The sequence below is a fragment of the Zophobas morio genome, unplaced genomic scaffold, assembly GCF_036711695.1.
Source record: "Zophobas morio isolate AGI-343-1 ecotype UQ-CSIRO unplaced genomic scaffold, CSIRO_AGI_Zmor_V1 ptg000031l, whole genome shotgun sequence".
In the NCBI taxonomy this organism is placed as follows: domain Eukaryota; kingdom Metazoa; phylum Arthropoda; class Insecta; order Coleoptera; family Tenebrionidae; genus Zophobas; species Zophobas morio.
Window position 1 is genome coordinate 7979651 of NW_026972136.1, and position 72089 is coordinate 8051739.

Here is a 72089-nt window from a genome sequence, read left to right on the forward strand (position 1 = left end):
TTCGAAAATAACCTAAACAAATTTTTTTGTTGAGTTCGAAGTTCAGAACTTATTTCTGAATTATTTCTTTGAAAACTCTTAATTTTTGTCACAATTGCTCAAATATAGCAATTTTTAGGATTTCCAAAAATTGACTTCCTAAAATTTTGAGTTAAATCAATTTATGTTCCAGAGTTTTTTTTTTTTTAGTTTTTCGACCATTTTCAAAACTTAACTGAAGATTTGTTTTTGTAAATTATGATCGTCAGAAATTATTTTCGCTCTCATCTCTTCCAGAACTGTTACTATTTCAATTAATATAAATGAAAAAAAAAAAATAAAAAAATAAAATCAGTAAATTTTTAGGGCTAAAAAAAAGATTTTCATTTTGTAACTTCGAAATTGCGTTTGCCTTACACGTAAATTATGATGAAAATGCTGTAAAGTTCTTCTGCAATTGATTGGAGAATGACTTTTTTATATTTTGTCGACATTTTGTAGCTGCTAGAATAAAAGAGTGGGTGTCCCGTTTCCGTCTGTCTGTTTTTTATCATTTATATACCTATGTTGTAGCACTGGACTGGTCCTTATTTTTTAAAGTGTTTTTTGTTATGCTTTTCAAGGTCCAAATACAGTTCATATCGTTATTTAGCCAAATTTCACTAGTTCAAAACCAGAACTATAGGATCAATAAAATAAGTCAAATTTTTTTAAGTGTAAAGTCTTCCCGTACTCGTACAAAACTAATTTTTAGGGTGTTTTTTTTAGATTTTTTTATTGTTATTAAATCTAATCGCACAGTTGTTTTGAATAATCTACACAAAAGTTGTTAAAACGAACCGAAATATTAACCTACCTTGTCATAAATCTTGTAGGGAGCAAAGTTATTAATATAAATTACAGTGAATATTATGTATATCCATTTATATAATAATTATACAATTTTTTTATGTACATAACGACACAATGTGGTTTAAAATCACTGTTTATGACTAGTGCGTCTATTCCAGTTTTGAGGACGTTGAAACTTCACTAAAATAAAAAGTTATAAAAAGCACATTTACACAAAAACTACGCTCTATAATTAACATTTCAAATTATAAGTAAATTGCTAGCCTTACCTAGACTTTCAAATTAAAATTTTATCACTATAAAGTTAAGTTTTTCCTGTTACTCCCTTTTCGATGGAACGATTTAAATAACAGATTAATTGAATAGAACGTCCTAAACTAATTCCACTGTTGAGGACGGTAATTAGCCGAAACGAAAATTTACTGTTCTGAACTTATTAATAAAATATTTCATTTTTACCAATATATTTGGAAGAATGACAACGAGCTTGTTAGTAATCAATTACCAAACTGAATTTAAAGCCACTCCTTACACATCAAATGGAATCCTTCAAGTGGAAGGTTGCCATTAAACCCAACATTTGTGTGTTAAAAGTCGCAGGATTATGGCCAAAAAAGAACGAAACTTATAAATGTGATTTATACACAGTGTACTCTTTTATAATATTAAATCTGTTCCTACACATCCCCAACATTTTTCAAATGGCAAACGTTTACTTCGTCTACAAGGACCTGGAAGCCGTAGCTGCGATAATTTTTGTCATAATAACTGAAATACTAGCATCCGTGAAAACGTGTTATTTTGTCTCCAATATGGCACAACTGAAAAACATCATGGCGAGTCTAGAAGACAAAATATTGTGGCCGAAAAACTCTCAACAACGGAAGTTAATCGAACCAGGTGTGAATTTTTGGAAATTCACCTACAGAGGGTTTTATTTTCCTGTTATATTTAATTTGCTTATGTGGGCTGTTTATCCAATTATGGACGGTTCGGCGCATGAAAGTAAATTACCGTTCTCGGCTTGGTATCCCTTCAGTACGAAAAATTCACCAAGCTACGAAATCACCTACTTCTACCAAATAATAGGTATTTCGGTCCTTGCAATAACTAATTTGAACATGGACACTTTTGTGGCGGCATTGATGATGTATGTTGGTAGTCAGTGTGAAATTCTGTGCGATAGTTTGAAAAATTGTGGAAGAAGTGGTACTAAAAATTATAACACTAATTTGATCGAATGTGTGAATCATCATAGAAAAATCATTAGGTAATAACAACAAGTAAATATATAATTTTAGGTTTTAACATTGCAGTTTTCAGTTTCGCTGAAAATTGTAACAAGTTTTTTGACAAGATAGTTCTGGGACAATTTTTTACCAGTGCTATGGTCTTAGGGTTTTCTATGTTTCAATTAACTTTGGTAAGTTCACATCCACAATAAAAATTTGGAAATTAATGAAATAATTGTAGGTTGCTCCTTTAAGCAGCGAAAGTTTCTCTCTTTTATTTTATTCGAGTGCAATGACGATGGAAATTTTCTTATACTGTTGGTTTGGGAATGAAGTTGAAATTAAGGTAAGCGTTGATATAAGAATCCTAGAATTAGTGGATAGTCTGACAACTTGCGTGAATTTTTTCAATGTTGCGTCCATAGTAAAAGTAAAACCAATACTACAGTAAATTTTTGTAAGAAAACAATATTACAACTATAACTAATGCGAAGAATGCTATTATGAAATTGTCCTGTCGAGACCTAGCCGAATGCACCGAATGTCTTTGTAAATAAAGTTATATACAGACTTGCTATTTAAGAATAAAATACTTTTCTAGAATTTACCTGTATTAATTTGGAGTAATTAATAACAACTAAATTTTGTTATCAAATCTTAAATTTTTTCAACCTTTTAGTTTTTTCGTATTATGTCTTAATAAGGTCCTTCATTCTGCAATTTTCGGTTTTAAAAACAACGTTAATTAATTTTTAATAGTGTCATGAGCAAGACGAACAAAGAATCCTCATTCGAAAACTTATATTTTGACAAACCAAAAAATTTGCTTCGGAAAAGTGTCCTTTTGTGGTTAAACAGCAAATAATTTTAGAGAATTTGAAATAATTTCTTTTGAAATCGTTGAATCTTCAAGATTGATGAACGCAAAAAAAAGAAAAAACTTTTTTGAAGTACAGTAACATTGCATGAAATACTATATCACAGAGTTGTGTTATTTTATAAAATTTAAATATGTAGTATTTACTATGCAAAATTTTGGCGTGACGTCATCAAATTATTGGTGGCGATGACCAGACAAATTTCGGTTTTACCATTTTTCACGATATTCGTAAAATAATTTGACAATATACTACCGTAGATTATTTGTCTAATAAAAATCGGCGCAGACGACAGAAAAGCGGAAATGGAGAACCTACTTTTTCATACTCTAGGGGTAATGGAACGTCGAGAAGATATTAAAATAGCCATTCGTGTGATGGACCCTGTTCCAATAATTACTTAATATAACACAATTAAAATTTCAAAGACATTAGTTTGGTAATTTCAGCGAATATGTGTTGAATCAGAAAATTACGTAAGAAAAAAAAATGTTTGACTATTTTTTCGTACTATAGACTTTTCAACAATAAAATACTTAAAATACTAAATGGCCAATTTGAGGTTAGAATTGTGTCCAGCGTCACCAGTGTAGCCATATCTACCGGTTTACGCTACAAATTTACAGTAAACTCAAGTTTTGAATACTAAAATTTTCATTTTTGTATAGTTTTTTTTTCTTTCGAACTACTTTTGCTTTTGAGGGAATAAGAATATCCATTCCCTAATTTTTCTCAAGATAAATAGTTTATATTGTGCAGTATGATCATACCTCAAACATTTGGACTTTTGCAGTTGCGCTTCGCCCTCCGATCTCACAATAAATAAAAAATTCATCACAATTGAGATCGGGGCGGGTGGGTGGGGCGTAATTTTTGACTTTTCTTTTTCTTAATATGTGTAGGTTTTTTTAACAACACGATACTCAAAACATGTTTCACATGATAATTCATTGGGTGGAGCTTACCCTTTGACTTTCTTTTCTTATTTATATATATATATATATATTTATAAATGATACTTTGTGGAGCCCACTATATTCACAGGTCGTTCATGAGCCCGGCATTTACAGGACAGATAGAAGAATATATAAAAGAAAATTATGTTTTAGATACCATTATGTACAATAGGTGCTAAAGAGGGGTAAAGTTTTATACTACTTAACTTTTATCATATATTTATCTCTCGTTGTAAAGCCCCTTATAAGAACGCAACGTTGTGTAGCCCATTTTTATACCAAATGATATTTTGCGGACGTTGTACATCCCGGCATTGTTGCCGACTGTTACAGTTTTTGTGGTAACTTTACAAGTGTGTGCTCTTGGATTTCATACGATGCAATCGACAGTCTGCGTAGTCGGCAGTATACAGAATTTACTCAAACAAAATGAATCAAAATTGTGCAAGAGGAAAACACTTGTTAGATTTAGCGCTTTCTAATAAAGGTAAGATTCTTGAAATAAGTGATGGTGCTGTAGTTAAAGGTGTATCATTTAAACGTTAGGATACTTTCAAGATGAAGATAATGAAGTAACTTCGTCAACAAAATATGACTTAAGGCCTACAAAGCAGGTTAGTAAACACATTTTCTGCATAACTTTTAATTCGCTTAATTTGTTTTCTTGGAATCTAAATGGTAGGTTATGTATTGCAAAATATTAATATTAAAATATTACGAAGTAAAAAACGCACGTAACATCCATTTTCAGTATTTCCGGTTATCAGAGTTTTGCCACATTCTTTTTTAGTAAATGCATATAAAACAATAAATATTTATAACATAAAAATGTAGAATTTAAATTTAAAATCTTTCAAGTCTAGACAATGCCACCGTGGTTGGCGAAATGCGTCGACGGTAATAAGCATTATATTGAGATTTAATTTTGCAGCAAGTGATCGAAGAAGATTCATAGTTTTAATAGCAAAATTTGATAAAGGTAATAACACATATAAATTTCACTTTGAATTTAATAACTTTACAGATTAATATGGAAAGTACTCACTTACTTATTATGTTAAAAAAAAATTTCAATAAATTAAAAGTAATAAAAAAATCAAAACTAAATGTTGTATATAAGTTTGGTGGTTTATACATCAAATAATAAAAACAAATATTGGAAACAAAAGGATAAGAAATATGGATGAATTTTTTATAGGTTTCGTATACCTCAAAATATGCCAATAATGAAGGAAGTCACGAAGACTTTTCACCAGACTCAACTGATATTATTGAGTCGTCGGATATAGAAAACCAAGAAGATTTTTCACCTGGCTCAGATGATATAATTAAATCGTCAGACTTAGAATCATCAGATACTTCAGAGGTAAAATAGTCAATTAACCATACTAACATCGATAATAGTTTCCCTTCCAAATCAAAAATAAATTAACAAAAATTCAGAAAGTTCAGCTCAATTTTGGAAAACGTAAGTTCAAAAATTTCAGAAAAACTACTTGTAAAGAACGATCATCAAAAATTGCATTGAAATTGTTGAATTCTGTATAGTTTTGTTAGTTTTTTACTATACACTCTTAATTATTTTAAACGCAAAGACAGATTTCTTTATTTTGAAAATAACTTTATAAAGGTAAGCTGTTGTGGTGTTTTTTTTTTAATAGAGCTGGTACACTTTCATTTGTACCTAACCGTCAGTAATTCTTGTAAACAACTAAAAACTGCAACCCTCGTACAGTCTTTAATTTTTCATTTTAGGAAAATTTACAGAAACTTTTCATTTTTTATATTTAAAAAGTGAAAAATTTAGCATAATAAAGCAAACAGTTAATAAAACCACCACACCAACCAGTGTTAATAACAAAACTCGTTTATTCAAAGAAACATTTTTCTCAATGTATTGCATTCAAAAATTTCTAAAAAAAATTCACTTCAACATTTCACCAGTACTTACGTATGTTTACAAATCGATATTCAAAATTGTATCTTTAAAATGAGTTTTCGCGTTTAAAAAAGAAAACTAATTCTTTCCTCTATTCCTAATTCCTAATATTTCGGTCACACTATTTTTGCAGTTTGTTAATTTTTAATGCACGATTTTCAAAATGGTAGTGAACCATTTTTAATTATTTCTGTTAATACATAGAAAAGTTGAAAAACTAATTGTGAATTATTATTTTAAGTCTTGCTCTGAAAGTACTATGAACAATGAATCCGATGAAAAGTGTCCCTCAAAAAATGATCGGTGTGAATCAAGCATGTCTACTGAAATTCCTACAGTAAGTGGGGTATGTGTAGGTACAGGCGCGACCGTTGAAAAGTGCTACACTTTGACCTGTCTATATTGTTGTCTTTGTTACCTTCTCTCAATTTGAATTTTCTAAAAAAGGTCACTTCAAATCTTACTGAAATAATGCGGTTCAGTGTTAAGAGATATATAAAATTTTACATCAAGAAAAATTAATCGTTTATTGTAGCAGTCATACGCATACGCCAAAATTGAGTGCGGTAATTTTCAACAGCAGCGACTGTACGCAGATATATATGTCAGCATTTAGGTAAAATCTGTGGGATTTTTTTTAATGTTAGCCAAATTTTTAGATATCAGTTGAACTAGAACAACCCGAAAATGACCACTATACATATGTTGAGCCGAATGACGTAGGATTACATGTTCAAACAGAAAAGGTTTGTTTATTGAGTAAATATAAAATTAAAAAAAAAAAAACTACACTACTTAGATTATTATGAAACATTAGAAAGACTTTACATTATTGGTCTAGTAGCGATTTATTCCTAAAATCCTTAATTCATTTTGCCTTTCAAAATCACTTTTCGACTAATTTTTGAGTCCTATAATTCTTATAATGTTTACATGGACATTTTTAACTTATCCTATACAGAAAATCTTATTTATTTGTTATTAAACGTTTTAAAATGAGATAAAGTTTAGTTATAATGCTGAGTTGAAAGAAAGCCAAGTTCAGTATAATTAATAACATTTAACAAATCACTAAATAAACGCAGCTGATAAAATGTCAAAACGTATTGCTGTTCCTAGTTAAATCTTACTATATTTTGAGTAATACATATATTTATATTGTACCTATACTTTAAGTCTACGTTAACAGTAGACTACAAACAATGGTTAACATATGCGTGCTCTTCAAACTTAAAAACTGACATTAAAAGAAAGTCAATACAAATTTTTGTTTTTTTTTTTTAGATTTCTACGTCAAATTTCGATGAAAAGCAACAAGCAAAAGAAACATGCAGCAGCAAAAACATTGATCCCATTATAGCGAAATTTGGTCACATAGTGAAAGTAAACGTTGTTTTCATTTATAGACAGTGGAAAACTTTTATTTTGTAGGAACGGGAAGTTGTAGAATGTGCTGAAAGCAGTAGGCCATGGACAAAGAAGAATACATGCCCATACTGTTTTAAAGAAGTAACACATTTTCCTAGACACTTGATAAGAAACCACAAGGAACAAGGCGCAGTTAAAGAATTTGCAGCCATGTCAGTTAAAGATCCAAAAAAAAAAAGTTATAATAAATGCGATACGCAGGCAAGGAAATTTCTGTTTAAGTTCACAAATGAACGTCATTCGTCCCATAAGAAGACCAACTAGAACTTCCACAGAACATCCAGTGGAAAACAAAAATACGTACGTGACATGCAAGGATTGTTTCGGATTTTTTAAAAGGGAATTTCTAAGAAGGCACAGAAAACGGTGTAAATTACGCTCTGATGTAAGTGACTCAACTGAACGTGAAAAACATCTCAGTGAAGCACAATTATTTGTTGTATGCACAGGACCTCGCAATGAATTCTATGATTCATTGCGTTTAAAAACTGAAGTTTTTAAGATCATGAGAGCAGACAGTGTGTCGAAGGTTGCTATGGGCGATGTTCTAATTTGCAGCTTCGCTGAAAGTCTATTGAGGAAACATAAACGCACTCAAATCCGAAATGCCATTTCAAACAAAATGCGTGAACTGGGCAGACTTCTAATAACGCTGACAAATATGAATGGAGCTGTACGGCTAATTGATATGTTAAAACCAGAATTTTTTGATAATATAGTATCAGCTACCAGAGTAATTAGCGGCTACAATCCGGAAACTAGGACTTTCAAGGCTAGTAGTTTAGCTCTACATATGGGCACTACTCTTAAACAGGTGTGTGATATAGCGACAAAAATGATTATTAAAAGAAGTCGCTTTCTTCAAATTGATAATCCAGAAATTATGCTAAAAAATATAAAATGGCTTAAGAAATTAATACAAGATCACTGGAATTCTGAAGTTTCTAGTTTAGCGCTGAAAAATTTAAATGAAAATAATTGGCAAAAGCCAAAAATGCTACCGTTAACAAGTGATATTATGCAGTTTAAACAGTTCGTACTGCAAGAAGCAACAAAAGCCTGCAATGATATTAAAAGCGATGTACAATTTAAGAAAGCATATCGGAGATTAGCGGAAACGGTTTTAGCATTAACATTATTACTGAACAGGAAACGTATTGGGGAAATTCAGTATTTAAAGGTGCAAACTTACACTAGAGAAATTCCAACTTTACAACAAGAAGAATTTTCGCAAACCCTATCAGAGACTGAAAAAATTCTTACTAAAAACTTTAAAAGAGTCATAACGGCAGGGAAAGGAAGCAAGCCCGTTCCTATTTTATTTCCTAAAACTATACAAAATTTTATTGACGTAATGTTGAACGCTCGGCCTAGGTGTGTGGCAAAAAGTAATGAATATTTATTTGCAAATCCTGCTACTGATAATAAGTGGTTAAGTGGTTACCATGTTTTAAAAAAGTTGGCTACTCAATCGGGCGTAAAAAATCAAGACTTATTTAGTTCAACAAGATTAAGAAAACAAATAGCCACAGTACTGCAGGTAATGAATGTCACAGAATCAGAAATGGAGCAGTTTGCATCTTTCATGGGACATACAAAAAAAACTCATGAATCGTACTATAGGTAATGTTAGCAGGTGCACAAAAATCAAAATATTAAATTTACAATATTCTTATCGTAGACTACCTCAAGATGTTTATCAGACTGCGAAAGTATCAAAACTCCTGTTGGCCATAGATAAAGGAAAAAGTGCCGAATATAAAGGCAAGAAACTAGAGGAAATAGATTTCTCGGACGAGATTGCTTCTGATTCCGAAACAGAACAAGAATTAGTACTTTCTCATAGGATTAGTCAACCGTCCACTAGTAGGACTGACTACACCTCTGAAGGTGAAAATGTAAACATAACCAGTACTACATCCAACATTCTTAAAGATTATAGCGATAGTGATTCAGAATATACTGAATCAGTTCAAGGTAACAAAACAATATTACATTACTCTAAAAAAAGTATGTGCATTATAATATTCATATTATTGTATCATTTCTACCATTAATACTTGATAGTTTAAAATTTGTTAGGACTGGCATTGACTTATGATAAAATTTTCTAAAATTTATAAAAAAATTAATGTCTCTTAATAATAGTATAACATTTTCACGATCAGGAGCACTTGCTGTAAAATTTCTCCATTTTGTTCCATAATCTACATGTTTTTATTTGTTATTTTACAGAAACTACCCCAAAGAAGAACAAGAAGCTTAAAATTGAACGTGTAAGGTGGACAGATGAACAAAAAGACAAAATTTTGAATTTCTTCAAAAACCATATTAAAAACAAAAAAGCGCCCAAGAAACATGAAGTTATGGATTTGATAAACAAACATAAAGAATTATTCCAGAACAAAAACTGGGTTAAAGTAAAAGCATTCGTTTACAATTCTTACAAAACCAAATAAAATAAATCGCACTATTTCTTTATAATAATTCTATTAATCTTTAAGTATAGTTTTTTTGTGGGATTTTTGTATTGCATTATTTATTTTATTCCAGATGAAAGAAGTACTGTTCTTTTATGTTTCGTTTTTAATAAAGAAATTGAATCTTTTAAGTTTGTTTTCCTTTATTTGCAACAAAATTGATATCTTCTTCTTTGGCCATTTTAAATATATGTATTTAAAAACGGCATTAAACAAACTGTTTGTTGAAGTAGAATTGGCATTTCTTCCATGTATATTTTCAGAACGCTAACTGATTCATTTCAAATTCAAAGTAAGTTTTTGTTATAGCAACAAATTATAGGTTTTAGAGTTTGCCAGAGAAAAATGCAATATTATCAACAAGTGATGTAATGTAACTATGGATACTACTAATACATCTAATACGACAATACGAATTTTTAGGCTAAATCAGTTGTCAATTTGGATTCATCTTATTCTTACTTTTATGTAAAAGCTGCTACTATAAGATAAAACTTCGTATATCATACGTGAGTGAAATGCCATTATAAGCTCGTGAGAGCAGTATCACTCGCTTAAAATATAGCATTTCTTTCCCTTACCTATAACATAAAATACTATTAAATGTAAAGGAACTTTGGGATTCATTACGAAACTGGCCGTAATAGCTATAAAATAAAACCTCTCTAGTTCCGGACTGAATTTTACAAAAAATCTTCTGAGCAACTCGTCAGGAAAGATTATATCAATATTGTAAAAACAATATACCTAATTGTAATCGGTCTGTTTCTTTCACTGTATAATATGTTTAAACACTTAATTCAGGGAGAATAGAACCAGCTTCTTCTTTGGTTATCGTCATTGAATTTTTGTCATGCGTGATATAAGTACAAAATATTTTTTAAAACGGACAAATATTTTACATAATCAATAATAACATCTTCAAAATGTTAACAATCTAATTTTTCGCTACTCCATAAATCACGTAAATTTTTGCATACATTGTGTTGGGGTTGGAGGGTTATTGATAAATTATTGATAATCAGAGCCAGTCTTCTACAAAAAACAGTTTATTTAACAAAAACGGAATTCGGTGTTGCTTCTACAGAGTTTCGTACAAGCACATGTACAAGTTAATCTAATAAAGGGACAGGGACAGACAGACTGATCTCCTTAAACTAGGAAAGAGAGTAGTAGTAGTAGTAAAGTTGCATTTTTTCTCAGTCTTGCACATCAAGCAGTGGTAAGACGTTGAGAGCATTCCATACGACTCGCCAAAAATGTTTGATTCATGTAGAATTGCTATAATGAATCTAAACAATGAGCGACACATTTTTGCAAATGTTTTAGGTAACAACTATAGTGCCCATTCTTGGTTAGACAAAAAAGCCAAAACATAGAATCGGTTTAACATTACTAAATTTGGTTAATTTATTTTTTTTTATATTTTTTTTAACTATAAAAAGTATCACTATGTTTTCATTAACGAATTATTAACCGTCTTAAAATGTTTTCCAATTTAACGCACGTTTTCAAAATTTATTTTGTGTCGTGGATTGATAAAACATTTTCTTAGCAATATTTGTCAAAATTCACTACTTTTAATGACAACCTTTTTAACTTACAATATGGTTTTCTGCTAAAAAAGACAACATGGGTGAATTTGGTAAGGAGTAACAATTTGTGCCGTATTTGCAAAATTAAATATAAATATAATTTAGACATAATGTCAAATCCAATTAACACTATTCATTCAATAATTTTTGTAAAAATGCGATTATACGGAAAAAATTGTGCCTCACTCCTCGTAAAATGTTTTTATCACTCACTGGCCCGAATTCAGCAACCATTGTTAAATTTAGCAACCAGTGGTTAAATCTGTAAACAGGGTTGTCTAACTTTGACCTATTCAGCTGCCTTGTTTAGCGCTAAACAGGGCATTTTAGCGGCGGACGAACTGTCAATTTAGCAACGCTATTTAAACGCGGGTAGGGGCATGTTTACAGCCGTTGTTAGTGAAAATGGCGGGGTTCGCACGAGACATCGAAGACGTTGTTAATATTCGCGAAGGATTCGGTGTGAATGTTGAACATGTTCGACATGTGAGACCGCGCAAAGATCCGTTTGAGGAGTATAGTGATCGCGAATTTCGCAACCGTTATCGGTTGACGAAAGACGCTGTACACTTCGTGATTGATTTGGTGCGAGGAGATCTGGAACATCTTTCTGATCAAGCCTTGAACATTTCTCCAGCTCTCCAGGTACTGGTGACTTTGAGGTATTTTGCTAAAGGATGCTATCAAACAGAGCTAGGTAAGTTTAATTCAATATGTAACTAAAGTGTAAAAAGTGAAATTAACGTTATGTTTGTGAAAAAGTATTTTGTATTGCCCTTGATTTTGTGTCGCAGGTGATCTGCATGGGATTAGCCAACCGTCAGTGTCACGAATTGTACACCGGGTGTCACGAGCTATTGCAGGAGTGTTACCACGTTTTGTTCATTGGCCTCAGGATATAGAGAGGGTGAAACAGGATTTTTACGATGTGGCCCACTTTCCAAACATCGTTGGGTGTGTTGACTGCACACACATCAAGATTAAAAATCCGGATGGTTCTCGCCCTTTACTGTACTGTAACCGCAAGGGATTTTATTCGGTCAATGTACAAGTTGTGTGTGATGCTACCAGTCGCATTACACATATTGTCGCTCGATGGAGAGGCAGTGTTCATGACTCCAGAATCTGGAATAACTGCACCCTGAAGGATGACTTTGAGCACGGCAGAAAGACAGGCATTTTATTAGGTGACAGTGGATATGCATGCACACCATACATGCTCACGCCTCTTCTGAACACCCACAATGCAGCAGAAAGAAGAAGCATACAATAGAGCACACAAAGCCACACGTGTGACAGTGGAGTGCTGTTTTGGAAGATGGAAATCCATGTTTCGAGCTCTCCAGAACAACATGCAAGTGTCACTGGATACCGCAAAAGCCTGCATATCAGCCATAGCAGTGCTATACAACATCAAGCTCAGTTATGATGACAACTTTGAATATGATGGTAAGAATTTATTTAGTAAAAATAATATATTAATAAAAACACAAATGCAGATAATGAGGATATCGAAGATGAGGAGCCTGTAGAAGAGGAGGCGGTAGTAGCAGAACAAATGGCTGGAAATTTGTTCCGACAACAATTTATTCGCCAACATTTCCAACGTTAGATGTGATCTGCAGGTTTGTAAAATAGCAGTCTTATAGAAACACTTTATATATGCAAACAATTAATTAATTTAACAATACAATACTTTAACAAATAAGTTATAATTGTTCCTTTTGTTTGTTCAGCATATCTATTTTTAATTGTTTGGCTTTAAGTTTTAAATTTAAAAGGTCCAGTTCTTTAAAATAAATGGCTCTTTCCATTTCAATTTTTTGCTCTATATGTCGCTCATGCAACTTGAGCATGCTCTCCTCAAATTCACTCATCGGCTTTTTACGTTTGTTTCGTTTAGGGATGGCAGGAGCGACTGGTCTCACTGGTGTTGCAGACGGCGACAAGGAAGGTGTTTCTGCATGCAACGGTTCGGGAACACTAGAAACGTATTTTATGTTGTATTTTAAATTTTCAATATATAATTAATTACATACGTTTCTGTTATTTCAATTTCTCCCGTTATGGGATCTATTAGCCCCGTATATTCTTTGGGGGCATTGGCCATCTGAGCTCTGACAACTTCAGTGGCGGTCTTTCCCTCTGAATCATATGCAGATACATCTGCAGTAAAATCTACTGCAGATATATCTGCAATGATCCAGTCCAAATCTGTTGGATCTTCAGCAGAGGAAGGACCGCCACCGGTTTGATGTTGTGACCTTCGGTAGGCTGCAATTGTTGTTTTGGCATGCTGCTTTAACCGAAAGTACAGCATTTTCAATTTTGCTGGCTCTCTATACTGCCCCCGCGCCCTGAATTTTTCGGCCAATGCCTTCCACAGTTGTTGTTTCTTTATATTAATTCGCGGATCGCTTGCTTTCGATTCCAAAATTTCGGAATTGTCTGCCACAAATTGGACGAGGAACATCTTATCCTCCTCGGAAAAATTGCCCCCTCTGACGCGCTTATCCTTTTTTGCGGACATCTACGTCAAAAGCAATAAATACGAACGGGATAATAAACTGCCATATATGCTTACTTTTGTAATTATTGCTGTATTAAGTATAGAAAACAACAGAAAAATTAAATTGTCGTTTTTGCGGCAATTTCAAACTGTCAAATTTGACAAGATACGCGACGTTGCCAAGTTGTTTATACGGCGCTGGCATTGCTAGCTAACAACGATCCTAAAATGAGTGCTGAATAGGACCGTTGCTAAAACCGTATCTAAGCGTTAGCAGCGCTGTTAACTAAACACGGCTTAAACATGAAAATAAACATGGTTGCTGAATACGGGCCAATATGTTTTCATTAACGAATTATTAACCGTCTTAAAATGTTTTCCAATTTAACGCACGTTTTCAAAATTTATTTTGTGTCGTGGATTGATAAAACATTTTCTTAGCAATATTTGTCAAAATTCACTACTTTTAATGACAACCTTTTTAACTTACAATATGGTTTTCTGCTAAAAAAGACAACATGGGTGAATTTGGTAAGGAGTAACAATTTGTGCCGTATTTGCAAAATTAAATATAAATATAATTTAGACATAATGTCAAATCCAATTAACACTATTCATTCAATAATTTTTGTAAAAATGCGATTATACGGAAAAAATTGTGCCTCACTCCTCGTAAAATGTTTTTATCACTCACGAACGCTGTTATTCTCACCAAGAGTTTATTTTTGGGCCCCAAAATATCATTTGGGGACTAATTAGGTACACACACAACAACTATTGACCCATTTGGGCGATACATCAATTTATATTGAAAAAAATTACCTACCTATGTTATTTTTTATATTACCAATGTAAAATAGAAATCTATATAATTTATACTTCTATAGGATCAATTAAATTATAATTATTTAATAAGACACTATTTGTAGTATCGAAACATCGACAGTATTGAAAACCATCCGCTCGAGGCGTTCAAAAGCATTGTTGCCACATCTCGGGCTTAACGAAGTTACTTTCCTGTAATGGGCTTTACAGCAACTGCATACCTTAGATACGTATATAATTATATACACAAAGCGCCCCCTTACGGAGATCATGTTGAACTATTCCGTATGTTTCGGAACTGTATTCATGCTGTTATGAAGCCCACCGTAAAATTTAGCAATAAGCTTTTTGCGCATGTCCAAACCGTTCCCACCTTAAATACATGGGGATACGTTGTTGAGCCCGCGGGTGGGCTCAAGAACGTATTTTAAGGCTGAACAACGTACCGTTAATATCTAGAACGGGCTTCGTAATGACCATCTATACATCTATATATATATATATTAGGGTGATTCAAAAAAAAAAAATAATTTTTTTTTTCGTGTCAAAGAGGTTCAAAAGTTTCTTTTCAACGTAAAAAAATACCAGTTAAAAGTTGAGCTCTTAATATTAATATTAAGACCGTCCGCATCGCGTTTTTCTATTTCCCATAAGAATAACATGGGAAAATTTTTGTTTGCACCTTCTGATTTTTATTGCTAGCCCGTCGTGTGTCGTGAAAAAAATCCAATCACATATTTTTATAGAGAATTGAACGCTCTACAAAAAGTGTCTCCTATGATTTTGCGAGAAACCTGATAGTTGAAGAGTTATTTTAGGCTAAAGTTAAATTTATCCAAATTTTGACGTTTTTGATGCATTACAATAAATTTGATGGTCTTATTGGAATAAATCACCACAAAAATTTATACACATTTTAAATTTAGTTTTTTAAACAGTAATTGTTTATAATTTTATGCTATAATAAGGCCAGTAAAACTCTTTCCGAACATTTTCAGCATCAGTGGGTTAAAAAATCATAGTCAGGTTTCTCGCAAAATCATAGGAGACACTTTTTGTAGAGCGTTCAATTCTCTATAAAAATATGTGATTGAATTTTTTTCACGACACACGACGGGCTAGCAATAAAAATCAGAAGGTGCAAACAAAAATTTTCCCATGTTATTCTTATGGGAAATAGAAAAACGCGATGCGGACGGTCTTAATATTAATATTAAGAGCTCAACTTTTAACTGGTATTTTTTTACGTTGAAAAGAAACTTTTGAACCTCTTTGACACGAAAAAAAAAATATTTTTTTTTTTTGAATCACCCTAATATATATATATAGTTTCTTTCCACAATGAAATATTGAAAATATCAAATGGTGAATAACAGGCTAGAATTATGTTTTAAGTGTCCTGTGATTGAAAGAAAACTATAGGTCTATATTAAGAAAAAGAAACCAATTATGTATTAAGACCACCCACCCACCCCTTTCTCAATTGTGACGAATTTTTTACTCGTTGTCAGATAGTGGGGAGCAGTTTAATTGTAAAATCCATATTTCTCTACAAAAAATTACCATTTTGAACATGTTTTTCTTATTGTGAAAAGATGACTAATTAAGAAAAAAAAAAAAGAAACAAAATATAGACACATTCCACCCGCTCTACCAGAATTGTGATGATTACGAATTATCTTAAGTACTTATTTATTGTTTAGTATATCTAAGATATTTAAATGGTAATAGTAGAGACGTTTTAAAGATGAAGAAACAGATAAAATATTGACCAGAACTACAGATGTTATAAACATTTCTACTTGCTTTATTTCCATCTCTTTTTTCATGTTTTTTAATTTTTTATACTGAGCTTTCAAAAAAAAAACATTGAAATCACCGAATGCAAAATTGGCAAATTTCACTTTACGAAAACGTATAAATTCTAATTACAATAAATACGGTATGCTGGAAATGATTCGTTTTATTTACTTTATTTTACCAGAAAATGTTTTCCGTGAAATGGAAAATTTCTTTTAAACTTTTGACATTATTTTAAATTTCTCTGTTCATATCCCATTATAAATGATTTATTATATTTAGATCGGTTTCATTACATTATATTTTCTACACATAAATATGTTTTGTTCTACGAAAAGCGTCCGCAGATTAGCAATGAGAGGTTTTACTGCATAATTTTATTGTACTTACCTTGAACCAGTTTTTCTGTTTCACATAAACTGTTCCATAGTCTTTAATGTTGCTAGGATCTCTTTATCCTTATTTTTTTAGAATAAATTTATTTTCAAGCTGACGATGACGAAAACGTACACACAGAAGAATTTTTTCTCATTAATTGTTAAGACGTGTCATATTTTGAACAAAATGTAACCCGTGTACACTGAGTAAACACCAATATCTGGACATAACTCTGAAATACACTTGCTTAATAATGATTCGATAAACATGTATTCTTGCAGTTACATTGTTTATAATAAATTTTTTATTACCTAAAAACTTTAATTAAAATTGGTTTCTGGGCCTCAGTTCCTTAGACCCGCCCAAATGATTTTTTTAAATCCCACAAAAAATATTTTCCCCATTGATGCCATCATTAATATACAAGAAACTGCTTATTATCTCCAATTTTAATTGGTAAACTGCTGCTTGTCGTGGAATAAACTGCATTATTCGAAAAAGAAAATTCTTCCTTCAAGTATTAATAAAATATTACACTTTATATTATATTTGTTGCAACGCTAGCGACTCATTCAGTCAATGATCTGACAAAAGCGAGTGAACCTAAATTAAATTTGTGTAGTTCGGTATTTAACAACAAAATGGAAAAGTTTGATTGGAAATTAACAATAAAAGCGAACATTGCTTCTTTAAAAGTGTTAGGATTATGGCCAGAGGGTAACGAAGGTACAAGAAAACCGTACACCTTGTACGCTTTCATCTCTGAATCTGTTTGTCAATGGCCACAACTTCTTCCAAACAATGAATATTTTTTTCGTCTATACCGACCTCCAAGCTCTGACGGCCTTAGTATTTATAACAATCACCGACCTTATGGCACTGGTGAAAGTGTACTATTTTGTTCGTAACATGAAGCAACTCAAGAATTTGATGGTGACTTTAGATGAAAAATTATTTCAACCGAAACACCTCGATCAGAAATTTGTCTTCATCTCTGGGTTAAAGTTCTGGAAGTTCACCTACGTGTTTTATCATTTTCCCGTTGTCCCCACCGTGTCTGCCTGGGCTGTTTATCCCGTACTTGATGGCTCAGCGAAAGACTACAGACTGCCATTTTCGGCATGGTATCCTTACAACACGAAAATCTCTCCTTTTTACCAGATTACTTATATCTACCAAATTGTGTCTATTTGGTTTATGGCCTTTGCAGCCTTAAACATGGATACTTTAATGGCTGCACTCATGATGTTCGTTGGTGCCCAGTGTGACATTTTGGCAGATAACGTTAAAAATTTGGGTCACACAGAGTATAACACCAATTTATTAGAATGTGTGAAGCATCACAAAAAAATTCTAAGGTATTGTAATTTAGTTGGTATTTAGTGTTATAAGGAAACTTTTATTTCTAGTTTTGCTGCAGATTGTAACAAATTTTTCGATAAAATTGCTTTGGGTCAGTTTTTCACTAGTGCGCTTACTTTGGCTTTGACTATGTTTCAGTTAACTGTGGTAAGTGTTGTAAACGGGTTGTAAGATTTGGCAAATGACGTGAAATACCTGTAGGTTGCACCTTTGAGTAGTGAGTTCTATTCTCTGTTGTTCTACACGGGTGCGATGACCACTGAAATATTCCTGTACTGCTGGTTTGGAAATGAGGCAGAAATTAAGGTAAGCTGTATAAATTTGACAAAATTTAGTGTAGTCGGGAAACATCGCATTCTATGTAGTAATCGTCATTTAAAGAAGTTATGACACGTTTAGTCAAATGACATTTTTCTAATCTTATCGACTAATATACTATTTTAAAATACACTCATTTACAAAAATACGAAATATTTTGGAATTTTGGTAAATTTTTGAAATCAATCTGCACATTTGTGTACAAGATCTGAATTTATAGAACGAAATCATCGCTGAATTAGTTTTTCTATTATACGCCAACTTTTGTAAACATTATTTATTATTTTCAAGTGATATTATGAGTACGTATATTTATTATAAATATATTTTTTTCACTAGCAGCCTGGACGCATGCAAATGTCGACTCATTTAGTGGTAGCAAATTCAACTTTTGCTACCACCGGTTCAAAAAGAAAAACTGAGGTTATGTACGAAATGTTTGATGTGATTATTTCTTAAAAAATGAACAAATGTGTGCTACAAACATTACTTGAGTATACGCATGGTAGTTGGTAGATGGTACAAGATAGAATGATTAACTCAGCGACAAATATAAACGGTTTTCTTTGTGTTGAAGATTTAGATTAAGTTTGATTAGAAATCAAAACAAAATCATGTTGTGTCAACAAATTGAACGTTTATTTTTCAGTTTATTGTCTTATGGTTTCTACTAGTGAAAAAAATTGTATATTAACCACGGTTGCAAAGCCACTTCTAGACCTCGCACTTAGAGCCCTCGACGCTGCGCGTCTCGGGTTCTAATTTGCGCTCGGTCTGGAATGCTCCGCTCTGCAACCTTGGCTAATAATATACTATTTAAAACACGTATTATAATATTAATGGTATAAATTACATATGTTTCACCAAACATCTGTGTGACAATCAGTTTTAGTATTTGTGAAATTATTATTAAATTTTGTCGGTCGGTTTTGTGACTTTACAATATGAAAAATATACGTGTAAAGTTTGATATGCTGTGATAATTACTAAATTAGTGCTTTTCTTAAATTTCAGCGAAACCAGAACAGCTATTTTTGAGATAATCCAAAAACTATATTGGTTTTTGCATTATTTTTTTTAATGTTCCCAAAATGTAGGCAACACACACAATTCATGTCTTATTTTCTAATAACGCTATATCTAATAATTTTTTGAAATGACAAAAGTTTCGGAAAATTAGGCAAGTCGTGTTTTATTCAATCGATAAAATAAACTGCTTCGTATGTATATTGATTTTTAATAATTTTTTGTATAAAAACAAATTCTTAAAATGTTACTAAACAAGAAATAAAGGGGTACCTATGTCACATTACAAATTTCAAGAGAGATTTACTTAAAAGACTATGAAATGACGTTACCAAGTGTCCTAATTATCAATTCCCTCTGTTTATGGTAACCTTAAATTCTATGCAAAGTTTCACTGTAATCGGTTTGCGAAATATTTTCAAAATTAAAATGTAAAATTTTGTTGTACACTTTTTATTTTGTTTGAATCTGTAAACGTCTAAGACGAAAGTCTAAAGTTATGACTTGCATGACACACTGTATAGTGAAAATCAAGTGAGAACTGCACGCTTAAGTTACTCCACAATAGTAAATTTAATTAAATTATTATTATTTTTTTGCTGATGTGTACGACGTAACATTAATCATAACGGTATAGTTAGTATAGAATTTCAGGAAAAGGGGAACAACTATTCCTAAATCATAAATCTGTAGAAATTTGTACATTAGTTTTTGATTAACACTATGCAAAAAATAATTGTCATTAAGTCAGTATTGAAGAACAAATAAGCAAGCACCAAAACAACTATAAAAAACACGATCAAAGACATCTGTGGATTTTTGAAAAATTGTCTTTGATCATTAGAAAGACAATTCTAGAAAAACTCATTGCTGTAATTGATTATGTTTTTATCGCTCTCCCGGTCTAAAAAGGTAGTTGTTTGTAGTTAATGACAACTTAGTGGAAAAAAATAAACTAAAACTTGTCCTATCATCCCTGTCAAAATATGATAATGTCGTCCGAAAATTTCTAAAATTAATAAATTCTGTTTAAAATATCCAAAATCTTATGCTTTATATTTGTGATTTATTAGTCCGCCCCTATTTTGAACCTATTACATGTATATTAAAAAAAAATCACAATTTTACAGCCAATTTTATAACTCAATTTAGAAATAATATAATTGATTGCTCTAAAATCTTGTAGATGATTTAAAGTTTTTGTGTATCTTATTAGAATTTATCTATTCAGCACTTCTAAGAATTTGCTAAGTAAATCTTGCTTGAGATATATATTGTAATATACCGGATGTCTGGAAAATGGCGAATTAACTCTTCAGTACGTTATGTACAGGGGTTTCGGGAGTCCCAAAAATATAATAAAAATATTCTTTATGATGTAGATTACGAAAAAAAGGTAATTTTATCAAAGTAAAATTGGCAACACTGCACACACTTAATGCATGAATATTTATTACTTACTTACTTTCTGATTTGTTAGCAACGATGGTGATTGAAACCCACTTTTTATTTTTTTAGGACAATAACCATAACAACCAGTAGTCATTAACCGTTGTGCATTATTATTATTAATAAAGAAATTGTTATTTTTCAGTAATAAATAAACAAAAAAAAATTTTTAATAACACATTTATAAATTATAAACACAAACAAGAACATCAAAAGAAAAATCCATTAAAGCATATAAATAAACATTAGAGATGTTCAAAATTATTTACATATTTTATTAGTAATTTAGTAAAATTAATTTGATTAAATAAAAAACGATTTACTGAATTTGCGCGAAATTCTGAGTGCTGTTATTATAGTCGTGGAAATAAGTGATAATAAAAGTGGCAGATATAACTTTCAAAGACCTTCTCTCAAAATGTATTGGTATTTTCTACCTGACCCGTTTTTCGATACCGCTTTCCTCTTCATCAAATTAATACTTTTATGATAATTCTATAGCAGCCTTAAAAGTTAGGTCTACCAGTTTAAATTTTCGCGACTGTAAGTAATAGTATAATCGGGGAAGTAATTACTGCATTTACCAAATTTAATCCATTTGCTTCCAGTGAAAGGTTAATAATGTAACTACAGAGTTTATTAAAATAATGTTCAAAATCTACAACATAATAACCACTTCACCTATAAATTTGCTCGCTTATTCAGTCCAATAAACTGATGATGTCACGCGTCACTACTAAGAACATCCCACTCAAAATATGTAGCTTTAGATACTCCATTAAGCGAATTTTCAAATAAATTGTTAATATTCATTTTTAAAATTTGACTCAGAGATAAAATAAGGAACTTCTTAAAATTGAATCGGGACTGTAAAAAAAAACAATGAATTTTATTTACTTCTTCTAAAAAATTGATGACATTACCTGAAAGAAATGTAAAGCCTCTTTGAAGTACAGTGTGTCTTCTGCTGTGTCCATTAACTTTACAGTTTATTTTTTAAAATCACTTAACGCTTTCAAAACAGTTGCAAAAATTACACATCTTACCTGATGAAAATGTTTTTCTCTAGCTTTATTAAATCGACGGAAACTTATATTTCCAAAGTTGGAACTCCAACACAGCTGGAGGTAAAACTTTTCTTATTTACTGCTTAGTGGTGTCATATCTTGAACAAGTTGCACAAAACTTGTACCCAGCGCTTCTTAATACTTTGTCCACACACCACCACGTACACGTACCTCTGAAATAAACTTACGAATAATGACTCGATAGAAGATGAATTCCAGCAATTGCGTTATTTCTAATTAAAATTTTTAATACTTGAAGACTCTAATTAAAATTGCGTCCTGGGTCTTATTTCGTGAGAACCGCCCAGATGATTTTTTTTAAATTCAACAAATGATATTTTCCCCATTGACGCCATCATGAATTTACAAGAAACTACTTATTATCTCCGATTTAATTGGTAAACTGCTGCTTTTAGTGAAATACACTGCACATCAATAATGAAAGCAAGGAAATTATACGAAATAGAAAATTCTTACCTCAAGTATTAATAAAATATTGTACTTTATATTATATTTGCTGGAATGCCAGCGACTCATTCAGTTAATGACCCTCCGAAACCAAGTGAATCTAAATAAAATTGTATACTTAGTTCAGTATTAACAACAAAATGGATAAATTCGACTGGAAGTTGGTAATAAAAGCCAATATTGTTTCTTTAAAAGTGTTAGGATTATGGCCAGAGGGCAACGAAGATTACAAGAAAAATCTGTACACGTTGTACGCTTTTATCTCGCTGAATCTCTTCATCAACGGCCACAACTTTTTCCAAGCAATGAACATTTTCTTCGTTTACACCGATCTCGAAGCTCTGACGGCCATAATATTTATAACAATAACCGACGTTTTGGCTTCCATCAAAGTGTATTATTTTGTTCGCAATATGAAGCAGCTCAAGAACTTGATGGTGACTTTGGAGGAAAAATTATTTCAACCGAAACACTTCGATCAGAAATTTGTTTTCATGTCTGGGTTAAACTTCTGGAAGTTCACTTACGTCGTTTATCATTTTCCTGTTGTTCCCACTCTGTCCAGTTGGACTGTTTATCCTGTGGTTGATGGTTCGGCGAAAGATTACAGACTGCCGTTTTCGGCTTGGTATCCTTACAACACGAAAATTTCGCCTTTTTACCAGATAACGTATATCTATCAAGTTCTGTGTATTTGGTTTTTGGCGCTAGCTACTTTAAACATGGATACTCTGATAGCTGCACTGATGATGTTTGTTGGTGCCCAGTGTGACATTTTGGCAGATAATGTGAAAAATTTGGTCCACGCAGACTATGGCACCAATTTGTTAGAATGCATGCATCATCACAGAGAGATTTTAAGGTTGTTATTTGTCTGAAAATTATTGTTATAAATCAATTTTTATTTCTAGTTTTGCCGAAGATTGCAACAAATTTTTCGATAAAGTTGTTTTGGGCCAATTTTTTACGAGTGCACTTACTTTGGCTTTGACTATGTTTCAGTTAACTTTGGTAAGTTTGACAAGCCCGTAGTGTGATTTGGAGAAATAATATGAAAATACCTGTAGATTGCACCTTCAAGTAGTGAGTTCTATTCTTTGTTATTCTACACGACTTCGATGACAACGGAAATATTCCTATATTGCTGGTTTGGAAATGAGGTGGAAATTAAGGTAGGAGACATGTTTTTAATGAAATTGTAATATTTATTTTTGGTATTGGATTTATAGATTTAAAAAAACTCAACATTTCGTTAAAATCATTTCACGATAAAAATTTTACCAGTGTATTGTAATATATGTATTTTATTGGTTCAAAAAATCTCGGTTGTTAGTTTTTGTACCTTTGTATTATTATCTAATCGATTGCAGAAAATCAGTTACATAGGAAAAATTGAAAATATATAAAGTTTAGCCCTTAAGCAATTTTTTGATGAGGTTACCTATTTCCGTTATAAACAAGCATCGCGTTATATAACAAAAGTGTTGAGTAAGCTATTTATATTTTTGCTAATATTTGAATACTGTATCGATTATTTCTTCTTAGAAGAAAATATTATTTTTAAAATATTTTTGTAGCTATAAATTTGTTATTTATTTTTTGACATAACGACAAACAAATTTGTTTCAAAGTTATCTAAAACTCTTGCCAAGTAAGAGAAATATATATAATACTGAATTTAATAATCTCTGTCGTTATTCTGAGGAAAACAAACCGATATTTTTGTCAAAAATTGTATGATACTGTGCGCTAGTTTTTCCTAGTTTCTATATTAAGCAACATTTTATATATTTTTCTACATTCTGACGTACCTTTTGTTAGGCTTAATAACCATAGTTTAATTCCTAAATTCTGATGGGACGTTGCCAACTTGTTCCAATTTTCTAGATTTTTTTTGCAATAGGTAAATAGGTTCACAAAAAACCCAAAACAATAGGGTTATTTTTTAAATCTGACACATGCTTGTTTATACCAAACCGATTACATTGAGTTATCATCAAACATAGCCAATAACCATCCGATTAAACCAGCTTTCAAGATTCATCCGTTTGGGAGCCACAGTATTACAGACAGACACAGGCATCAAAGTTATAACACTCTTATTTTTCGTCGGCAGTTAAAAACGTATATTAATTAAACTCTAAAATTGTGTATCATTTCTAAAAAGTGAAAAATCTGGAATATTTGTTAAGTTCATGGTCGTTGGATGGTGGAAGCATTTGTGAACGCCCTGTATATTTTACAATGACGCTACATCTGAGAATTTTTTGAGCATAACATATTTTCTATGGAAGTTCAAAATGCTACATTCTACTGTCCAAGTTAAATTCGTTTTTGAAAACCTTAAAAAAATAAACCGACTTTTTGGAGGATTTTTCGTTTCTCTGTTAATTGTTCTTTAATTTTCGGAGCATAGTCTTCATAGACCGCAAATTGTGACTTGAAGAAATTTTTGAATATACAAATTTTGAAAAAGATCGTTAACATTTTTTTTCAAAATAAGTAGGTAAATTTTGTAGAGCTCAATAAAAATTATATTATATAATACGGGTTTGTCTATGTGTCTATGGGAATTAAAAAAAAATGTTTGTCTGATTATATTTTATTCCACAAGTCGGATAGGAAGTATCTAGTTATTAGTGGAAATTTTGACATTACCGAATTTTGGTTGAATAAATATCACTTTGATGATTTTTTTTTATTTTTGTTATAAAATAATATATTTCTGTGTCTGCCATTAATAAATCGGTTTTTATTTTTTTCCTTAGACATCCAGGTTTTTCTAAAAAAAAAAATCAAATTTGAATAACCTTTTACAATTTCACACAGAACTTGTAAAACCGAAAGTCCTGCAATTTTGCAAACGTTTTAACAAATAAATCGCTGATATTTTTTTTTTCCCTTTAAAAACATAATACGCTTCTCAAAATTTGCTGTATAAGTCCTGAAATATGTAAAATATTATGAGCCTACACTTGTGGTTTATCAAAAAATTCATATATTTTAAAAATGCTTATACAGGGTGATTCAAACAAATTAAGGAATGAATTAATTTATTTAACTGAATAAATTAAAAACAGCTTACCTCAATTTCCAGAAAATTGGGAATAGAGTACTGTTGCCATTAGTATTCCACGATATCCTGTCTAAGTTGAAAATACTTTCTAAAAAGTTGATGACGTCATCACAAAATTTTATTATAAGAAAATTAGTTTAGCAATCTACACATATCTTTATTTTAATTTATATCATAAAAAATAATCGAAAAATCAAATTTTATAATTTTTTTCAAACAACTGTTATTTGTTGTATATAGAAAATTAAAGATGTATGTCGAAATAACTTTAAACCAATTTATTTATAAATATATTTACATTTGTTAAAGACGCAGTTAGCAGCGATTATAACAATAAAAACATCGACAAGTTTGGTTTTTACAACATTTCGAAAACACTAACAACGTAATAACGATTTTTTTGACAACAATTTATGTTACGACCTTTGTGTATAACACTATAGAATTATTATTTGACTTACGTTATGTTGGGAGGAAGAGTAAAACTGTACTTACGGTTGGATATGTTACAGTAGTGTCTAACAGTAGTCAACTTTGCCAATACTACATTCAGTTCTAAATAAATATTTAAAGTCATGTAATTCTATTTATTACAAAAGATTAAAATAACACTTTACCAAATCTCAACTACTGTAAAAATTTATTATGTAACGACACAAGTTTACATCGGAAACGAAAATGACTTTATTCATGCATCTTTGTACGTAACTCTAAAAGCGTCACTGAAAGCTCTAACTTACTGAACGAAAGTGAACTTGTCCACATTTCGTGAGAATTAGTCAGATGTTTAGCAAGATTTTTTATTGTCTTCGTGATAACTAATTACGTGAGAATAGTAAAAGACATTAATAATGAAGCGCAGACTGCAATTATCTAAAATTACAAATTCCTTCCTGTGTATTCAGGCATTAATAAAAAATTACTCCTTGCTTTTAAATACCAATCTTAAGCTCAAAACCGCCCAGTGTAATTTAGTAATAACGAAAAAACGCGGTAATTATTATTCACCGTTGGAAGTTTTTGCCCGAGGAATTAATAAAATAATAAGCCCTAAGGTATTTAACCCATCGCGCACAAGCCATCCAGTTCAAAATCTTACTATCAGTGAATCGAAACAGTGCGGCTCTTCGTTTAAGAGAAAAATGCAGAGGTTTAACTGGAAATTGACGATAAAACCGAACATCGTTGCTTTAAGATTGTTAGGATTGTGGCCTGAAGGGAACGAAGGCTACAAAAAAGATCTGTATGCTGTATATGCGTTCACATTTCTAAATTTATTCATCAACTGCCACAATTTTTTCCAAGCAGTGAATATCTTCTTCGTGTACACCGATCTTGAAGCTTTGACCGCCATAATATTTGTAACTATCACCGACCTTCTAGCATCCATAAAAGTGTACTATTTTGTTCGCAACATTAAACAACTTAAGGCCCTTATGGCAGCTTTAGACACACAAGTATTTCAACCGAGAAGGTTAGATGAGGAGCACACATTCTATTATGGACCGAAGTTTTGGAGGTTTATCTATGTTGTGTATCATTTTCCTGTCATCCCGACTTTAACCGCCTGGACTATTTATCCTGTGATGGATGGTTCGGTCAAAGATTACCGGTTACCGTTTTCTGCATGGTATCCCTATAACAGTAGAATTTCGCCGTACTACGAAATTACTTATGGTTATCAAGTGCTGTGTATCTGGTTTTCGGCTTTTGCTGTTATTAACACGGATTCCATGATAACGGCGTTGATGATGTTTATTAGGGCTCAATGCGATATTTTGAACGACAGTGTGAAAAATTTGGGGAGTTTAAGTAGCGCAGATTATAATAGCAATCTGCTACAGTGTGTGCATCATCACAGGACTATTATCAGGTTTTTTTGATTCGTTATTCTGGTTGTACTTGACTAAAGTTTGTATTTTTGTAGTTTTGCAAAAGATTGCAACAAATTTTTCGATCGAATTGTTTTGGGGCAATTTTTCACCAGTGCGCTTGCTTTGGCTTTGACTATGTTTCAGTTAACAATAGTGAGTTTTTTGAGTATTGGTGGGTGTACTCACCAAAATTAATAAATTTTAGGTTGCACCACTCAGTAGTGAATTCTATTCACTTATATTCTACACGGGTTCCATGACAACCGAAATTTTTCTATACTGTTGGTTCGGAAATGAGGTGGAAATTAAGGTAAGCTGCATAATTTTGTCAAAATGTTATAGTGTGTCCATAATATACGGAAAAAAATCGACCGAGGCAACATTTTATCGCACGGTTTATAAAATATAAAAATTAAAAAAAAAACAAAATAATTTTACAAAATGTTTGTAATTATGATTTGCTTGTTCCTTTTCCACCCTCTAAAATTTTATATTAGCAAAAATAGTTCCTATGAAATTTGTTTATCCAAGATCCTATTCGTGAATATTTTGTCAGAGTTTATATTTTATGGGCATATTATATTGCTACTGCATTTTTCTCCACTTAAAAATAAAAATTTGTTAGCATTTTTGAGTTAAATAAAAATTGTTGTTAAACATGTTTCATTTTACTATGCACTAGAACACTTGGTGTTATAAAAATAATATTAAACTTGTATGTTACAAATTTGTTCACATCTTAAAAGACTAAAATTTGTAAGGTGGAATATTTTGGGAACAAGTGCGCTAAGGGTTTTCTTTTTGGAAGTTTATGGGAAACTGGTGCCAGTGAAAAACAAATTTCGAAAATTTTCGGTTAAATAAATCGATTGATACATGATATCTTCATAATTTTAAAAATTAAAAATGTTTTAAACAAACCTTGTAACAATGCAGAATGTATATATTCTTGACAAATATTTATTTTGCAATATTTAAAGGATGTGAATATTTTGCCAAAATAGTCTGGTGAGTTCCAATTATCTATTCTATATCATTCTAAAATCTAGAACCAAATTAGAAAAGTTGGTGGCCTCCAAAATTGATACATTCATTATCTGGAAAAATTGTTTTAAATTGCAAAAATTTATATTTGTTTGTTTCTGTTATAAGTGGCATTTGTCCTCCACTTCATATAAAAAATATAGATATGATGTTGTTTAAATTTCTTTTATTTTCTAAGGGGTAATTTCAAGTTGGATTTGCGAAATCGCAAGTGCCGTTGCTATGCTAATTTTGATGACAGTTGTTTCGATTCGCGATATGATTCGTTCTCGCGACTGCTGTCATCGCAACTTCCATGGCAACGAGGACTTGCGAAATTGTAAATCCAACTTGAAATTAGTCCGTAAAATATCCTAATATATTAAAATATACAATTTTTGTTACCAGGTTTTATTAAGTAAAAAACGGTTTAAGATTAATCTGTTAACAAATGGTTGATTTAACATTTAATTGTCATATATTTTATTAAGAATTTTTTATTTCCTGGGCGGCTATAAAATAAAATGCTCTTGTACTTGTGGTTTATGAATCCGCCTTAATTTTTGACACAATTATTTTGTACGAATTTGGTTGTGAAATATTTTCCACATTGGTTATGTAGCCCATATCTCTCTCATGTACAAAATACCCCATGGCCTACTTGGTTAAGGGCCACTGTCATACTGCTGCTCTGGCTGTGTGGGTTCGAATCCGATCCTTATCGGTCTTTTTTTTTACACTGTGATTGCTATGTTCTATATTTTTTTACTAACAGAGGTTACCATAACATAATAAAATTTTGCAAAATTAAATATAATTTTTCGAAAAATCTGGATTTGTTTGATTGTATTTGGGGATCGGGGAAATTCTACCTAAATAACTTCAAGCCAATGTTTTTAAACATGTTTTTCGACATTTACGTAGGAATAAACAAAGTGCTAATTTTTAATGACACGGCTTGTATATACTGCCGTTCTAATTTATTTTATGTATGGCATCGAGTATAATAGTTTTTTTTTAATTTTGTCGACACATTACTTTAGCTGTGTAATAACAATGTTTTCAATATCAAAAAAAAATAGTTTTGCGAGTTGAAAATACTGTGTACATTAAGGAAGATTTATTTATTAACTAACATAAAAATAAAGTGCTACAATAGTATATTAAAGAACGAGTTTCATAAGGCAAATATTGAGGCACGAATCCAAGTTTATAGAACGAGCGGCGAAGCCGCGAGTTATATAAAGGATGAGTGCCTCAATGGCGTTATGAACGAGTTATTTATACTATTTTTTCTACCGCACACGTTTTTTCCCAAAATTTAATTGAAATTTGCATTTTTTTTAATCTGGAGACTTTTGTCGTGGTTGGTGATGGGTCTGTCTGACACTAACCACGAAATATTTGAGGTTCTAATTTTCACAACAACAATTGTAATTCGAACCAATTCGAGTTTTTGTAATTTAATATTGGTTAAAATGTCTTGCGAAGAAGTTACGCGTCCGGAAACATGGGAAATTTTAAGTTTAGATTTGCCACTGACATTCACCTGACATTTCTCGTCATTGCTACCAATCTTACCGATCTAAATTACACCAGATCTATTAAAGAACGCCTTTCCGCTATTAACGAACTGCTGTGACGTCATTTGCGTGCGTTAATAGCTCTATTAGAAAACCAAAAAACGTGGGCGGTAGAAAAATAAATTAAATAAAATACAGAATTTTTTGTAAACGTCTTTGATTTTAGCCTAGAAGTGAAACTTTACATTCGTGTGTATTGTAGCACATATATATATATACAGGCTGAGTTATTAAGCGCGCGGTTCTGGATCTCATTTATTATTTTGACAACTGTCATTAGCCTCTTTTTAGTTTTATAACCACAGTTTACTTTTGGAATTGTGAGGCAACGTTGCCACGTTATCCCATTTTTTTTAATTTTTATGGAAATGAAAGGTTTCACAAAAAAAATCGCAGTAGGGTTAAACAAGTGTTAAAATTTGTGTTATCACATTTTGTGGTGGGACGAATGTAGGTACGTGCTTATAAAAAAAATCTGAAACTTTACAATTTTCAAGAATCGATATTTAAGTTTTTTCAAATAGGACCCTGCACTTACTACAATATCTTACTCTATTTTTTGTTCTCATTCTTCCAATATGTCGATGTGTCTCTTAAAAAAGTAAAAATCGCAGTAACTTTCACTTTTAAATACGGGCAATAAATACGTAACAAAAAAAGAGTGCGTCGACCCAGGGACGCATGGATGGAGTTTTAACTCTGGGTTGTCTGTCAATTTATATAAATTAAACACGTATACGCGGCGAAGTCATTAATTTTCTCTTAAAAAATAATAAAAACCAGAAATGTGTTGCGTATGTATTTTTTGACAAAATGATGATTAATGATTATGATGGGGTTAATTAAAGTAAATATCCATGTATTGTCAATTGTTGTTTATTATAAAATACCCTTTTTTTTTATTTATCATATAGAAATATCGAATTATTATAATAATATTGTATAACAATATAACGCGGAGTTACATGCCTATGTTCGGCCTCAGCTCAGACCGGTTTCGGTGTCGGTGTCGGTGTTGAACTCGACATCCTATTCCAGAAAGAAAGGATTTAAAACTCCAAAAAAGCGATATAACCAACGAAGAAAAGAATATAAGGATATTGCTTTCTTCTGGCAGAGTCTTCATTTCTTTTAATAAAAACACCGTTCTTAAATATTTTCAAAGGTAAATATCTATATCTTCGTTATCTCTAGTTTATTAGATATTTTAGGTGTATATGAACACTTTCATTTTTAAATTGTTGGTAGGACTGTAAACGTTTGCTGGTTCAAATTACACATTTTCTAGAGAAACGTTGTCCCGTTATCTTTTGTTTTTTTTTGTAGAAATTTTATTACACATATTTTCTGCCGCAGAATTCTGTTTTTATTTTAATACTTACATAATTTTAAAACTGTATATTTTAAATCAAACTTGAACAGAACGAAGAGCATTAGTCTTCTTGGTCTAAAATAAAATAAATCATGTAGACATGTAATACTTACTTATAATACTTTGGCCAGTTTCTTATTTTAAAAAGCATAAGGATTTTTGAAGCATAAAACCCTGAAAAACTTTTTCTATGCCTGAATGTTTGTTTCGTTGCATCAAGGTACTTAGAAGCTTCTATAAACTAATTTTTATTTTATTTTCTGCGCAGTACAGGCTATTTTATTTTTCTTTCCCTTCTGTATTAAATAAAATTTATTTTTCTTCATTTACAAAAATTTTCAGTAGTTCATCGGTTTCCGTTTTTCTCATTAATTCCACTTTTTTCCATATATTAGATATTTTCAAGGGCTCCAAGAATTTTTAATGGTTTTTTCTTTCTAAAAAATAGCTGCTGTAAATTATATTCACCTAGTTATTCAACCGAACTAATTTAATTAAAATTTCCTTGATATTCGACTAAACGTGACATTGAAAGGATCTGAAAAACTATATGGTTTTTTTACTCAAATAAACAAATAAAAAAAATTGTGTGCTGAATTTTAAAGTTTTTGACATTCATTCTAAGTCGCTTATACCTGATTTCTGAAGAATATATCACATTATAGCCATCATTTGAAAAGTTACAATATTGTAAAAGTTGTTGATCGACTTCAATTCAAAATATGTAACATTGATCAGTATATTATAGTAAAATTTTTAATTGCCATATTTTTAAAAAAATGACCAGTAATTTTTTACAAATTTATTTTTATGTCGCTATTTTATAAACTAAACTTCTTTTTTCTAACGGGTTAAACTTCAGTGTTCTTTATGATCCCTTTTCCCTGTTACTTAGGAATCTTACTGCAGCAGGTCTCGGTATTGACTTCAAAAAATTGAAATTGCAACGATTTCTAATAGTCCGTTTTAGTGCCATACATCGTTGGATTTAGGGAGGATTTAGGCATTTAATGTATTTTCAAAGTACACAAGTTACACAAAAAATTAAAACACTTCGGTGAACTTTCGGGAATCAAAATTAACCACAAACAGCGATATAAACTTCAATTATTCAGACTGAACATGAAAGTAATATGAAAGGTTTCCTCAAAGGCGTTCCTAGTTTTAATTACAGGTTTTTCCGCTTATTGAAAATTAATAAGTTTTGCGTTTCTGTTTCGTGAGAAACAGTCAGTTGGGCAATGTGTTTTTCAGTTAAAACCGAAAAAATATTAAATCTTCCACCGTAATTAACGTGAACGGCATATTATCTGCTTTTATATTTCATCTACAGGATAAGTAATTACCTGAAAATGCAACGACTATATTAATAATGTAGGATGAACCGCAATTAACCAACACTAAAAAATCCTCGTCTGACGTCCAACATTAATAAACAAATACCCTCGTCTTGTAACTTTCTTTTATAAGAAATCCTTCACTCGCGCCCTAAAGTTCGACTTGAGTACAGTTAGTATAAATATTGTTATGGATAAGTTTGACTGGAAACTGAAAATTCACATCAACATCCTCATCCTAAGACTGGTGGGATTATGGCCGAAAAACAACCTCTATAAATCGAATTTTTACACCCTCTACGCCTTCATTTCCATAAATTTGTTTATCAACGCTCACAACTTCTTCCAAGCAGCAAATATTTTGTTCGTTTACAAGGACTTGGCAGCGTTAACGGCTATAATATTTGTGACTTTTACCGACCTTCTGTCATCAGTTAAAGCATATTATTACGTACGGAATATGAATATACTCAGAAGACTCATGTCTGACTTAGAAGAAGAAATTTTTCAACCGAAGAGGGTCGAACAGCGACTTTTGGTGCAACAAGGTCTAGATCAGTGGAGACTAACCTACGTAGCGTTCTGGGTTCCAGTGGGCACAACGCTACTTCTGTGGGCAATTTTTCCTGTCATGGATGGGTCCTTTAAGGAATATCGGCTTCCATTTTCGGCTTGGTACCCCTACAACACCAAAGTTTCGCCGCTTTATGAAATTACCTACGTTTATCAAGTTATCAGTATCTGGTTCCTTGCCACTGCTAATTTAAACATGGACACTATGGTAGCGGCTTTGATGGCCTGTGTGGGTTGTCAGTGCGAAATTTTATGCGACAAAATGAAAAGATTATTTGGGTGTGATGCTGGAACAACGTTTGGTAGAGAGTTAGTTGATTGTATACGACATCACAAGAAAATTTTAAGGTAATTTGATTGATTCATTGTTGTGGTGTTAAGTTTGCTGAAAATTATTACTTTTTAGTTTTGCTGAAAACTGCAACACTTTTTTTGACAAAATTGTTTTGGGGCAGTTTTTTACCAGCTCGGTGTCGCTGGCTTTGGCCATGTTTCAACTGACGTTGGTATGTTTGGTAAAATTTTAACTCTCTTCGATAAAAAATTCTGTTAGGTCCAACCCTTAAGCAGCGAATTTTATTCCCTGTTGTTCTACGTTGGATCTATTTCGGTGCAAATTTTTCTTTATTGCTGGTTTGGTAATGAAGTTGAAGTAAAGGTAAGAGTATTGGTAGAAGTTTTATATCTTTCGGTTTTGAATTCTGGATACTGGTTATTGTGATAATGTGGTAATTAATAAGAATTATCGTAATACTTTGCAAATAAAATTATTATAAGCTACGAAACTTTTAATTTTATATTTAAGCTTACCAAAATGTTGACCTCCTGTTTCCGTTCGACTGTCGTTTTTCGGTCCGTCTTCTAATGGTTGGTCCAATGTGTTAGACACGTAATCTTTAAAACTAGTGAACCGATTGCTATGGAACTTTCGATGTTTATCATATAGATGCTAAGCACTAATCAAAATTCATTTGCTCTTCCCCACGAACAGTTTGTTGACGTAAGATGTCCACCAAGCTGTCACTTGGTAAATACCGCTTTAAAATATATTAAACATGCATCTATACTTGTGGTTTATTAATTTACACTTATTTTTATGGTTCGATATTTAAATTTATTTTTAAAAAATCGTATAATATACAAAATCCACTGCAGTGAAACCTCTAAACCAGTGGTTCGCAAACTTTTATTATTGATGGCACCCTAAAATATTAAACAAAATTTGGCGGCACCCCGCCAAGAACAGTTTTAATTGTAACTAATTTATTATCAAAAACACTTTATCACATGATTGTATAATATGTAATTGATGTTAAGATTGTTTTATAAATATTTGTTTTCCATAATTTAAGCTTGTCTTTTAAAGCCAAAATTTTATTTTTTCATTTCTACCTTGCATACTTGAATTTACATATTTTATTTAACTGTTCAAAAATAGTAGTTAAATATGCTAGTTTTGTACACCAAACGTGATCTTGAAGGAGGTCAAAAAATTGTTCAATATTTTCTGATTCAAAAAACGTTTATATTTGTTTTCTTAATTTTCAAAATCGGGAAAGAACACGGCCTTTAGATAGCCATCTTACTTCAGTATAAAGAAAATTAACATGTTCAGAACACATTTTCCATTACTGAACAGTTGTACCATATTAATAAAATCAGATCATCAATTATTATTTTTTAAAGTTGATTTTGTGGTTATATAATATACAGGGTGTCCCAGAATTCGCGCCATTCCCGTGAATGACATGTTCCCTGTCCCGAACTGTGCCGTAATTCGCAAAAAGAATTGTCCAGGCTTTAACCGTGTGAGAACTGGAAGGCGATTAAGTTGACCAATAGAGAGGCTGCTTTTATATCCGAACGTTTCTATGTTCAAAGTTACCTATGCCAAGAACAAAAAATCGGGTAATACTAAAGTTGAATGAATTTTTTTCGAATCCCCCTCCGTCAACAAAAGGAAACAGAAGTGTGGTTATAAATTTAATCATTTTGACAATTGTTTGTCATAAACTGTCACGAAGTTCATCACTGACCTGAAGAGATGCTTCTGCGCCAAAGATGACTGATTAATGTACACAGAGACGTCAAGGTTTACTTTAAGGCAAGTAGCATGGGACAGAAGTTATTTCTGCTGCCATTCTAGTTAAATTGTGTTTAACTGGGCTGTACATGTCATAAGAGAAGCTGTTTCATTTCGTCGTAGGCAAATAATACATTTATTACTATTCTACATAGTGTAGATACCGAAGAGCAGGCATTAGAAGTGATTTTCTTAGAGCCCCGTGAATAATGTGTTGTTCTTTTTAACGAAAATTAGTACATTTTCAGAATGCATCATATGCCTGATATTAAGTTTATCGTTATTTCTAAAAAAGAGTACCACATGTCCATTCAAAGAACGTTATTAAGTGTACTAAAACATAAATATTGCTTTCGATTAATCGGTGCTTATGATTTTCAATAAACAGTATCAATTTTTACTGAACAGCTTTGTTGTTGGTACCTAATCTAAGCAACGAAAAAAGAGACGAGACTCCACTTCTCTGGTGTATTAAGATCATAGGTATCTGCTGTGGTGTCAATCATGTGGGGAGATACTGAAAACTGAGACTTCTACAAGAATAATATTGATGTTGCACATGATGATTTAAAACAGTTTCTTTAAAGTTGTGAGTACTTTCTAGAGATTGAAAAGATACGAATAAAAATTATAACAAAAATCGTTTAGTTGTAATTTTTTTTAAGAACAATACAAACTATAAACAAATCAGTACCAATACCACTAAGTTATTGATGTTCATACTAGTATAAAGAATATTTGGAAATGATGTTAATTTATGGAGAATGTACACGCTATGCAGCCACTGCTGTGCGCGAATATACAGGTCTTTTCCCCAATCATCGGCTCCTTGACCAGCATGTGTTTCGTCGTTTGTTGCATCCAGCAAAAGAAGATGGATCTTTTCAGCCTATTCGGAAAGCCGTGCTGGGCTCCACGGATTATACGCATAGACGGTGAAGAACAAGTGGCACAAATGATTGGATGCTCAAGATCGATCATGCATCGTATCCTTACAGAGAAAAGTCTGCATCCTTACTATTGACGAAAGTGCAACATCTGCGACGAGCCGACTGCGCGACGAGTGCATGTTGCTAAATGGTTACTGCGACAAAATGAACTTAATCCTGATTTTTCACGGCACATTCTTTTCGCCGACGAATGTTGATTTTCCCGAAAAGGAATATTTAATGCGCACAATTGGCACTTCTGGGCAAACGAAAATCCACATTTCGCTAACGTGAGAGCATATCAAGAGCAATACTATTAATCTATGGGCTGGAATCGTTGTACTGTAACGTTATTAAACAATATGCTCAAAATGACCACCATTAACTTCAATGCAAGTTCTAGCTCGTCGAATTATGTTGTGTTGTGTATTATTTAACATCTCAGGAGTAACTGTAGCGTAGGCTTCGTGCAGTCTCTCTTCCAGTTCTTCTAACATATCTAGGGGTTCTCTATATACGTAATTTTTAATTTGATTCCAAAAAAAAAAAGTCCAAAGCAGAAAGGTCTGGACATCTAGGAGGCCAGATGTTAGTACTGCCACGCCCAATCCACCTATGACGATACTCTTTTCAATGTTCGTCGTACAAGTATCGAATTATGTGGAGGAGCGCCGTCGTGCTGAAACCACATATTCCGCCGTACATTCAAAGGAACGTCTTCCAACAATGCCGGAAGCTCTAGTCGTAGAAAATTAGCATATGCATCCCCATTAAGGCGATCAGGTAACACAAACGGCCCCACGTAAAAAAACAGGAACGGAGTTTAGTGATAATTTTATCAGATGCATTAAAATTTTTACCACAGTAGTACCAATGATTCCAGCCCATAGATTAATAGTAAATCGTTCCTGATATGCTCTCACTGTAGTGAGATGTGGATTTTCGTGTGCCCAGAAATGCCAATTGTGTGCATTAAACATTCCTTCTCGGGAAAATGAACATTCGTCCGTGAAAAGAATGCGCCGTGTAAAATCAGGATTTAGTTCATTTTGTCGCAGTAACCATTGAGCAAAATGTACTCGTCGCGGGTAGTCGGTTGGTCGCAGATGCTGCACTCTCGTGTAATGGTAAGGATGCAGTCTTCTCTCTTGAAGGATACGATGAGTGGTCGATCTTGAGCATCCACTCATTTGCGCTACGTAGAGGACACTTCTCCTAGGATCCGCTTCCATGTTTTCTAACACTTGCTCTTCAGCACCTACACGTACATTCCGTGGAGCCCCAGCACGGCCTTTCCGACTAGGTTGAAAAGATCCATCTTCTCTTGCTCGATGTAACAATCGGTGAAACACATGTTGGTCTGGGTGCCGACGATTATTCACGGGGCTCTAAGAAAATGACTTCTAATACCTGCTCTTCGGTAGCTACTCTATGTAGCATCGTAGGCAAATAAATGTATTATTTGCCTACGATGAAATGAAACAGCTTCTCTTATGACATGTACAGTCCAGTTAAACACAATTTAACTAGAATGGCAGCAGAAATAACTTCTGTCCCATGCTACTTGCCTTAAAGTAAATCTTGACGTCTCTGTGTACATTAATCAGTCATCTTTGGCGCAGAAGCGTCTCTTCAGGTCAGTGATGAACTTCGTGACAGTTTATGACAAACAATTGTCAAAATGATTAAATTTATAACCACACTTCTGCTTCCTTTTGTTGACGGAGGGGGATTCGGAAAAAATTCATTCAACTTTAGTATTACCCGATTTTTTGTTCTTGGCATAGGTAACTTTGAACATAGAAACGTTCGGATATAAAAGCAGCCTCTCTATTGGTCAACTTAATCGCCTTCCAGTTCTCACACGATTAAAGCCTGGACAATTCTTTTTGCGAATTACGGCACAGTTCGGGACAGGGAACATGTCATTCACGGGAATGGCGCGAATTCTGGGACACCCTGTATATATTAAAATCATTATAAAATTTTCACGGCACCCTCTTGGGGGTTCCGCGGCACCCCAGTGTGCCGCGGCACCCAGTTTGCGAACCACTGCTCTAAACGCTCACAACAAGATTGGTAACTCGTAAATCAAAATTTACCCGTTCACTTATCCTTTCTAAAAATTTGATGACGTTAATTCAAAATTTGGCGAAATAAATTCTATTTAAAATTTTTTAAATATTACTGGTCTATATTTGTTGTTTGAAATGCATCCGTATTTTGAACTTAATTTACAGTTGCGGCCGTCCAAAAGTGGACGATAATTTTCTCTATTGTAAATGTTTGTTTATTCAAAAATGCTACGCCACTGGTAATAGCAGCGAGACTTACATTCATTTAAAAAATTCAGAAAATTCCATGACAACGAAAAATTGTGCACTTTTGTGGGGCCGCAACTGTACGTGCAAATTTTTGGAAATAAATTCAAAATTATTCAACAATATTTTACGATTGGTTTTAAAGACTCTTAAAAAAGTCACTAACTTTGACTCCTGGGTGGTTTTCATTCCATTTTCAGAGTTAATATCGCCATTATTAACAGACTTATTGTTATGAGATTTTAAATAACAAATCTGCAAGTTTCTCTGTTGAACGCAAACCCTTTTTAACGTTTATTTGCCATCTTTTTTTTTAATTTTGTGAAATTTTTCGTAAAATATAAAAACAATCAATATCTCAATTACATAGGTATTTGTGGAAATTTTGAAATGCGGTTTTTACCACTGTTTTAAGCTTACAAATCTATAAAAACTACGGGATAAATATTTTGTTGGACAAAAAGTGGATAATGTCTCTCCTGTAGTTTCCAGAGATTTTTAAGTTGAAAACAGTGGTGAAAACCGCGCTCCGATACGTGATGAAAAATTTCACCAAAATTGCAGTAAACACAGAACGTTATCTACAGATTATATTTAAAATTTATTAACAAAGTGTCTGTTAATAATGGAACTAGGTTTGTTTGTCATTTTGATTAATACCAAGAATTTTTCTTTAACCGTGATCCAGGGAAACTATTTTTAACCTCTTTTTTAGTAGACGGTAAAATCAACACGAAGAACTACCTCTTACTTGCAAGTATATATATAAGTGATAAATAAATATTTAATGGGAGTTGTCTAACTGTATTTTTTCTATGACTGTGTGATTTTATTAACACAATGAATATATTTTAACGAAAGTAAGAAAAATAATATAAATGTATGAGAGTGAAATTTCAATATGTACATACTACAACAAAAAAATGGTCTCATGTTATTAGACAGAACTCAAACAAATCCGTTTTTTTTATAATATAGATAATACTAGTTACAGTGTAAAAAAAAAGTAGTCCATGAGGGAATCGACCTTTGGGTGATTAGCATAAGCACGTGGCTATTATTACTTTATTATTTTATTATTTTACAAGAACAAGTGATTGCAAAAATCATAAAATAAAAGCTGTACGGCGCGGCACAAGAACAAAAATAGAACAAAGTCAAAATCTCGGGTTATATCCCTGATAGATCAAATTTTCTTTTTTTTTTATTTTGAAAAGAACCTATTTAATTTCCTGAAATTCGTAGAAGCCAGTAATGCCACATTATTGTTCGCATTACATATTTCCTAAAATCCAAATTCAGTTTTAAATCCAATTTTTTCAAGTCTATGGTTACATTGAGTTCTTAATATATTATAATAGTTAGATAGTACTGGTATGAAAAATTAACAAAACATTTTTTCCTGAAAAATTACGCCTTTGCTGAGGTTTTTACAAAAAACTGAAGACACGAGTATTTTAAAAGTCTGTTTTTTCTAGCCTTCAGTATGTTGGTTTAAATACGTGTAAATAAAGTATCTTCAAGGTCTTGGAACTCGATCTAGACAACTTTAAGAACATTCACATTTACTGAAGAAATAGAAAATTATCCTATTAAGACCTCGTTGTTACCAGCCATATCATAAACTTGTTTTCTTTACTTCATTTTTCCATCATTTATTTCCTTTTAGGAGAAGCAGTTAACAAAAACTGACTTTCTTTTTAATTAAGAATTTTATAATTGTAATTTTAACTAGGAAAGTTCATTTTCTTCGAATCCTTTTTAGCTTATCTTGATCAAGTTTACTGACCAGTCCAAGTTTAGAGTGGCAGAATCTACTTAACATTAAAGTCTTCTTCAATCCTTGCGACATTTTTTTCCATCTGACCTGCACAAAAAATAAATACCAACTAGCATAACTATTTTTGTTAATAATAATTTATGTACAATTTTACAAGTGTTCACACGTGCTGTCGTAAAGTACAAAAACTCAATAAAACTTACTTATATTTTAAATATTATCTGTTCTTACAACACCAAACAGGAATGAATCAAATGCAAGCCTAAAAATATTATTCCTGCCCTAAAGAAAACTGAACCGCATTAATTACAGTTTCTTTTGATTTATTAAATTAATTAAGACTTGCATTCGTGTAGTTTGTGGGAAATAGTCAGGTGGTCAATAAAATTTTCTTCAAAATGAACAAATTATTAAATTGTCCGCCCTTACTTAGCGAAGACTGCTTATTAACTGTCTTTTATTTTCCTGATAAATAATTAGGTACACGGTAATGCAGTCCGTCTATTAACAATGGAGAAAATCTCATCAAACATTAATAAAAAATTACTACTCGTCCTTAAATCAACTAGTCTACTTGAGCAAGTCCCAGTTTAGTTTTAAGTTCCATACAAGTGGTTTTGGTCTTAGTACAAAAAATAATGGAGAAGTTTGACTGGAAAGTGTCAATCCGTGTTAACATTTTTATACTCAGATTTGCGGGTCTGTGGCCGAAAAATAACATTTACAAATACAACATTTACACCCTTTACTCTCTGGTTGCAATAAATGTCTTCATCAACGGTCACAACCTTTTTCAAGTGGCGAACATATTTTTCGTTTATAAGGACTTGGAAGCCTTAACGGCAATAATATTTATAACTTTCACCGAAATCTTGGCATCATTCAAAGCGTTCTGCTATGTACGTAATATGGGTATGCTTAGAAACTTGATGTCTGATCTACAAGAAAATATATTTCAACCTAGAAATGAAAGGCAGAGAATTTTAGTGCAACGTTGTTTTGACGAATGGAAATTCGCGTATGTGTCCTATTTTGTTCCTACTATCATAACGCTGGTTTTATGGGCAGCTTTCCCCATAATGGATGGGACGTTCAAGCAGTATCGGTTACCATTTTCGGCTTGGTACCCCTACGACACTCAAACTTCGCCACTTTATCAAATTACATACATTTATCAAGTTCTCGGCATCTGGTTTCTTGCTATCACTCATTTAAACATGGACAGTATGATAACAGCACTGATGAGTTGTGTGAAATGTCAGTGCGAAATTTTGTGTGATAACGTGAGAAATCTACGTAATTGTGAACGTGGAACTTATAGCGAGAAATTAGTTGGTTGTATACAACATCATCAGAAAATTTTAAGGTAACTTAAATTTGAAGTGTGTTTTGGGGGATTTCTAAACGTTGTTTTTAGTTTTGCTGATACTTGTAATAAATTTATCGACAAAGTGGTCTTGGGACAATTTTTTAACAGTTTGATGTCGTTGGCACTAGCAATGTTCGAATTAACGTTGGTATGTGGGATTAACTTGTCTGAACAACAGTATATCGAAATGTAATTGTGAATAGGTGCGGCCGTTGAGCAGCGAATTTTGTTCTTTCTTGTTCTTTGTGGGGTCGATTTTGATGCAAGTTTTTCAATTTTGCTGGTTTGGAAATGAAATTGGATTGAAGGTAAGAGCGACTATAATCTGGAATTAAAAATTCAGTATAAATTAAACTATATAACATAAATTTCGAACAAAAATATTTAAGCACAAATATATGATTCCGATCTTGCAACATTTATTATCATCTAATTAAAAATCACCAGATATTTATTATTATTACAACAAAAAAATTATATAACATGTTATTTGATAATACAACGTATGTATGATCAATGATCACCATTAGAAATAATTTTTCAAAAAAATATTCAGTTACTGAAATTTATACGGAAAAACTATTTATGAAAAATAGTTACTATCTCGGTATTCAAAAGTAAAATAAAAAAACATTATTTTCATTGAACTACTTATAAAGTACGACAGATTTCAATTTGTTTACAACATGAAACACATATTTTTTTTAAATAGAACACCCTATATATTTTTACATGTTCTCATTAACCTCTTTTTAGACTTTATAACCACCTGATGCGACGTTTTCACATTGTTCCATTTTTCCTGAAATTGTTTTGGCGATGCAAGGGTTCACAAAAATCGCAATATTATTTGTTATTTTTAAGATCTGTGTTGAGGTCCGTGCTTTGCTACGGTGTCAAATAAATCAAAATTTTCTAAACAGAGTGTTTATGAAATTAAGAATAATAAAATTTTCTTTTCGTTTATGTTTCTTTTTAAACAAATCAGGTGTAAAAGTTGATAATTTTTTATGAAAACAAATTATTTTTATCATCTATGTCTCCGGATTGAGATAATAACAGAAACATAAAATTATGTGATTTTCCAAAATAATGTCAAAGGAATAAAAATTAATAAATAATCTTGCAATTAAAATGAACATGTGTTTAAATAAACAACAAGAATGTCGAATTTTTTAATTAAATTGTCTGTGTTATTTTTGTAGTTGAAATATTACTTTTTCCAGGTCAAGTCAAAATTTGTATTCGTTTGACTTTTCTGCAAAATAACAAATAAATAAAAATCTTTTCTAAAGTGATTCCGGGATATACTTTACATCATTTGTATGTGACTTTTAGTGCAAAAATCGGAAATTTTTAGCTTGGACTGTACTAAAATTACAAGCATTATTACAAAAATTGCACAAATAATGCAGTAATATAACTCAAAAATCGATTTTTTTTTTGAGTAAATTTTATAAATAATAAAACCTCTCTTGTATTTAAAAAAAATGTCTGTATATATTACTTTTTTTTTTGTTTTTTTTTTTTTTAATTCAGCATTTCTGTAAACCATTTAAATACACCTGACCTGATCGAACACAAAATTGACACCAGTACGCTGACAAATCAACTTTTTATTGTTGCTAAGCGAACAGATTGCATTTTGAATTACCTTTAATACAGGGGTGTACTCGAAATTTTAACCGAATATTCGATTAATTTTATTTCGAAAACGCAAAAACTTTCATATAAAGTATTTTTTGTCAATTGGTTCTATTTATCATCACCAATTACCTGCTCTTTTTCGGTAGTGTGTTTCAAAAACACCCTGTAGTACTGTTGATATCTCATTAATTATTATAAATAGAACAAAAGTCAAAGTTTAAAGTTGTACGGTTCTTTGAGTACAATTATACAGAGTGTTTTGTTCCTAAGGCGTAACAAACTGCTATAATTTTTGATAATGGAATATTTTATATACTTTTAAAAGCTTTACAGCCGCTGCGACTTGTCACGTTGTTTCTGTTTTCTTGAAATTTTTTAGCAATGTAAGGGTTAAGTAAAAAACATTGCAGAAGGGTTATCTTTAAAATCTGTGTTACATTATTTTGTGGGGAGATATAATAATATAACAAAAGAATTCTTGTAACCTTTACTCCAAAAAACAACAAAATTTAATAATCAAGTATAAACTAAATAAAATTTAAAATGTTTTTCTTGGAAAATGAAAACCGTTTGCTGTAAAATTTTGCACAAGCTTTGAGTTATCGAAAACAAAAACAAGTAAAAGAAACAATATTGTTATTGATTAAATTGAAAACAACTCGTTTAATTGTTTCGAATTTTTGGAAAAGTGATATATTTGTTTTCACTAAAATGTTATATTAAAATTACATAAAATTTTATAATTTGTTTAAGAAACTGGACTTCTTTTAATGATTGTATTTCAGAGAATAGGGAAGTTTTAGAGACATATTTTTCATTTGTTTGAGCATATGTTGTCTGTGTCTTTTCTCCTTTAGAAAATAAATCTGTTACAAATTTTCGATTACGCTGACTCTTTATTTTGTCTTATAATTTAAAATTCTATTGTGTTATTTGAAACGATTTTTTTTAATTCTTGCCATACGGTTTTATACAATTTGTCCGTGATATTTAGAATAAATTGTACTTAAAATCTGGAGCACCTCAAGGGATGTTATTTGTTCCACTGCTCTTTACAATATATATAAACGATAGAAAATCTGGTCCCTCAGTCAATGCAGATCATGATAGCAGTAGTAGAAGGCTTAAACAAACATGGTAGCTAAAACACTAACATTATTAAAGGAAAAAAGCAGAAGATAAAACAACTTCATAAATAACAAATTAGAAGCATCATGTTCCACTAATCACTGGTCAACAAAATTCAATTTTTTCTCTCTAACTTTGACATAATTGTAATGTTTTCGTTTAATTTGTCTCTGTGTTTGTAACAAATGGCATAAACCTTACAACTTAGCTCAATTAAAAAGACAAATGCATATTTGATGTTAAAAACAAATAATCAGGTAAAACAATTTAATTTTTGTATATTTAACGGCAAAAAGTGATGTATTAACAAAAGAACAACCATAATTAAGAAAAAAACAACGATTTTAGTTTAAAAAACGAAAAAAACAAAAGAAACAGCTAGGGCCGACGTTTTTTCGGTTGCCTCCTATAGATTTCATTGGAGATCGCTCGCTTGATGGTCCCGCAGTATTCTACGAGCATTTAGGTGTTCCATCGATCTTGGTAACGTTTTTCTATCCACAAAATGCCCAGATGGAAGCGTTCTCTATGTCCGTCATGCACGTCGTCATAATTTTTGGGGAAAAAATCAAGATGCGAATACATAAAATGCACTTTTAAGAATATGTTAATTAAAAATTTTTTATATGATGATAACATGTTTTCTACTTACTAAACGTAGTTTTCTTATTGTTTCCCAAGAAGTTTGTAGCAATTTGATCACAAAAAAATACACCTTATAGAAAGTTTCGTATTACTCAATAGTACGATTTTTGTATTTTTCAAAGGATAATATTTTAAGATTACTTTTAAATGAGAGCTAAGTTTTGGTTTAGCCGTTTATAATATCATTTAAAATTGTTAATTAAATAATAATTGGCTGCTACAATAAAAGTTAGAGCTTAGCTGTTGACCAGTGATAATTACTGTTTTTTGAAAATTATTATTTCATTCCTTTTGAGATCCAGCGTCTAACGAACAAAGAAGTATTAGGACAAACTAGTCCCCTCTAGAGAAAATGAAAAAATCGCTTTTTCCAGAACGTGGTTTTAAATCCCTTAATTGCAACCTCTTTGATTTATTGAATTAATTACGATTTACGTTCGTGTATTTCATGGGAAAGAGCCAGCTGGTAAATGCGATTTTCTTAAAAATGCACAACTTATTTAACGATCCACCCTGGCTTTAGCTAAAGTGCTTATTACCTGTTTTTCATCTTTGTGGTAAAAAATAAACAGCTATGCAATAAAGGCATTAAATATGGAGAAATTGTATCTACCTGAAATAAAAAGCTGTCTGAAGCTTTAGCAAAAAAGTCACTCGTTCTTAAATAAAGTCCTGTGCGTAAGAAAGTCAGAGTTTAGTGTTGAACTTTAGTGTAACTTAGTATTTTTAAATTAACCAGTGGCTATGTGGTGTGGAAGAAAAATTTATAAATGGAACATTTGCGCTGCTTTCGTTTTGATTTCTATAAATCTCTTCAAACACGATCATAATTTTCTTCCACAAATAAAAAGGTTTCCAGGTTGTGACTATTCGAAAATCTTAGTGAATTTTGGGACATTTAAGGAGTTTATACTTGGAAATGTATCTGATTCGGAAGAAAGAATAATTCAACTTCCAAAGCTTAAGGTACGAGTGCTATTAGAAACTGAGTTTTGTATACCTTTTGACACAATATTGCTTGTACGGAGAACTTTTTTTATAATGGATGGAACCTTTTTTCTAAATTACATAATCACATTTGTCTATCAAACCCTAACTATTTAGTTTCTTTCAAATTGTTTCAACATTACCATTAGAAGAGCACTAATAAGGTATGTGATATTTCAGTGCAAAATTTTATGTGTTAGCGTGAGAAATCGAGATAATTGTGACAATAAAACTTACAAAAAGAGTTTATTTGACTATGAGCATGACAAGAATATTTCAAAGTATAACGTATTGTACTCTAATTCACAATCATTTTTAAAATTTGCTTTTAGTTTTACAGAAAAATGCAATAAATTTCTTCACAAAGTTATTCTGGGACAATTTTTAATCAGTTCGTTTTCAACTGCATTAGAAACGCTTCAGCTAACATTGGTATACTAATATCTGTTCTGACCCAAAATACTGAAAAATATAATTTTGAATTAGATTAAACATCCGGACTCTGATTTTTTTTGGTTTTTCTATTTCGACTTAATTTTTCGCCTTGGTGGTTTGGAACTGAATCTGAACGGAAGGCCAGAGTTTAAGTCACGTTAAGGAATTCCAGTTAAAATTAGTTTAAATTATCTTGAAACCTGAAATTCAAGTAACAGTTAAACATATGCAGCTTTTTTTTAACTCTAATACTTATAATTCGCACAATTTAGGAATTTATATTGTAACATTTTTAATTACATATTGTTTACAGTTGGTTCAAAACTTGTTAACTAAAACACAAAAAAATTAAATCACTCATACAGTCACCCACAGAGAGGCAGACAAATAGCAGCCTAAAAATAGCATTTCACTAATATTAGTTTACAAAAGATGTCATGAATTTTAGCTTTGGAAAAATTACATGTAAGAACTTTTTCAGTAATTTTGAAAAATGCTAAACAACTACTGAAACTTACCATCCTGTCCACGTGTAAATAATAGTACATAAAATTTGATACACAGATTCAAATACTTATTAGGAATTTTACACAAACAAATTAAAGTAAACATTGCATCTGAAAGGATCGTTGAATTTGTTACTTATTATTTTAATAAATGTTTAACTAAATTTCCAGCTGCATTTTCCTTCCAATACTCTTAACGACAAATAGGTCACTGAATCGTTAACTTCGGTCCACAGTACATCATGAGAAATACACAGATGCACTTGGATAATTTATATTATCACAATAGTTGAAATTAATTTTCCCTTCGAACCCAGCATTTAATTTAATGTAACTACTTATTATCTTTTAATAAGCGTGTTTAGACTTTATCGTAGTTCAGACATTAATAATAAAAAATAAACCAGTTTTCTGAAATAAAAACGTTTGATTTTAAACATTAATAAAATATTAAGCTCGATTTACAATGTCTCGTCGGTTTAGATCACTCTTAGTTTCCAGTTCGTGTGTTGAGCAACGTCTGCTACTTGACAAGAATGAAAGCTTTCTTCTGGAAAGACACCATTAAATTCAACGTACTAATTTTAAAATTAGTGGGTTTGTGGCCTGAAAACAACACTTATAAACTAAACTCGTACCTTTTGTACTCATTTTTGAGTATAAATATTTTCATCAATGCTCACACCGTTTTCCAAACAACAAATATATTATTCGTGTACAAAGATTTAGAAGCTTTAACGTCTATAATTTTTACTACATTTATGGAAGTTTTGACATCAGCTAAGGCCTATTTCTTTATCCAAAATATGGACATACTGAAACAACTAATGAAAAACTTGGACGAGAAAATATTTCAACCGAAAAACGAACACCAGAGGGAATTAATCCAACAAATTTTAAATGTTTGGAGATTTACTTACGTGGCTTTTTGGATACCTGTGGCCACTACTTTGATTTTGTGGTCGGTTATTCCTTTCTTGGATGGTTCTTTTAAAAATTATGGACTACCGTTTACTGCGTGGTATCCGTATAATAGTAAAAGTTCGCCATGGTACCAATTTACTTACATCCATCAAGTCATCAGTATATGTTTTATAGCAAGTGCTAATTTAAACATGGATATGATTATAGTCGCTTTATTGGTTTATATTGTGGCACAATGTGAGATTTTATGTGATGATTTGAAGAACTTAACCAACTATTGTAATACACAAAACTTTTACTTAATGTTCAGAGAATGTATAAAACATCATAAGAAAATTTTAAGGTATTGATATGAGTGTCTATTAAATTTGTGATTTTTGTATTATAAATATTTTAGGTTTGCTGATAATAGTAATAAGTTCATTGATAAATTGGTTTTGGGTCAGTTTTTCACGAGTGGGGCATCTTTAGCTCTGGCTATGTTTCAGCTTACTTTGGTATTTAGTGTGAAGTTTTACAGAGTGTCAAAAATTCTTATTCTTGTTCGGTAGGTGAAGCCTCTGAGCGGTAAATGTTATTCCATACTTTTCTATGTAAACTCCGTTTCGGTACAACTTTTTCTATATTGTTGGTTTGGCAACGAGTTGTACGAAAAGGTAAGAACATTAATTGTAATTTTTCAATAAAACACGATCAAAAACAGCCATGGATTTTTGAAACTTTGTCTCTGATCGTTTCATTTTCAACTCAGACTTTCAAATCGACGGTAACCTGACAAGATGAAAATCCGATCCAAGACAAATCTTTAAAAAGCCATGGTTATTTTTGAGCGTGTTTTTATTGATCTCTCGGTATTGGGTATTACGGGGCGACTATGAATTATTGAGATTATATTTTTGACTTTTTCGAAAAAGTGAGATAATGAAAACATGCGACTGCGTTTAAAGTTGGTTGTTGTATTCGGGTTCAAAAAAAGCTTGTTCCTCCTTAAAGCAGAGAAATATCAGCGGTGATAACATGGTTAACTTCAAGTGTTTATGCTTATACATCGGAAGAATATCACGTAGAAATTTATTTGATTTGAATGAGTTTGTTGCCTCAAAACCTAGGCTGAAATTATTAATCAAGACACTATCAAACAAAATGTTCTGAATATCATTATTATTATTCTTATTTTATGATTAAATAAAGACGTGCATATTCTGACATTTTCGGGAAAATGGGGTGACTCGCTCTTAATTTAATTAATAAAAAATGAGAGAGTGATTATTTATTTCGGAGTATTATTTATTGTATCTAATGAAAACAAATTTTGCCGCCCGCGAATTTTCAAAGATGAATGTGAAATGAAATCAGTTACAAAAATTACTCAAAATGGGGTTGCTGAATGGAAAAAAAATGCAAGAAGAAGGTTTGTTGTATTATTTATGAGCGACTTTCATGGAACATATTATACTAATAACTTCATATTTTATTATTATTTTGTTCTTTGTTCAATTTATTTACGAATTCGTCATCCCATTTATCTTCGCAAACACCATTTAATCGAACTTTGCCTTTCTGACAAGGAATGAGAAAAATGGAGAAGAAGTACGGGGCACGAACTCTATCAGGCAAGCCCTAAAAATTATTTGTTAGCAAATATTTACAAATTAACAGTTTGATTTATCTTACCGTCGTCGGTAAGTCCTAAAAATTATTTGTTAGCAAATATTTACAAATTAACAGTTTGATTTATCTTACCGTCGTCGGCATAGTTGAAACACTTAATATTAAAAACATTAGTAGGAAAAAAATTACTCTTTTGGACACCATAATAATAAGACCCACTAGCACGAATGGGTAACTTTAAGTGAATACGTCAAACATATTCTGGAATGTTCTTTTTATATGTATGAACTTTGAAATTTAAATACAATTATGTATATGAACTTGAAATTACTGAAAGATGAAAATTCCGAAGGTCGCGGTTAAAACCGCAGGCTTTACTATACTGATGCGTGATGATCTCGGACTAATGAGATTGCACGCCAACGTCGAAAGTCCCGGAGCAAGCGTCGCATTTTTGTCGTGGAATTGTTTAGTCACTCTGGGAAAACCGGGTGGTTAAAAATTATGCATGAAATCGTGTTTGCGCAGAAGTGACACTTGTATCAATAAAAATAATTCAAAATCGATGATTCAAAAGCAAATCTTTTCAATGTCTCACAAATTTGTCGATTTGAAAGCGACTTTTTTTACAAACCTGACATTTTCAAAACCTGACATTTTCAAATCGAAAATTTTGGAAAAATTAAACGAAGCCAAAAATAAATTCTGGAGGTCCTCAGTTACACAAATATCTCTTTAGATAATTTTCCAAAATGGTCAAAAATTTCGGTGAGTTTTCGGAAAAGTTATCTAAAAATCCACAAAAAATTCTGCGATATTATAGAATTCGACAAGCTGATTCAAAAATAAAGAGGGTTTATGATCCTAGAGAACAATTGTCCAAATATTAGGGAAACCATTTTTTTTTAATCCAAATAATTCTCATACTCTATTTTGGCGAGTCTGGAACGACGGTAGAATTTTTAGAAAAATGGTGACAAAAATAAATTCCGTCGGCCGAAATTTACAAAAAAAAGTCTCTTAAAGTAATTTTTGAGAAAGTATCGAAAATTTCGTAAGGAGTCAGAATTTAAAAATTTAGCTGTCGGAAAAGTTGCCTAAAAATTCATCTTTATGTTAATTAATTTCTTTAAATTAATGTCTAAATTTCACAAAACAAACAAAGTACATAAGTCGTTAATGAGCGAAATTACAGAATAATTTATATTTTAAAAGATTTGGGCCAAAACCAACTTTAGTCTCTCAATTAACTTTTACGGTTTTTAATTTTTAAATGCCTTCCAACGACGTTCGTTAATTTGAGGGTGCACCAGAATGTAATTTTAGTATTTTGAACTACTGTTAATATTTTGAATTATATAAATTCGATTTACGTTAATTTAATGTGTACCTATATTTTGACTGAGTTAAAGTAGATACATTGAAAAATATAACGACGTGGAAAGGGAGAAAAAATGTGACAACCTGGAATTCGATCCCACGTTCCCCATTTGCCGAGCGGGTTTATCGACCATCAGGTGTGACTGTCTTTCCTCACTTTCCACGTCATATTGTACCGCCACAATGACATCATTTCTGTTGTTGTTGGTCATGATGACCTCAGAAAATACTGAAACGAGTATTTTAAAAATTTAAGTGTACTTTGCAAGATTTCTACAAAAATTGAGATATGGCCAAATTTTGGTTAGTGTTTTACCGCCTATATGATGTCCCTAATGTGCACACAAATTTGTAAACAATCGATCCAGTAGTTTCAAACATTAAATGTCTAATAAAAATCGACACAAACGACAGAGCGACAGACAGATAGACAGACGGATAGACGGAAACGAAAGATCACTGTTTTCGTATTCTAGGAGTCATGAAATATGCTATTCATCTCATTTCAAGTGACATTTACTTTACAAAATTTTAAAATGACATCATTAAGTCCCTGCCAGGGATAAAGCTCATCTTTTTCTTCTTTTCCTTAGCTGGCAAACGTTTTCCTTAAATTCCCACAATTTAATAATTAAAAATTACAACAACGTTTAACATCCTCTTATCATTGTTGCATAGATCTCAAAAAATCTTTTTATTCTTAAAGGGTGTAGACTGAACTAAAATTAACTAATTTAATTTCGTTTATAGTGATTACATGGAATCTGTACTGCTGTCCTTAATCAAAGGTTTCATATCTTTTTAGTGCTAATATTTATTGAATATTAAAAAAAATATATTTGGGGTTTAGTCTGTAGGGACAAGAAACATCAGCATCAAATTGACGTGAGAAGACCAGCTTCTGCAAGTTACACTCTATCACCGTCCCTGATTAATATTTCTAGACACTCTAAGATAGAGAGAATTAAGAAAAAATTGTGTAAGTTTGCGCTAGAAAAATATTCCTCTTTATAGATTTTCAAGATGTCTTTGTATTGAATGACGTATAAAAACATCCAGCCATCACTAAGCCCTACTTTTACTTATTGAAAATTAATTAAGAATTGCATTTCCACAGTCCGTGAGAACCTCCCAGGTGTCTGGCACATTTTTTCCAAAATCCACAAATCATTAATTTTTCTTCCATTAGATTTATTGGAAGGTACTTATTACCCCTGTTTTTTGTTATCTTCGTGATAAGTAATTACGTGGCAGTACAAAGACGCATTAATTATGGAAACACAACTGCAATTACCTACTGCTAAAATTTCCTACGTTCGTTCCACGGCATTAATAAAAAATTACTCCGCGCCTTTAAATACCCATGCAAATTGAAAGTAATTCAGTAGGTCTCTAAACCATTCCGTTATTTGTCGAGTGTTGAAAACGCGTCGCGAAGCTCAACATGCAAAAGGTAAAAGAAAAAATTTTGTTTGAAGTTAACCACAAAAGCGAACATTATCTCACTGAATTTGTTCCTCCTTGGTTATAACTTTTTTTATGTACACCGAGATTCAAGGTGTAAGGGTATTTGTCAAAATCGCAAATGTAGCATCTTTAAAAAACATGTAGGTACTATGTTGTTTCAATGGCTCGCTGGAAGGGTCGTTTACAAACTACAAGTTATCAGGTTCTTTTTATTTAGTACCTTTATAACACTAAAGTGTCACTTTTTATGAAAGTACATCCATTTATCAAGTTCTTTCTGCCTATCTTCTAGAGGTTAATTTGTTTTAATTACTACTGAGCGTATACTTTATGACACAAGTTTGACGATAAAAAATTATCATAAAATAATAACTCAGATGGTTATGTCTAGTTTTTGTGTGACAAATCTATTATTTGCAGATAAGTATATAAGATTAACCTATAAGTAAAATCTCTAATCTAGTTAGTTCCGTTTTGAAATTCTGTCCTAGAACATATTTGGTGTGAATACCCGTTTTAGGACATCTTATTTGATATTAAAAAAAAATTTTGAACTGGATTAATTACTCAATTTTAATTAATAACTAAAGCACTGCATTAAAGTATAACATCAATAGACAATTTTGAGCTAATTAGATTTTTACTTCAGTTTAAAATTCATTTTATTTTGTTATCAAGTTTTATTAATTAAATTCAAAGTATGCTTTTTCACATACGTATCAAAGTCGCATGATTTCAAAGGTGACTTTGATGACAATTTTTCTTTTGCAGGCTAGCATTTATTTATAATGTCAACTTTACAAGCTAAAATAATTTCACATCTTTTTTTCCACACCTCACTACATTATGAGCTGATTATCATGCAATACCAGAAACGATTATCATGAAATAGAGCTAAGAACCATACCGATTAAACCGACTTTCAAACAAACAAAAAAATGTCCATTGAATTCTGTTCATCCGTTTGGGAGCTACAGTGCCACAGACACACAGAAGCTTCAAAGCTATGATTATTATAACAATCCTCTTTCTTCGTCGGGGGTTAGTAGTGAGTTTTTGTTTAAGATAACGTCATGCTTGTTTCACCTGTTGCTACGTTACCGTTATTGCTGTAAAATTTTCCGTAAAAGCACCCTAATAAGGGAAAGTTTGCGTTTCATTTCTAATCAATATTATCGTAAGGGATTCAATGTATGTTGGGTTGCATAGGTTACTTACCAAACACGCTCAATGGTTTTAATGTGACATACGTACATGTTAAGTGTTTATTTTCTGAGTAATTAAATATATACTTTTAAGCACCCTCCATGTTATTTTTTTAATAATTTTCACGTTTATTCTTGTTTCGACTTTTTTACATGATAAGGATTTAACGACTAAATAATTAAAAAACCCAGACCAAAATTTAAGAAAATCGCTAACAATTAAAATAAATAGAAAACGCCTCACTCCGCTGTTTTGAATTTAAAAAAGATGCCTATTATATTTAGAACAAAATAAATATAACACTATATACTAAATAGAAAGCAGTTTAATGATAAGGACAAAATTGCACTGCATTTTAGTTTGGATCGATATTCTAAGGGATTTACGTGTATGTTGGGTTGCATCAATCTCTCATTAAATCTCGAGATTCCTTGAACGAGAGACTGGATACTAAATCAAAATTAAAAGAACAACTTATAATGTAGTAATAAAATTTTAGGTGTACAAGTACTAAAAAGCAAATTCCGGTTAAAAATCAGTTTGTTTTGTTAATTGTAGCTAGCATACTTTTAATTTTCGTCATGACTACGGAAAAGATTTATTTGTTCGTCCTTAAATTTAATTGTTAGTTTAATATCGGTTCTATTTTACCAGGTGTGAAATAATCCTAAAACAATAATCGTCTTTTAATATAATTTAACAGTTAGTTCCATTTATTTTTAATTTTAATAAGAATATTTTTTATCCGAATCTGCAATATGTTCAAGTCACCTAGTTCCAACGCTCCGCGCACATTTAAAATACTATTGATTTCACATCGTTAATAAAAAATGAGGATGTAAACAAGAGTATTTAAAAAGCGGTCCACTACATCCCTCATAGTTCCGTTTTGAATTTCAAGCTTTAAACTTTATTAAACACAGTTGCAACCATGAAAACGTTCGACTGGAAAAATATTATCAGTACAGACATTTTTGTTCTGAAAATTGTAGGACTGTGGCCGAAAAACAACGTATTCAAACTCAATCTCTACTCGATATACACATTTTCCATCAACATTTTCGTAAACGGTCACAACTTCTTTCAAACCGCCTTCATTGGTCTCATCTACAAAGACCTGCAAGCCCTGGCGGCTATAATCTTCGTGCTTCTGACGGACTGGCTGGAGACTCTTAAAGTTTGCTACTTTGTCCGCAATATGAAAATACTGAAAGCACTTATGGGTGAATTACAATGTGCCGAATTTCAACCCAACAAGCATCAACAGGAGAAACTGCTTCCAGCTAATACTAAACCCTGGACGATCATTTATTACACCATCACGATACTGTCTGTTGGTACTGTTACCTGCTGGTCTATATTTCCGATTGTGGATGGTTCTTACCAAGAATTCCGACTACCGTTTTTCGCTTGGTATCCCTACAATACCAAGGTGGCACCCATGTATCAGATAACGTATCTCTACCAAGTCTTCAGCATTTGGTTTCTAGCCATTTCGAATGTCAATATGGACACATTTCTGGCAGCACTGATGACTTTTGTTTCGAGTCAGTGTGACATTCTGTGTGATAATCTGAGAAATGTGAGTAGTGACGATTTTAACAGGAAAATGGTCGCTTGTATTAAACATCATAAGAAGATTGTAAGGTATTGTTTTGAGTGTTTAGTGAAAGAATTTGGGGTAATTTCTATATCTTAGGTTTGCTGCGAATTCTAACAAATTTTTTAACGAAATCGCGCTATGGCAGATGTTTACTACTGGAACGTCTTTGGCTGTTGCTATGTTCCAGCTGACTTTAGTAAGTCTAAAGTGGTTGTGATGTTTGGGGTAATTTGTGTTGTTTAGGTGGCACCTTTCAGCAGTGAATTTTATTCGCTACTGTTTTACGTGGCAGCACTAACAAACCAGATTTTTTTGTTTTGCTGGTTCGCCACGCAGATTGAAAGTAAGGTAAATGATTTTTGTTTTAGATTATCCTGTGTGTGTTTGAATGCAATGTTTCAGTTTCTTTAAAAGTCAAGTGTTTTACGAACTTTGCTTATTAAAGTTAGTATAATCTTAGATGGTTATAAAAATATTGAAAATATATCGTATTTAATTTGTCGTTAAACTTAGCTTTTGTCATAGGACCGCCTTTTCTTAAGTTTGAGGAACGTTTGAAAATATTACTGACCTGGAAATTTTCGTTCTAGTTAAAATTATATATAGGAATTTGTATCTGTGGAGGAGTGGTTAATGTAAGCAAACATTTTTCAGATTATATTTATCCAAAACCAAACTAAAATACAACTTTTATTATTAAAGAAATTTATTTGTTCATATTGTTTAAGTTACCGCAATTTACACTCCCTCTGTTTAGAAATAAATGTCCGATTTGAGATTTTATGAAAACTTAAGAAAATTATGCCTGGAGTACTGACAGGTAACTGTCAAAATTGATACTAAAAGTGAAATTATTAATTTCTAAACAAATTAATTTTTTCTTGACGAAAAACTTTAAATTCCCGTTTTTCTTAAATATACATAATTCAAAACAATATTTTGGCTGCAAATTCTCAAAAGAAACCTAAGATGACTCCAGACATTGAATAATTAATCAGTTAATTAATTGGGAATATATGAAAAATCCCTTGTAAAAAAATTGACAGGTTCCTTCTATTATTTCCTGTGACAGATTTTGTGACAAAAGTCTTATAATTAATGTTTTATGAAATTTATACATTACGTTATATGGAACAAAACATTTTTGAGAAAATGGACACTTATTTATGAACATGAAAAAATCCTAAATCAAACACATTTCAGCATTTAGGGAGTATTTTTTATCAAAATATTCTTAATTTTCTATTGTAATTTAATATTAATAATTTTTTTTTTTAAACATTCATTTCGATATACAGAACAAGTTCCTATTTTTCGAGTACTAGAGACAGAAAAAATACATATAATTGAAAATTGTAGAACTTTTTAACATCATGAACTCAAATTATTGTCAACTATACAGAGTGTTCTGTTTTTGAAGAGCGATGCATAGCATGTTTTTCTGCTCTCGATATTTTTATGTTGGACGTTGGACATAAAAGCGAAAAAAAATAAATAAATAGAGTAAGAAAGACTAGTAAATTGATACAGGCTATTTCACTCAAAAAAATTTAAACTGACTATATTATAATATTTTAGAATTTTTTATAAACCCTTTACACTAAGGTTCAGTATTATTGGTTACATTGGAATTTCAAAAATAAAATGTGCTTGTAAAGCCTAAATAGAGGCTGGAAAATATACCAAGTATTCCATCAAAAAAAAAATAATAATAATAATAAGAGTTTATGTTTCTCTAAAATAGAACACGCTGTGTAGTTGAAAATAGTTTTAGATAATGGAGTTTAAAAGATCGTCTCTCCCTAGGCTTTATCACAATAAATAGTTCATTTTTGGAATTTTGGTGCGACTTTGGCATGCTATCCAATTTTCTCGATTTTTTCTTAACAATGCAAAAGTCCACAAAAAAAATGCAAAAATGTTGTTTTTAAGACCTGCGTTGCCATATTTTGCGGAAAAGAAACAGAGATACGCTTTTCGTTGTGCTATCAAACTTTAATATACCTACAGGATGATCAAAGATTGAGGATAAACTCGATGGTAGGTTGTTCTGTAAAGCAGTCGAAAAAGGTGGTAAAAAATTAAACCAAATTTTTGAAAAATATTAAACTCCAAAGTTGGACAATTAACTACCTAACTCTGATACGTTTTAATGTGAATTTAATTGACAGCCTAAAATTCTGATCAAGAGTCTAAAATGATATCTGCCAACAGTAAAAAATGGCTTTGTGGATCGTAATGAAGGCAATTATTATTAAATTAATAATAATTAAATATTTATCACAGATCAAAATTATGAAGTTAATTATTCAACTTTAAAGTTTAATATTTTCAAAATATTAAGACAAGCGATTTTTTTTTGTGAACCCTTCCATGGCTAAAAAATTTCAAGAAAATTAAGATGTCGAGCAGCGCCCGCTTAGTAACTCACCTTGTAGATTTTCGCGAAATAAAGGAATTGCAACTGTCCGTAAAAAACCAATGTCCTTGACCAGAAAACGAGAAAATTTTCATCTTATTTAGTTTAAACATAGCCTTATAACACTGAAAATAAAAATTTAAGAAATGGAAAAATGCTCACCTACATTTAATTACTTTGCAGATTTTCCGCAAATTAACGTTCAAAATGTATTGATAAAACAATTAAGTGGACTCTGAAGTTCACACAAAAAATATGGAGCTTGACTTACAGCGTTGTAGTAATGACTCCATTCAAATATCTATAATTTGTTTAGAATGGCATATTTGCTGCTCCCTTAGCACGATGAAGCTTTTTGTTCAACCAAAATTAAACAATAATTTGACCAAGCACTTGAAACTTTTAACAAAATTTCAGTCTTAGTTCAAATATTTCTTTAACAGAACTGACGCCGCATTTAATTCTCAAACGCTTTCTAAAAATAAACCACATTCAAATAACTCTAATGATACACAAAAAATCCAAAACCCTTATTCCGCCCTGGATTTTTCTCAGCTCCGCAATTAAACATTTCTTTAATCCTTCAGACCTAATTATTATACATTTCTTAATGGATGTTTATGAGAAACTTCAGATGGCAAACAACTTTTTATTAAATTTCTGCGTCTACAAGCCACTTTCCTGGCATTAAAGCCCTATTATTAATGAAAGAATACAGATAATTACCCGTTCTGAAAACTCTTCCGTATTTTAACATTAATAATATATTAAGACGCAAACAGAACACGATTTATTAACGTTGAGTTTAATTCACTCTCTTCAGTTTCAAACAACACATCTTGACGTTTGAACGAAAATGGCCAGATTCGTGTGGCATTTAATAATAAAAACCAACATTTTGGTATTGAAAGTTGCAGGATTGTGGCCTCTAAACAACACTTATGGACACAATGTATATGCTATATACGCCCTTTTTATAAATATTTTTGTGGATGGCCACAACGTTTTCCAAACTGCGTACATCGCATTCATATACAAGGACTTGCAAGCTCTGGCGGCGATTATTTTTGTGCTTTTCACTGACTGGCTGGCCTCGATTAAAGTTTACTATTTTGTACGAAACACAAAAATACTGAGGTGGTTAATGGTGGAATTGAAGTGTGACGAATTTCAGCCGACTTTTCTTCAACGGAAAAGTTTGCTTCCACCAAATGTGAGATCGTGGTGGATGATTTACGCAACGTTTTCTACGGTTGTAGTCGGTACGTTAATTTTTTGGGCTATTTTTCCCATCCTGGATGGATCTTACAAAGAATATAGGCTACCATTCTGGGCTTGGTACCCTTTTGATACTAAAACGTCGCCAATGTATCAAATTATATATCTTTACCAAGTCTTCAGTATCTGGTTCCTGGCAATTTCTAATGTTAATATGGACACGCTAATGGCGGCTCTTATGACGTATACTTCAACTCAGTGCGATATTTTATGTGATAATTTGAGAAACTTGAAGGGAGAAGATTTTAACGCAAAATTAATTGCTTATATTGAACACCACAAAAAGATTGTGAGGTATGGATTTTTGTTTTGTTGAGTGGGTAGATTTTGAAAATTGCGTCTTAGGTTCGCCGAAAACAGTAATAAATTTTTCAATGAGATTTCGTTGGGGCAAATGTTCACCAGTTCAGCTTCGTTGGCACTGGCCATGTTTCAGCTCACTTTGGTGAGTTGAAATTTTTTTGTGATTTTGGTGTGATATTTTTATAACTAGGTAGCACCCACGAGCAGCGAATTCTTTTCCCTACTCTTTTACGTGGTTTCAATGACGACTCAGATTTTTTTGTATTGCTGGTTTGGTAACGAAATCGAAATTAAGGTAGGTATTAAAACTATTTTAACACTAATTTTATGGGTATGAGCAATAAGAAATTTTCTATTCCGTCAGGTCATATTATGACGTCATATATATCTTTCTGCAAAGTTATGATTTCATAAATATTTTTTCACTTGAAAATCTTTTCAAATAGATATTTGTTTTGACTTATTTTTTTGACTTCCAAAAAAAGCTGTATCTTACAAGAAAGAACCAATAGTTTTCAAAAAGTTTCTGAAAAAAAAATATTCAAGTATAAGACAAAAATGATGTTTTGACTTCATCTCATACTTCAGGATTTAGCTCACTTGGTACATACATTTTTATTTTTTTTTAAGTAAAATCTTTATAATGCATTCTTTTCTTGGCAAAAATTAATGTCATTCGGACAGTATTGACCATATCACGACTTAATGTGGCCTAATCACTGTGAAAACAACGACACAAAATTACAAGCTGAATGCACAAGTTTTAATAATAATAAGAGTATTTACAAAAAACCTTCGCCGCATTTTTTAAAGTATTTTGACTTTGATTAAAATTTTTACATTTTTTTTTACTAAAATCGTTTTGTGAAATATTAAAAAAAACATGTTTCTTTATTTAATGGTTTAATAAATTTTCTTTCTTTAACCAGATATACACATACAGGTTAGTGTTTTATACCCCACCCTAAGGTTCATCGTTCTATTAGGCTTTTTTTAGGGTTTACAATCAAACATTAATTTTGAAATTCCTATACGCCATTGTCGAGATATTCCTATCTCCTTGACAATTTTTCACACAAAAAGGATGGAAACAAAGTGGCCTGTATTGTGGTATCAGTAAAATTCAATCTTATACTACAGAGTGTTCATGTAAAATTTTAAACTACTAAAATTTTCAAATTATCTTATTTCATTTTTCCCAAATAGAACATTCTGTATTTTAGTACTGCATTTTTTGATGTTTTTACTTCCCAAGCGTAAGCTAAGGAAGTATTGTAAAAGATTCCATCGGGCGACTGGCTCTTTTCATATTTTCTCGACGGTTCATGACCCCTAGAGTACGAAAAAATAGGTCTCCCGTTTCCGACTGTCTTTTGTCTGTCAACTGAGGCGATTAGACAGGTATTCCTCAAAACTATAATATTATCAAATTTTATATGTATATTAGGAATATCGTGTAGATTGGTAAAATGCTAACCAAAATTTGGCTAATCATCCCCATCAACAATTTGATGACGTCTTCTCATTTATATTTTTTAGTAAACGTTATTTAAATTTTTATAAAATAACATAATCCTATGCTTAAGGTTTATGAATCCGCCTTGATTTTTTAGCCCATGTACCCAAATTTAAAGTTACTAACGGGAAGGTCGCTATTTCGATTAAGTCATGGATAACATTTTTTCATTGATTAAATGAAGAACTATTCACCCACTTTTCTAGAAAATTTTGAGAATCCAATAATGTTGCGCCCTCCTACATTTAACAATAAGAGTTATTAATAATAGTTACTCACCCAAAATAACATTCAGACCATTTTACTCCATTGGAGTTTAATTATTAATTTTATTCCACTCCTTTGTTCTCAGGAGGGAACTTGCTTATCGTCGCATTTTTTTGTGGTATAAACGTAAACAATCGAAGTTAAGCATATTCTGATAATAGCTGTATTTCTTGGAATATTCTTCAGGGGCGAAAGATGTTTTGTTTACAACTTTGACCAAAATTGTTTATTCTCTTTCTCTTGATATTTTGCTTTGTCTATTAAAACAACAGGAGACATGCAGAAACTATCAACTTAACTTATACAAAGTACTTAAAACAAAAGATTTTTGGTTATTAAAAATGGATGATGTTATCTCAAAAAATAATTAAACAAATTGTGACATCAGACATCAAAATTATACAGATATTATTTAATTTTAAATTTATGATGTTCTTTAAATTCTAACAATGGATAAATTACCCAACTGATTAGTCACAACACTTCAAATAACCGACAAAAATTAAAACAAATTAAATATTTCCGAAATTTTATTTACATTTTTTAAAATAACCACATAGAGAAACACGATAAACAATAAATTTACCAACTTTAAAGGAAGAAATAAGCAGGATCGGGCAACAACACACATAATACGGTCCTTGAGTTTTAATTGTATTCTTCATGAATGACTCAATAAATCGGTTTTCCTGGCAGATAAAATTTCAACATACTTAACGATTTCTAAAACTCGAGCTCATATTTACCTTTTTTCAATTTATCCTGGACACTGCAAGACATTCCCTGTAGGAATTTACTTATTAATGTAACTGACGTTTAAATTTTGTGAGAAATAAGCAGATGTAAGACAAAACAGTTTCAATTAAATTGTAAAAAAAAATCAAATTTCTCCAGTCGCAGCCACTAATAGTCTTAACCTACTTATTAAGGGATGTTTAGCTACAACTCTCCCAATTAGAATAATTAATAATAAAACAGCAAGAACTTAATTATCCACTCCAGCAATTTCTGAATAATTTTTTAATGACAAGATTCATCAATGACTGGCAGGCACGCGATCAAAAATTAGTCTTATGCTAAGCTTCAGCATCAAAAGTCGCAGTTGTCTATCAAGTGTCGTGCGGTTTTCATCTACCATACTCCAAGATGAACAAAAACAGATTTGACTGGAAACACACCATCAAGATGAACACTTTGTTCTTGAAAGTGGTGGGGCTTTGGCCGGAAGGAGACGAAGGCTATAAACTTTGTGTTTACTCAGTTTATGCACTTTGTGCGAATGTTATTGTCAATATTAACAATATCGTCCAAGTTGTGAACATTTTCTACGTCTATACGAATCTGCAAACTTTAGCGGCGTCTATTTATATTATTTTCACACAGTTATTGGCTACTTTCAAAACTTGTTACTACGCTCTAAATGTTAAGACTGTCCAAAAGTTAATGAGAAATTTGGAAATCGATGAGTTCCAGCCAAGAAGCTCTCTACAAGAAATTATGCTAGAGTCGACGTTAAGTATGTGGATGTTGATGTACACGGTGTTTTTTATTGCGGTATCCTCCAGTGTTTTCGGACTGTGTATATTTCCAATACTGGATGGGTCCTTCAGAGAGTTTAGATTTCCATTTTTGGCTTGGTATCCCTATAATACTGACATTTCACCAGTTTATGAATTAACGTATGTCCACCAAGTGGTCAGTATTTGGTTTCTTGCTATTGCCAATTTGAATATAGACGCATTTTTGGCGGCACTGATGATGTATATTGAAAGTCAGTGTGAGATATTGTGCAGTGATTTAAAATGTATAAAAAGTGGTGAATACAGTCACGAAATAGTACGTTGTATCTTACACCATAAATTAATTATCAAGTACGAAAATTTGATATTTTGGAGCGATATTATCATTTTACAAAAATGGCATATTTCAGTTTTGCCAAAACTAGTGACAGTTTTACGAGCGTCATGGCTTTGGGTCAATTTTTTACTAGCACAGCATCCCTAGCTCTAACACTTTTCCAACTGACTGTGGTGAGTATTACACAAAAGTTAAATTTTTTTGCCGAATTTATTGTTATTTTAATGTTTATTTAGGCTGACCCACTTAGTACTGAAAGTTTCTTTTATATATTTTTCGTTGGGGCCATAATAATGCAAATTTTTATGTACTGTTGGTTTGGAAACGAGGTGGAGCTTGGGGTAAGTTGCTCTTAAGTATTTCTAAAAATTTTAGTTTGTGGACCAAAAAAATTTTGTTACACAAAAATAATGTAAGGACAGATTCAAATAATAAATGCTCTTATTTTTTTTTTTAATTAATCTTTGTTATAAAATGCACAACTGGGTTCATATGTCACAATAATATTTTTTACTTGATAGTGAAAATCTTCAATTATCTCTATTTTGAGTTTCACAGTTCAAGGGAACACAAATGCAGGTTTCTCGTGTTTCGACAGAACTGAAGAGTGTATTCTTCAGGAAAGATTTGTTTATTAAGTTTTCCAAAAAGTAAAGCAAAAGTAATAATAAAAAATCGCTCGAGGGTTATTTCGACAAAACTTCCCTTGTCCCTGACATACAGTATATTTTTAGTGATAAACTCTATATAGTAAAAAAATATAGAATAATGCCATCTAAAAGAGTCCCTGAGGGAATCGAACTAGCGATCGTTTTCATGTTGCAAGTTCTAATACAATTTCGCTATGCGAAAATTCGAATGTATAGGGGAAAAACTCAAGGCAGAGCCATAAACCACAACCTTAGATGTGTATTATTTCATACATCTAAAAATAGATTTTGTAAGGAAGAAATTTTAAGCAAACACAGTACACTTTAAAGGACTTTTTCGTATGCTGAATATCTACTTTTAAAGATGTTACTGGTAATTTTATGTGTTACCACCCCATAGATGCAACTAATGATATAATCTCAAAATTTTGGTTGTTCATTACATAAAACGGACTGTTCCGAATGTTGATATGTTATTTTAACAAAAAACTCGAACCGTTTTAACAGATTTTTTATTATTGAAGTGTTCTATTACGTATTATTCTATTATTCCCACGATTTATTACTACTACTATTAGATATTTTGCAGTTGAGTGTTTCTTTTCTTTCCTATATTTTTGGTTGGAACAATACAAAAATAATACAAATTTTTGCGTACTGTTGGTAAGTCGTAAGTCTCTTAAATATTTCCAAAAAAATGTAATCTGTGGTCAAAAATATGCACGGAAACACACAGTAGTAACAGATTAAAATCGTGTATTTCAATAAGATTTTTAAATCGTAAAACTCTTCAGAAAATATTTTTTTAATTACAATGTTTAAACATTTTAGAAATCACTAAAAAAACTTAATTAAATCCCTAAAACCAGTTAATATTCACAGTATGTATCAAAATTATTGTATTTTTTTGAAGGTAAATTTGATGAATGATGACCGTATTTTTAAAAATTATTAAGTTAAATTTTATTGTCAACATGCATCCAGAACTTTTTCGTATACATACACTTCTACGCACTTGAAATTTTAAGTTAAATTCTTTATGACGATTATAAATTAAAACATTTGTCTTTGCATCTGGTGTGAAAAATTGATGGACACTCTTAATTATTTCTCTATTGAAATGTGTAAGGAAATAAATGTTCTTGTGTTAAGAATGAATAACAAAAAAACTAGCGAACACAAAAATGTAACTCTGAAATTTTATTTTTTTGACACAAAGTCAAACAATTAAACACATTTGTATATAAACCTTGATGAGACGTATTAAACTGTTAAAATGCAGCTGAATTTTTCACCGACATTAGGTACAATAAACACACAAAAAAATGCAAGGATGCAAGTGTTTTAACTCTTACATGAATTGTAAATATTCCTACTTGTATGAATAAACACAAGGCAGTAACAGTAAACTTAAATTATTTATTAAAACAACGTTATCAATTACCTACCTACTAATTTCGTAGCTAAACCACTAATTATTCCTTAAAATATAGCTCCATATTTATTAAATGAGTACATCTTCACAAAAATACCAAATAAAAAAAAACATTGAAATATTCTTAATTAATCCCTTCTAATGCAACTCAAACTAGTCATTACTCATCAATTCCTGGTTTAAAAAGCACTTGCTTAGTCCGAAACCAAATACTAATTAATAATAAAAAAGAGAAGAGTAAAAAATTGTACTTTTGACCGACTGCTTGGCAGCAGTGAAAATTGTTTGTTTTATTAAGAATGGGAAAATTATACAACATCTGATAATGGAACTTCAGGATCGGGAATTTCAACCCAAAAATGACTACCAAAAGCAATTAGCCGAACCCACTTTAAACTCATGGAAAATAATTTATAGAGCATTTTTCGCCATAGTGATAATTGCGTTGTTTCTCTTGTGTGCTTTTCCCATCGTGGATGGCACCCATAGAGAATTTAGATTACCATTTTGGGCGTGGTATCCCTACAACACTAAAACATCGCCCAATTATGAAGTGACGTATCTTTATCAAGTCGTGTCGTTTTGGATGCTTTCAATCACAATTTTAAATATTGATACTCTTATCACCGCTCTGATGATGTATGCTGTTACACAGTGTGATATCCTGTCTGACAATCTGAAAAATATAAAGAACGATGAAATGAGACATTTCAACAAAGAACTGAATAGCCACATAAATCATCACAAAGAGATTATCAGGTAATTGTTTTGAATGATTTGGTTGTTTTGTGGTTGGGTAAAAGTAACAGTGCTACATATTTTTGTCTTTGCAGATTTGCATACAATAGTAACACATTTTTTAATGGTATAGTTTTGGGTCAGTTTTTTACAAGTGCTACTGCCTTGGTTCTGGCTTTGTTTCAGTTAACTTTGGTGAGTGCGAATTTTTTTAATTTATAAATCCAGAACATAATTTGTTTCTATACGTTAGGTAACTCCTCTGAGTAGTGAATTTATTTCCCTCTTATTCTATGTCAGTTCGATGACTATGCAAGTTTTTTTGTACTGTTGGTTTGGCAATGAAGTCGAAACAAGGGTAAGTTTGTTGTTTTACTAACCTTTCTGTTGTTGTTACTATTATTTTATTATTAATACGAGTACTATTCGAATAAAAATAATAATAATAATTAAACCCTGTATACACAGATTTCACTCCAGATATCATTGCCTTCAAAAATTAATGACGTCCTCTCGAAAATTATTTCATAAAAGTTTACCGAAAAATATACCTTGAGATGAGGCATATTAGTCATTTCATTAGATAGGCACGATTTATTTTATCACCCATTTTACTTGATGTTCTTGGACTTTCAAAAATACAGGAACCTGATGACATCAATTTTGCATAACCCATGTATGATATTCAAAATAACCTTATTATTGATATCGAAATCTTAAGCATGGTAAAATATTTTAACTGGAGATAAATTTTGTTGTTACCCATAATGGACATCTGAATTTTAAGGTAGTGTTTGTAATTTTTGTATAAACTTTGATGAAACTTTAGTGATAATTGAAACTTAAAAGCATTAGATTTTATTTATATTTTAATGTACGATAAAATTAATGGCTAATTTTTGAAATATGCAATGTTAACATTCGAAAAATGTCGAACTTAGGATACGCTAAGTCTGCATGCCATACCCGCTACAAATACTGACATTATGGTATTTACAAAGCAGCGTTTGTCATAGAGCAATAGAAAAGTTAAACCACAAAAAAAATTCGATAATCTGTGATCATTGATATCATCTTGAAGTATTACCATAACTTTAAAAAATTTTCTTGAATAAGACAAAATATATCAGTTCATTATTAAATCGCAATTATAAAAATCTGATACAGTATAAATTTTGTGTGAAGTTTGCTTGAGATTATGTCATTAAATTTTTGTGGGAATAAACAAAAAATTTTGGTTAGCAATTTATAGTAAATGATAGTCAAAGTACATCTAGAATTTCACAACAAGCAGTTCCGTAGCTTTTGAGAAATAATTACACATATTTAACAAGATTGTATTTGAGTTTTTTAATATATAATTAATAATTAATTGATTCATTAATTTCAAAAATAAAAGTGACCCAGTTTTTATAATTTTTTTATACGAAAGTATAATTCGTTTCTTGTTAAATAAAAGTACATTTAAAACTACATCTGTGGACACGATATTAGGATGAAATAAAAGAAAATTATATAAAGTTATTTAGATAGAATTTTCCTCGCCCCTTAAATGCAATCTAACAAATATAGTTTTAATATAAAAAAGGTTAGATGTTGAATTCCACATATCTGAGCCATGGACAATTTCAAAACTAGTTTTTCGAAAAATTATAAAATTTGATTTTACAAAATTTTATTGATTTTATAATAAGCCCCATAAGTAAAAAAATATAGACAATACCAGTCACAATATATGTATATAAAAAAAAAGACACGGCTGAGAATCGAACCCTGACGGGCAAGTCCGACAACTCGCCACTTAACCAACTAGCCTCCAGGTATTGGCGCATGGACGACGTATCGGCTACGTGAGACACGTGGACAATACAGCACAACAAAATATTTGTAAAGTAATTGTAAGCAAAGCAGATTCATAAACCACAACTACAGAAGTACATATATTGTTTTATAAAATTTAGATAATCTATATTACTCAAAATCATGAGAGGACGTCATCAAATTGTTGATGGTAATGATAAGACAAACATTGGTTAGCGATATTCTTAAATAACATGTAAAATTTGACAACAGTCGGTCCAGTAGTTTCGGAGAATATCTGTCTATAAGAATCGACACAGACATACGACAGACAGACGGAAACGGGGAACCTATCTTTTTATACTCTCGGGGTCATGAAATGTAGAAAAAACGTAATAGTAGTCATTGGGCAGTTAGCTTACGCTTCAGAAGTAAAGGCGCCAGCGCACTTCAAATGATTTTTTACAGTTATCATCATTTTGTTAATGACACTAGAAATTCTGCAACTTCGAAATGACTGTTGGTCCAAAGCTACTTTGACAGAAGTTCCCTCGCTCTTGAAGTGGAGTCCAATAAATCCCGATTCTTTGAAAATTTTACAAAATTTTTATTTTCTGATGACCTTTGTATAGTAAAAAACAACGGTGTAAATGACACCTCGAACACTGTGCGCTGCGGGGACGCAAAATCGAAGGGGGTGCCGTCCACAGACATACGACAATATGAAATATATTCAAAGCAAATAATAATCAACGGAAAAGAGTGTATTATTATCAGTGTACATGCCTAACTTCGATTGTTTATGTTTATACATCGAAAGAATGTCACGTAGAAATTCGTTTGATTTGAATGAGTTGTCTCCTTAAAACGGAGGACTAAAATTATTAATTAAGCCACAATGGAAAAAAATTAAATAAAGATGCGGGTATTCTCACATTTTCTAGAAAATTAGGTTCTTAATTTGATCAGTAAAAAATTGGTCTAAGGCTACAAGTATAATCCGACAAATCCAGGTCTTTAAAAAATTATAAAATTTGGTTTTACGACTTTCGTTTTAACCTATGTAAAGTAAAAAATAGCAGCTCCGCAGCCAAATATATTTAAAGCACATGATTAACGGGATAAAATGTCGTTCAGCACTAGGTAATAGTAATCTGAAGTGATTATTTATGTTTATACATCGAAAGAATGTCACGTAGAAATGAGTTTGATTTGAATGAGTTTGTCTTCTCAAAACAAAGGAACAAAATTATTAATTAAACCACAATTGAACAACATGTTACGCACATTATTACCAATTTTTTGCACTCTTGATATAATAAACATTTTTTAAATTACGCCTCAGTAGATAACTGGTTTGAAATGGTATGATAATGTATCCTCGGAAAACAGGCAGAATTAAAAAATAACAACTATCAAATAATAATCTACGAGTTACAATATTTTTAACCCGGGTGAAAGATCCGCACCTGTAACATGATTGTACAAACCACAGAAATAGAGAAAAAAAAATAGATAAATAACAAAACTCTTAAGAAGTTGTGAGAGCAGCTGCTGATGTGAGGAAATGATTTAGCAAGGATAAACATAAACGTGGCTTTAGTTAAAAATCGGCAAATACAAATGGATATGAAGCAAACGAGTGAATTAAAGGGATTTTGTAAAATCGAGTAGTTGAGCACGTTTGTACTATAATTTTGCCGTGATTTGCAATTAAGTGGTGTACAGATACACAGAGAAATTACTGTTATTTAGAAAAGTTAAAAGAAAAAAGTTACATTACCTTTGTGAATAGAATACTTTAGTGTAAACAGATATATGTTCCAACAATCTAGTACACCCCTGTATATTAAATATATTATGGTTATCTGACTACTTTGTCTTCTTCGACAAGATTTATACAAATACTTCAGCTTGTATGAATAAACGCAGGGCAATAGCAGTAAACATAAATTATTTACTAAACGCAACGTTATCAATTATCTACCTAGTTATTTTGTAGCTAAACCACTAATTAGTCCTTAAAATATTCCTTGATATTTATTAAATAGGCAGGTCTTCACTAAAATACAAACGAAAAAAATGTAATAAAATATTCCTAATTAAGCCCCTCCAATGCAACCCAAACTAGTGATTATTCATCAATTCTTCGTCTAAAAAGTACTTGCTTACTACGAAACCAATAAACTATTAATAATAAAAAAGACAAGAGTAATTAAATTGCTTAAATTTTTCAGTCGTGTCAATGTTCGTATTCAGTCAGTTAGTGGCTGTGTTAGATAGAAGTCTTCAGGTTAATATTATACAGTGTTTAGTGCAAATGCAGAAGTTTAACTGGAAAAATACAATCAACATGAACATTTTTGTTTTGAAACTTGCCGGTCTCTGGCCACAAAGTGTAAAAGACTCCAGATTCAACTATTACACGTTTTACTCAGTTATGATAAACATTTTCATGAGTGCCAACAATATCTTCCAGACAGTGTATATTTCCTTCATTTATACAGATTTGCAAGCTTTAAGTGCCATATTTTTTGTACTGGTGACCGACTGGTTGGCAACAGTGAAAATTTTTTGTTTTATTAACAATGGAAAAATTATAAAACATTTGATAAAGGAACTGGAGGATGAAGAATTTCAGCCCAGAAATGACTACCAAAGGCAAATAGTCGAACCCACTTTAAACTCATGGAAAATAATTTATAGAACATTTTTGACTATGGTGGTAACAGCGTTGTTTTTGTTGTGTACTTTTCCCTTATTGGATGGTACCTACAAAAAATTTAAGTTACCATTCTTTGCATGGTATCCTTACAACACTAGTACATCCCCAAATTATGAACTTACGTATCTTTATCAAGTCGTGTCATTTTGGATGCTTGCAATCGCTAATTTAAATATGGATACACTTATCGCTGCCCTGATGATGTACACAGTTACACAGTGTGATATTTTATCAGACAATTTGAAAAACTTAAAGAATGACAAAGTGATTCATTTTGACAAGAAATTCGAAGTCCAAATAAAACATCACAGGAAAATTTTGAGGTAAATTTTTTTCAGTATAAAATGTGACGATTCTCTTTGGACAAAAGCAACAATGTTTCGTTTTTGCAGATTTGCTCACAATAGTAACAAATTTTTTGATGGTATAGTTTTGGGTCAGTTTTTTACTAGTGGCGCTGCTTTGGCTTTGGCTATGTTTCAATTAACTTTGGTGAGTGTGAAGATTTTTAATTTAGAAAATTACAACAAAATGCTTTTATATATTAGGTAGCTCCTCTGAGTAGTGAATTTATTTCCCTGTTATTCTATGTCAGTTCGATGACAATGCAAGTTTTTTTGTACTGTTGGTTTGGCACTGAAGTCGAAATAAGGGTAAGTTTGTTGTTAAACTTTACAGAAATATGTTTAATACGAATCACGTTCGAATAAAAATATAATAAAAATTGAACACTAAATTAGTGTACTAGAAAAAAATGGCTTTTGTCGTCACAAAAACGAAACATAGTGTAAAAGATTCGGTGTTTACGTATTATTGCTTCGGTGAATTTATTTATAATTAATATACTTAATGCTATTTTCAATCAAATTATTCTGGTCGAAAACAACAAAACATTTATTTATTATCAGTATATAAATAAATATTGAGTGTGGTGCTATTTTTAGTAAGAGTACTCATTTACTCAAACACACCTTTAAAAAAATTATCAACAATTTAAAGACGTAATTTCAAGATTCTCCAAAATTTCGTTTATTCAGATATTCTTGGTTATCTGTGATTTATCAATGTCTCCATAGGTTTAATCTTAAATATACAAATTATAGTAGAAAAAAATTAAAATTAAATTTGTTTTGGAATTAACGAACTTTGAAATTCGATAAGACTTTGGTTTAGTGATTAAAGTACATGGATTAAAAAGATGTTTATTTATCGCCTTTGGAAAACTGGTGACGTGGTCCCTATAATGTAGCGAATAAATATTTTTGGAAAATTTGCCTTAAAATGTAGTTTTGTTTGTGTCTTGGCAATGTTTTTATTTTCTGAAAATGTGTGTAGTGGAGGTTTCAAAATAATTTAATATAAGAATTGATATATTTTCGGTTTTTGTTATTAGTGTTACATTAAACCTACCAAAACTAATATTTTTAGCCCCCTCAAAAAATTATAACGTCATTACCAAATTTTATTAAGAAGATTTCACGTCAAACATGCAGTAAATATTCTTTCGTTTTCTTAGCAACAGCCCACTTGGAAATTTTTTTTATTATTTTAAGAATGATCCGTTTAAATTACATAATGTTACAAAATTAACTTAATGAATTAATGTAAGTTCTCTATGTCGTGCACGCAGAAATGATTGTGTTTCAGGGACCAGGCAGGCTCTGTCTAAAACACAAACATCCACCGATGTATGTCCTAAAC

At 31.4% G+C, this 72089-nt stretch overlaps 6 protein-coding genes and 1 long non-coding RNA gene across 8 annotated transcripts; 6 read left to right on the forward strand and 1 right to left on the reverse strand.

Annotated features, from left to right (window-relative positions):
* Positions 1-1643: 1643 nt before the first annotated feature.
* On the forward strand, positions 1644-2105 carry LOC135139351 (uncharacterized). The gene has a single exon (XM_064069556.1). The coding sequence runs from the start codon at positions 1644-1646 to the stop codon at positions 2103-2105; it is 462 nt and encodes a 153-aa protein (XP_063925626.1).
* Positions 2106-11562: 9457 nt separating this feature from the next.
* LOC135139313 (putative nuclease HARBI1) lies at positions 11563-13377 on the forward strand. 2 transcript variants are annotated; one of them, XM_064069508.1, is made up of 4 exons: positions 11563-12036; positions 12134-12788; positions 12839-12964; positions 13243-13377. In XM_064069508.1, the coding sequence occupies exons 1-2, from the start codon at positions 11745-11747 to the stop codon at positions 12610-12612; spliced, it is 771 nt and encodes a 256-aa protein (XP_063925578.1). In that variant the 5' UTR covers positions 11563-11744; the 3' UTR covers positions 12613-12788; positions 12839-12964; positions 13243-13377. The 2 variants fall into 2 exon arrangements, with proteins under 2 accessions (XP_063925578.1, XP_063925579.1); XM_064069509.1 differs by lacking the exons at positions 12839-12964; positions 13243-13377 and having other exon boundaries at positions 12102-12341.
* A 4275-nt stretch (positions 13378-17652) lies between these two features.
* LOC135139352 (odorant receptor Or1-like) lies at positions 17653-23743 on the forward strand. The gene is made up of 6 exons (XM_064069557.1): positions 17653-18209; positions 18261-18360; positions 18415-18519; positions 22664-23403; positions 23453-23552; positions 23609-23743. Exons 1-6 carry the CDS (start codon positions 17653-17655, stop codon positions 23741-23743), a joined length of 1737 nt encoding a protein of 578 aa, XP_063925627.1.
* Positions 23744-26759: 3016 nt separating this feature from the next.
* Positions 26760-34100, forward strand: LOC135139353 (odorant receptor Or1-like). Its single transcript, XM_064069558.1, has 6 exons — positions 26760-27490; positions 27545-27644; positions 27697-27801; positions 32940-33727; positions 33786-33885; positions 33933-34100. Exons 1-6 carry the CDS (start codon positions 26760-26762, stop codon positions 34098-34100), a joined length of 1992 nt encoding a protein of 663 aa, XP_063925628.1.
* Positions 34101-36300: 2200 nt separating this feature from the next.
* Positions 36301-47416, forward strand: LOC135139354 (odorant receptor 82a-like). Its single transcript, XM_064069559.1, has 5 exons — positions 36301-36448; positions 41120-41858; positions 41910-42009; positions 42065-42169; positions 47381-47416. Exons 1-5 carry the CDS (start codon positions 36301-36303, stop codon positions 47414-47416), a joined length of 1128 nt encoding a protein of 375 aa, XP_063925629.1.
* Positions 47417-47745: 329 nt separating this feature from the next.
* LOC135139355 (putative odorant receptor 92a) lies at positions 47746-48819 on the forward strand. Its single transcript, XM_064069560.1, has 3 exons — positions 47746-48476; positions 48531-48630; positions 48685-48819. The coding sequence occupies exons 1-3, from the start codon at positions 47746-47748 to the stop codon at positions 48817-48819; spliced, it is 966 nt and encodes a 321-aa protein (XP_063925630.1).
* An 804-nt stretch (positions 48820-49623) lies between these two features.
* Positions 49624-49978, reverse strand: LOC135139515 (uncharacterized). Its single transcript, XR_010282165.1, has 3 exons — positions 49877-49978; positions 49808-49822; positions 49624-49753 (listed from the first exon to the last, which is right to left on the reverse strand). It is a non-coding gene; the product is annotated as an uncharacterized LOC135139515 (long non-coding RNA).
* Between the last annotated feature and the right edge of the window lie 22111 nt (positions 49979-72089).

What these genes read in the sequence shown, in the direction of transcription:
- LOC135139313 (XM_064069508.1), top strand. Translation starts at nt 11,745, where the DNA reads ATGGCGGGGTTCGCACGAGACATCGAAGACGTTGTTAATATTCGCGAA. An exon ending in ATGCTATCAAACAGAGCTAG is followed by an intron (nt 12,037 to 12,133) that starts GTAAGTTTAATT and finishes TTTGTGTCGCAG; the next exon opens with GTGATCTGCATGGGATTAGC.
- LOC135139355 (XM_064069560.1), top strand. Translation starts at nt 47,746, where the DNA reads ATGAAAGCTTTCTTCTGGAAAGACACCATTAAATTCAACGTACTAATT. An exon ending in CATCATAAGAAAATTTTAAG is followed by an intron (nt 48,477 to 48,530) that starts GTATTGATATGA and finishes TAAATATTTTAG; the next exon opens with GTTTGCTGATAATAGTAATA. An exon ending in CTATGTTTCAGCTTACTTTG is followed by an intron (nt 48,631 to 48,684) that starts GTATTTAGTGTG and finishes CTTGTTCGGTAG; the next exon opens with GTGAAGCCTCTGAGCGGTAA.
- LOC135139353 (XM_064069558.1), top strand. Translation starts at nt 26,760, where the DNA reads ATGCAGAGGTTTAACTGGAAATTGACGATAAAACCGAACATCGTTGCT. An exon ending in CATCACAGGACTATTATCAG is followed by an intron (nt 27,491 to 27,544) that starts GTTTTTTTGATT and finishes GTATTTTTGTAG; the next exon opens with TTTTGCAAAAGATTGCAACA. An exon ending in CCATGTTTCAACTGACGTTG is followed by an intron (nt 33,886 to 33,932) that starts GTATGTTTGGTA and finishes AAATTCTGTTAG; the next exon opens with GTCCAACCCTTAAGCAGCGA.
- LOC135139351 (XM_064069556.1), top strand. Translation starts at nt 1,644, where the DNA reads ATGGCACAACTGAAAAACATCATGGCGAGTCTAGAAGACAAAATATTG.
- LOC135139352 (XM_064069557.1), top strand. Translation starts at nt 17,653, where the DNA reads ATGAATATTTTTTTCGTCTATACCGACCTCCAAGCTCTGACGGCCTTA. An exon ending in CTATGTTTCAGTTAACTGTG is followed by an intron (nt 18,361 to 18,414) that starts GTAAGTGTTGTA and finishes AAATACCTGTAG; the next exon opens with GTTGCACCTTTGAGTAGTGA. An exon ending in CTATGTTTCAGTTAACTTTG is followed by an intron (nt 23,553 to 23,608) that starts GTAAGTTTGACA and finishes AAATACCTGTAG; the next exon opens with ATTGCACCTTCAAGTAGTGA.
- LOC135139354 (XM_064069559.1), top strand. Translation starts at nt 36,301, where the DNA reads ATGTGTTTCGTCGTTTGTTGCATCCAGCAAAAGAAGATGGATCTTTTC. An exon ending in CTCAAGATCGATCATGCATC is followed by an intron (nt 36,449 to 41,119) that starts GTATCCTTACAG and finishes TTTTGGTCTTAG; the next exon opens with TACAAAAAATAATGGAGAAG. An exon ending in CAATGTTCGAATTAACGTTG is followed by an intron (nt 42,010 to 42,064) that starts GTATGTGGGATT and finishes AATTGTGAATAG; the next exon opens with GTGCGGCCGTTGAGCAGCGA.